At 40.3% G+C, this 71,032-nt stretch overlaps 6 protein-coding genes and 1 long non-coding RNA gene across 8 annotated transcripts in view; 6 read left to right on the top strand and 1 right to left on the bottom strand.

The window, feature by feature from the left end:
- The window catches only part of LOC119262636, a 2,788-nt gene extending 838 nt beyond the window's left edge, over positions 1–1,950 (top strand). The window contains exon 3 of the long non-coding RNA XR_005129789.1: positions 1,895–1,950. This is a non-coding gene — a long non-coding RNA (uncharacterized LOC119262636). The remainder of the gene's footprint in view (positions 1–1,894) is intronic.
- A 1,035-nt stretch (positions 1,951–2,985) lies between these two features.
- Positions 2,986–10,086, top strand: LOC108442901 (tumor necrosis factor receptor superfamily member 14-like). Of its 2 annotated transcripts, none has more exons than XM_037535600.1 (7): positions 2,986–3,069; positions 4,743–4,904; positions 5,181–5,306; positions 5,416–5,571; positions 5,695–5,782; positions 6,128–6,307; positions 9,897–10,086. In XM_037535600.1, the coding sequence occupies exons 2-7, from the start codon at positions 4,775–4,777 to the stop codon at positions 9,949–9,951; spliced, it is 735 nt and encodes a 244-aa protein (XP_037391497.1). In that variant the 5' UTR covers positions 2,986–3,069; positions 4,743–4,774; the 3' UTR covers positions 9,952–10,086. The 2 variants fall into 2 exon arrangements, with proteins under 2 accessions (XP_037391497.1, XP_037391496.1); XM_037535599.1 differs by having other exon boundaries at positions 5,404–5,571.
- Positions 10,087–13,148: 3,062 nt separating this feature from the next.
- On the top strand, positions 13,149–29,875 carry LOC108414119 (tumor necrosis factor receptor superfamily member 14-like). The gene is made up of 6 exons (XM_037535603.1): positions 13,149–13,280; positions 25,984–26,158; positions 26,366–26,491; positions 27,277–27,432; positions 29,367–29,454; positions 29,535–29,875. Exons 2-6 carry the CDS (start codon positions 26,032–26,034, stop codon positions 29,746–29,748), a joined length of 711 nt encoding a protein of 236 aa, XP_037391500.1. The 5' UTR covers positions 13,149–13,280; positions 25,984–26,031; the 3' UTR covers positions 29,749–29,875.
- LOC119262649 (E3 SUMO-protein ligase ZBED1-like) lies at positions 15,455–17,029 on the bottom strand. The gene has a single exon (XM_037535631.1). It carries the CDS (start codon positions 17,027–17,029, stop codon positions 15,455–15,457), a length of 1,575 nt encoding a protein of 524 aa, XP_037391528.1.
- A 3,236-nt stretch (positions 29,876–33,111) lies between the features above and the next one.
- On the top strand, positions 33,112–40,251 carry LOC108414118 (tumor necrosis factor receptor superfamily member 14-like). Its single transcript, XM_017686913.2, has 8 exons — positions 33,112–33,524; positions 34,008–34,133; positions 34,249–34,404; positions 34,512–34,599; positions 34,818–35,014; positions 35,128–35,147; positions 36,375–36,516; positions 39,073–40,251. Exons 1-7 carry the CDS (start codon positions 33,395–33,397, stop codon positions 36,474–36,476), a joined length of 819 nt encoding a protein of 272 aa, XP_017542402.1. The 5' UTR covers positions 33,112–33,394; the 3' UTR covers positions 36,477–36,516; positions 39,073–40,251.
- A 3,190-nt stretch (positions 40,252–43,441) lies between these two features.
- Positions 43,442–50,441, top strand: LOC119262648. The gene is made up of 3 exons (XM_037535630.1): positions 43,442–43,457; positions 43,559–43,893; positions 46,810–50,441. Exons 1-3 carry the CDS (start codon positions 43,442–43,444, stop codon positions 50,053–50,055), a joined length of 3,597 nt encoding a protein of 1,198 aa, XP_037391527.1. The 3' UTR covers positions 50,056–50,441.
- Positions 50,442–70,256: 19,815 nt separating this feature from the next.
- The window catches only part of LOC108414113 (tumor necrosis factor receptor superfamily member 14-like), a 5,323-nt gene continuing 4,547 nt past the window's right edge, over positions 70,257–71,032 (top strand). The window contains exon 1 of the mRNA XM_037535601.1: positions 70,257–70,407. Within this exon, the coding sequence (XP_037391498.1) occupies positions 70,278–70,407 (130 nt within the window). The 5' untranslated portion in view covers positions 70,257–70,277. The remainder of the gene's footprint in view (positions 70,408–71,032) is intronic.

Genomic DNA, 71,032 nt, shown 5'->3' with positions numbered 1-71,032 from the left:
CCAACAACTGGCTAATAACTTATCAGAAAAAAATGATGCTAATCAGATGTACCATATTTTAGCATCATTCGTGATTCATGCATGTTTAACAACTCCTGTCTTCGACAGACCACTCTCAAGGCCCACTTCATATTCTTAGCCCTCCAGTCACTGCTTAGCAATAGTTTCTATCTGCCATTCGCTCAGTCACATCTCCAGTTTAACAGTGCAACAGATTTTGAATGTAAAACTCCAGCTATGGCAATAATGTGCCTGGACCAGACAACCTGACAGACTGACAGATGTTGTTTTCTATGCATTTTAAAGACAAAACAGAAATAAAAAGCATCTTTGGATTAATTCATATGGTTAACACCACCATCGGCTGAAATCACTTATCAACAGCAATGGCTGCGTTTACATGCACTTAAAAATCCAATAACTACAGAAAATCAGATTGTGTAAGTAATCCGATCAACACATTTACACACACTTGAGTGATCAGATAATGGGCAAACTACATTTACATGAGTCGGGCAACACTCAGATTTCTGCTTTGCAATCAGCCAGTAAACTCACAGACGACATTAGTGTTATGTAAAACTCAAACATCATGCAGTGGCATTTTTAAAAACATCTAGCCACTTTACTTGAAAGATGAAGAATATTTAAATCTTTCATTTCGTCAAGCATGTCGTCAGGCTTTTTCGTCATTTCAGCTATATACAAGTACACAGTGAAACGAAACAACATTCCTCCAGGACCAACACAGGAACACAAGTGCAAGACAATACAGTACAATAATAAATGAGAAAGACTTACAATAAACAGAAAACAGAACACGGGCAATAATGTAGTTGATTTCACTGTTGTTGCAAAAGTGTTTTGTCACCATTTTGCAGCAACGCAGATTATTGATTTCAGGTACCATGGTCTGCTGTGTGAAACCTGAAAGAAATCTGCGTCAGTGTTTCAAAGCTCAGAAATCTGATTACTGAGCTAAAATCCAACTCTCTTCATTGGATTTCTTGATCATATTTCTAGACTTTACTCCGATTTAAGAAATCATAGCATGCTGTTTACATGACCATTGATTTATTCCTTTTCCATCCCTTCCATAAACTGCTACTACTGTTCCATACACTTTAAAGCTTGCTGATTTAGCTAGCAATGTTACAAGTGGTAAAGCATAGCTGTCACCACTACAACCAGAGTTAGATCCAAATAACTGAATTCAAATTAAAAGTTAAAACAAATTGAAGTTACTTGCATGAGTGAAAGTAATGTGTCAGCACACAGACCCCTGCATTGAGAAGGTTGTGTGTAATTTAAACGTACTTACTTATTAGAACCCCAAAGCGCATTCAGTCATCAGCAATACACAAATTGGCCAGTTATAATTTTACATAAATTTATAGTTTGTGGAAGTCATTGGGCCTCATTCAGTAATACGTCAGATTGCTGAAGTTCTTAAACTGCAGAATCAGTTCTCACCTTTGTGCTCTGTGTATGTAGATTCTGTTCTTACCTAGAAACAAATTCCAAACAAAAAACATTGCTGAACGTCAGAATCTTGCTGAAAACTGCAAAAGTGGGCTTTAAGAAGAATCTTTTTCTTAAGTACAGTTGTTGAATGAGGACCATTGTTATTATCAGCTAGCCAGATGGGGGCCCCCAAAAAATCCTGCTTAGGGCCCACAGAAGGCTAGAACCAGCCCCATTTATAGTAATATGTTTTAAAGGAACAGTCCATCCATCCATCCATTTTCTAAGCCGCTTCTCCGTAAGGGTCGCGGGGGGATGCTGGAGCCTATCCCAGCAGTCATCGGGCGGAAGGCAGGATACACCCTGGACAGGTCGCCAGTCCATCGCAGGGCTGTTTTAAAGGAACAGTGTTGTTTTATATTTTTCTCAGGTCAGGGTTTAAGAGTAAAGATTCCCTGCACTCAATCATCAGATACAGTCTGTGAGCAGCATCATGTTTATGTCACTAATGACCTTTTTTGTTTTGAAACAAATTACATGCAAGACAAAGATTTGGACCAACCACTAGGTGTTATTACTGTGCACTGGAAAAGCTTCACTGCTGCAGAAATCTTCATTTTGATATCACTAATAACACAATCCTAACACATAAACTGCAGTCTCTAGGAAACAAAGTTAGTGTTGATTGTTGTCGTGTTATATGTAAGTGTTCTTTGGGATTATTTGTGTTGGGAAGTGAAACTGTTGTGTAGGGATCTTTTGGGGTTTGGTCAGAGCCAAAGTAAAACATGTACCTAATGGTGACGTCTTGCATTGTTTCAGTTCTGAGTATGTTCCGGTTTCTGCCGGTGCATTCAGTAAAGAGTATTTTTTGGATCAGGATCATGGCCACCCTTGTGTTTCTTCTTCTGCCAACGCTGCAGTGTTATCAACAAGAATAGAAATGTGGTTCCTGTTGAGAGCACCCATACACATAGTATTAAATATGATAGCACTATGATAATTCTAACTGAAAAAGTCATACTTTGTTTTATGAATTGCTTTATGTAGTGCACACCTCACTGGGGGTTTGGAGAGAGGAAGTGCAGACGTGGAATCATAAGCTTCTGGTTTTTCACCAAAAATTCTTACCCTTTCAATTTTGATCGGCCAAAGTTCTGTCAGCAGCTAAGAAAAACACCCCGTTCATTAGGCTTAGAGCACCATGTGACCAGGTGTTACTGAAGAATACATCAAGCTCACCACCACTGGGAAAAGGTCTGCCTAATTTTTCTTTTAGAAAGCAAGAAAGAAAAGTTGGCATCTTCTCTGCCATTGCAGGTTTAAACATACACAATCATTCAATGAGTCATTCAATCATTCATCCAGCATTTTGTATCTCTCCTCAGTTGTAGCTATAAAGGAAACAGTAGGGGTGGATTATAGAAATGCATGACCACCTACTGAGGAACAGAAAATATACAGAGGAAGACAGCACTTCTCTCTACTGCTAATCACTTAGGAATAGGAAATGGTTAACTTGGAGCTTTTCACAAAACAGAAGTTAAACTAGACCATTTCAACAGTTTATTCACTTCACTGGTTTCTTCAGGAGAGTCTTCCAAAGTAAGAACTTTCTAACCTGCAATTAACTAAGAGGGCTTTGACACAGTGGACACAACCTATTTATATTTCTAGAGGAATTTGTGTTTTCTTTTAAAATAATTCTAACAAATGAATATTTTGATGAGCTCATTTTAAAGTTCCCACGCTTCAAAAAGTGTAAATGGAGGGATATGGAAATGAGAAAAGGTCAGGCTGGAATTGTAAGTCCAAATGTTTTTGTATCTTCATCCCAGAACAGTCTTTAATGCTTGTAATGAGAGTTTCTAATCAAGTTACCATTCATCATCACAGATTGTTCTTTGTTTTGGCTAACTGTATTCATGTGTGTTGATGCAGTGTTAGAAGGTAAAGTTATACAGGGAAACTTCATTTCTGCTTCTATAAGTTCATAGCTGTTCTTTTGCCTATAATTTCACAAAACACAAGAATCACTTTCAGGTTTGTCACAACTATGTACAAAATCCCTCTGAAGTGCAATGAAAACAAGAATCTGTGAACTGTTAACACTCGAACATTTATTTCACTGACATGATTACAAAGAAATTACTTTTAATGTTTTGCCTGACCAAGATGATTATTTTGTAAATATAAACAAATTGTTATAACCTGGTCTGGGGTCAGACTGTAACAGAAAAGGAGAATAAGCTCTCTCCCCAGACCAAACCCTGGACATTTAAACCAGAAAACAGGTTGATTTTTATGATAAAATACTAAGCTAGATGGGAGGATGGCTTCAGGGACAAGCACACTCCAAAACAACAACCAAAAATATATAGCAGTTTAAACTAACTAAACCTAAAAATAAAAAGAAACAAAAACTTAAAAAGCTAGTCTATCTCTCTACTTCACAACCAGGAGAAAAGATGATGGGAAAACAAATGACGCCTCCCAGAGTTTCACAGAATCGAATAATTACCAAGAAGAAGCAAAGTGTGGAGTGGAGTGGAGAGTGTTGGGCTGGCCTGAACAAATGTGCTCCCAGGTCATGCCAGAGGGGAGAGAGTCTCTCTTGGCAGTGGATTAGCGACCTCTTACATGCAGGAGGGCATCCCCGTGTGACCAACCATGGGGCCTGCACAAATACAAAGCAACAGACACCCACACCCTGATGAATAAAATTCTTATGTCTATAAGAAAATGTGCAGTTGCCCCCAAACTTCCAAGACAACCTTACATATATAACTCTTTTTATATAGATCTGCTTTCACATTACAAAACACTAAAGAGTTTGTATCCAACGCTCATGATCAATGAGGTTCTACGCTCACATTGTTGCAGTTTCAATCCTAAAGCTAAAAGCTCACTAAAGCTAAGGTCTATCTCTCTCTCTCTCTCTCTCTCTCTCTCTCTCTCCCTCATGCTAATCTATGTAGCCTATTAGACTTTCTTTAAACAAAGAAACAAAAAATCCCACACATAAACACTTAAATACATATACAAACATGATGTTCAAAGCCTCATACTAAAATATTTCTGAAGCAAACCCCAACTGGTAAAATGAATGATCTTGATCTGCACCCATATCAAAGCTTAAAATTACCACAGTATACAGAAGGCATGAACAGCTTTCTAAGATAGCAATCATACCCAGGAGTTTTATTTTTATTTGCTTTTTGTTATCCATTTTTGACCAAGGTTTCAGCCCTTCTAACACATTTGCCCTTTCTTTTCAGCTTCTACTCTATGAAATACAAACATTTTTAAAATGATCTGTGGAGTGAAGATCATTTTTCTTATGGCTGCTACTTTCTCCCTGAATTTCGAGCTCTGTTTTTGCATGTGTGCCCGAGCTGAGTATGAGATAAATGGAGAATGCTGTCCCATGTGTTCATCTGGTAAGTTAAAGCTGGTTTGGCTTAATTCAGACTTGTTTTATGGTAAGGTAGGGTATGGTAAAAGTGTTAAAAAGCCAGTGACAAGTTATAGTGAATTCACCCAAACCAGGCCATCACAAAGAGGGTCTCATATTTGTAGAGAGTCACACGCATCACAATGAATGTGAATTACATATGTGAGTGGAATCAGGAAAAATAAATAAATAAAGAAAGAAAAATCAGCCATAGTTTGTCATAATTACTCAGTCAGCTCATCTTTGGCTGTATGTTTCTTAGGGAACCATGTTTACAGACACTGCACTGAGGACACCAGCACTGCCTGTGTTCCATGCCATCATTCAGCTTTCATTGATGCACCAAACGGACTCATAGACTGCTTTAGCTGTACAGTGTGTGATCCTGGTAAGTCTGTCCTTTATATGAAATTCACGTTTTGTGTAGAAGTATGTGTTACGTGTGCTTGTAATGCATTCTTTGTGGTAATATGTTGGATGGAAAGTGTTGTTCACAGGTCAGGGTTTAAGAGTAAAGACTCCCTGCACTCGATCATCAGACACAGTCTGTGAGCCACTAGATGGATATTACTGTACTGATCAGCACAGAGGCGGCTGTATACTAGCACAGAAACACACAAACTGCAGCCCTGGACAATATATAAAGCATAAAGGTTGGTCTGACATATCTGTATACTGACTACTACACCAACACCGTGTGCACTTTCTTTTTTAAATGACTAGATCAGAGGAGCAGCTTTATTCACTGAGACTGAACAGAACTTGTATGTTTGCAGGAACAGCGTTTAAAGATACCGAATGTGCTGAATGCTCAGATGGAACCTTCTCAAATGGTTCTCTTCTCTTCTGCCAACAACATTCAAAGTGAGTGTCGACTTGATGAATGTTACCACATGATCTTTGTGATCAGTAGACAAACTTGCTACAAATCAACTGTAAGATGATAAATCACACAAAACGTCAATAAATGTAAACAATGAAATATGTTTTCTATTATAAGTTGAAAATGGTGCAGAGATACAGTTTGTGAAAAGAAACTGTCATTTAGTTTTGGCTGTAGCTTTAATGACATTTAGCCTCTGAGTAAAGGAGACTGGAGCAAGTAACAGTTAACTTGAAGAATGCCAAAGATTTTATTAATTTATATTAACAGTGCTTTTAGGCAAAGATTCATATCACTTCATCACTGATTTTGCTTCACTCTGACAGATGTGAAGAGCTGGGACTTATAGAAATAAAGGCAGGAACGTTTTCTTCTGATGCTGACTGTGGAACCAAAACTCCAGCTGGTCTGATTGTTGGAATTATTAGTTTTGTTGTCATAGTTGTGGCTGGAGGAGTTCCAGTTATTGTTTGTCTAAAACTACAGGAAGCCTGTCCAATGTGCAGGTAAGGAAGTTTGTCTTTTTGGTGGTTGTTGGTTAGTGCAGTGGTTAACTCCTTTGCCTTCTACGCTATGTTGATTAAAGTTCTGCCTTAAATTCTATGCCTCCTTTAATTTTGTGCCATGTTAACTGAAGTTCCACCTTAAATGTAGTGCTAGGTTAATTGCATTTCCACCTTAAAGTCTGTGCCACCTTAAAAGAAGTTCCACCTTAAGTTGTGTGCCACCGTAATTTTGTTTCTATGTTAATTAATGTTCCAATGCCTGTTAATATAGTTAAAACGTTAAGTTGGTTGAAACCGGTTGGTAGTTGTTAAAATGATAAAATGGTTGAAAACTGTTGATAGTTGTTGAAATGTTGTGAAAAAGTTGTAAAGTAGAAGCTGTAGTACTCGTGATCGATGGTAATTTGTTGCTAGGTGCTAAGATGTTAATTTTAGTGCTACCTTAAACTAAGTTCCACTTTAAATTTGGTGCTACCTTAAGGAGAGTTCCATCATAAAATTCTGTGCCACCTTAAATTTAGTGCTAGGTTAATTGCAGTTCCACCTTAAAGTCTGTTCCACTTTAAATTTAGTGCAATGTCATTTCAAGTTCCATGTTAATTTCATTGCTATGTTGATTAAAGTTCCGCCTTAAATTCTGTGCCTCCTTTAATTTTGTGCCATGTTAACTGAAGTTTAGTGCTAGGTTAATTGCAGTTCCACCTTAAAGTCTGTGCTGTCTTGGTGCAATTCCACCTTAAAAGCAGTTAACCCTTAACAGAGCTGCTGAGAATAAGGCTGGGAGCTGGTGAGACATTGAGCTCTGTGCGTGGTTTGGAGCTGTTGTGTGAGAGAACAATGCATTGTGACATCATGTCTGGCAGTCTGCCAACAGCCTCCCCATTCATTCCCTATGGGAAAAAAAATCCAGTTTGAACGTTAATATTCCGGAAACCGTACGTCGGATCGCTTAGAAAAGCAACCTAATCGGGTATAGGCCCTACGATCCTGTAAAATTTCGTGGCTCTAGCTCGAAAACTGTGGGACGAGAAACTGTTTAAATTTTGAGCATAGAATAATAATAATAACTAGAAAGGGAAAGTTCGTGAACGAACTTTAAGTTGGCTTGAAAAAGCCTGTTAATTTAGGTAAAACGTTAAATTGGTTGAAACTGGTTGATAGTTGTTAAAATGTTAAAATGTTTGAAAACCGTTGATAGTTGTTTAAATGTTCAACTGGTTGAAACTGGTTGATAGTTGTTAAAATGTTAAAAAGGGTGAAACTGGTTGATAGTTGTTAAACTGTTAAAATGGATAAAAACTTGATTGTTGTTAAAATGTTAAAAAGGGTGAAACCGGTTGATGGTTGTTAAACTGTTAAAATGGTTGAAAACTTGATCGTTGTTAAAATGTTAAAATTGTTGAAACCGGTTGATAGTTGTTAATGTTAAAATGATGGAAAACGGTTGATGGTTGTTAAAATGTTGCAACAAAGTTGTAATCCGTGATCAATGGTAATTTGTTGCTAGCTGTGACTGTGAATGAAGTTCTGCCTTAAATTTTGTTCCACGTTAATTTTAGGGCTGCCGTAAACTAAGTTCCACCTTAAATTTAGTGCTACCTTAAATTTAGTGCTAGGTTATTTGCAGTTCCCCCTTAAGTTCTGTGCCACCTTAAATTTAGTGCAATGTCATTTCAAATTCCACCATAAAGTCTGTGCCACTTTAATTTCGTTGCTATGATAATTAAAGTTCCACCTTAATTTCTGTGCCTCCTTTAAGTTTTTCTGCTATGTTAACTGAAGTTCCACCTTAAATTTAGTTCTAGCTTAAAGAGAGTTCCATCTTAAATTCTTTGCCACCTTAAATTTAGTCATGGGTTAAAAGCAGTTCCACCTTAAATTTATTGTTATACTAGTTCCACCTTAAAACTCAGTGCTATCTTGGTGTAATTCCACCTTAAATAGCAGGTTAACCTTAACAGAACTGCTGAGAATTAGGCTGGGAGCTGGTGAGACATTGATTTAGTTTAAATGTTAAATTGGTCTAAACGGGTTGACAGTTGTTGAAATGTTAAAATGGTTGAAAACCGTTGATAGTTGTTGAAATGAAAAATGGTTGAAAACTGTTGACAGTTGTTGAAATGTTAAAATGGTTGAAGCCGGTTGGTAGTTGTTAAAATGTTAAAATGGTTGAAAACTGTTGATAGCTGTAGTACCCGGGATCGATGGTAATTTGTTGCTAGGTGCTAAGGTGTTAATTTTAGTGATACCTTAAACTAAGTTCCACTTTAAATTTGGTGCTACCTTAAAGAGAGTTCGATCCTAAATTCTGTGCCACCTTAAATTTAGTGCTAGGTTATTTGCAGTTCGACCTTAAGTTCTGTGCCTCCTTAAAAATCTTCCACCTTAAACAGTGTGCCACCTTAAATTTAGTGCAATGTCATTTCAAGTTCCACTGTAAGCTCTGTGCCATGTTAATTTCATTGCTATGTTGATTAAAGTTCCGCCTTAAATTCTGTGCCTCCTTTAATTTTGTGCCATGTTAACTGAAGTTCCACCTTAAATTTAGTGCTAGGTTAATTGCAGTTCCACCTTAAAGTCTGTGTCACCTTAAAAGAAGTTCCACCTTAAGTTGTGTGCCACCTTAATTTTGTTTCTATGTTAATTAACGTTCCACCTTAAACACTGTGCCATATTTAATGCTTTGTTAATAGCAGTTCCACCTTAATTTTTTTGCTATGTTAATTGAGGTCTCACCTTAAAGTTAGTGACAAGTTAATAGCCGTTCCAACTTTAACATAGCGCTATGTTAATTGAAGTTCTACCTTAAATTTATTGTTATGCTATTGTTAGTTCCACCTTAAATTGAAGTTCCACCTTAAAATTCTGTGCTATCTTGGTGCAATTCCACCTTAAAAGCAGTTAACCCTTAACAGAGCTGCTGAGAATAAGGCTGGGAGCTGGTGAGACATTGAGCTCCATGCGTGGTTTGGAGCTGTTGTGTGAGAGAACGATGCATTGTGACATCATGTCTGGCAGTCTGCCAACAGCCTCCCCCATTCTTTCCCTATGGGAAAAAAATCCACTTTGAACGTTAATATTCCGGAAACCGTACGTCGGATCGCTTAGAAAAGCACAAGCAACCTAATCTGAACTAAACCGAAACTGTTTAAATTTTGAGCGTAGAATAATAATAAGAAGAAGAAGATTACGAAGAACAGTAAGTTGGCTTTTTCAAGCCAACTTAATAATAAGATTTCGAAGAACAGTAAGTTGGCTTTTTCAAGCCAACTTAATAATAATAATAATAATAATAATAATAATTATTATTATTATTATTATTATTATTACTATTATTATTATTATTATTATTATTATACATAATAATGTCATAGTACTAGTATCAACATTGTAAAAATGTTTTTGAACTTTATTCATTCACATGTCGCCAAACACAGTATCTTTGTGGTGTTGTAAAACAGCTGAACTGCAGATATTACATGTGTGCATATATTTGTGCACTTGCCTTAAAGGCAACACTCTAGCAGTCACAGTTCTGTTTGCATTCTTTTTGCCTATTTGAGAGAATATAAAATACTTTTCTTTGCAGGAAGCCTCACCGACCACTAAATAGAATTTGGGGAGAAGAAGATGAACTCAAATGAATCTCCAGCCAGATTGTGAGCACAGTAACTTGAAAGTTTACATTATAGGTCATTTTACTAAATTTGAAAATAAATACATGTATATTTATGCAAAATATTGAGGTACTGCCTAATAAAAGGACATAATTCAAGTAACTAAATGTGCAATATTTTAATCATAATGTATGTCGTCATCCTTTCTGAGAGATGAGAGGCACAAGTGACCTTAATTTACATTCAGCTTCACACTGATACAGTAGTGGAGATACATGGCTGACTGTGTGGCAGAAAAGAGAAAAACATGTTTAAACACTAGACCCAGTTGACAGTTTGACCATCTCAGACAGCAAAATGCTGAGATGCGCTGCTTGATATGGAGCAGTATGTATGAGCTACACATGCATAAACGTATACTATCGACTATTCTTTAAGAAATAGGTTCAGTATAATAAAACTTAAATCACATTCAACAAAACATCAGAAGAACATGACAATATATTTGATGTGATCTGGTCCACAAGGATTTCAGGTGAAATGAGGCATGTGAGCTTAAAGCCTTTGCTTAATAATAATCATCATCATCTTCTAAGGTCTTGTTCTATATAAATATGCTATTTGGACAAATGTATGTGGACACTCTTCCTAAATTTTGACTTTAGATGTTTTCAGCCACACCCACTGCTAACAGGTGTACAAAAGGGTGTCGGGAGCTTCATGAAATGGGTTTTCGTGCCCGAGCAGCAGCACACAAGCCTAGCATCACTACATGAAATATCAAGCATCAGCAAGTAGTATTGTAAAGAACACTGCTGCTGGACTCTGCAGCAGTGGAAACATGTTCTCTGGAGTGATGAATCATGCTGCACTTTTCAGCAATCTGATGGATGAATCTGCATTTCATGAATGACAAGAGAAAATTACTTTCTGCAATATACCAACAGTAAAGTAGAGGAGGAATGCTAGTCTGGGGCAGTTCACTGTTTTGTTCCAGTGAAGGGTGAGGTTATTACTATATTTTGTCAATTATATGCATCCAAATTTGTTGCACCAGTTTGGGGAAGGCCCTTTCTTGATCCATTGAGCCATTAGGCTCTTCAAGTCTTCTCAGTGGGGCCAGAAGAGGGAAGAGGAGAGATGAGGACTGAATCTCTTATGTTCAATTATAGGTTTATTTTATCTGTCTTTTTTTCTCGGGATAGATCTTATTGCATATTTTTGTATATTTCTAGTAGTATATATTAAAATTAAGTGACCTTTATTATTCCCACAACAGAGAAATTTCACCTTTTACCTCTCAGTGTAGTGAAACACCACATACACACCACGATGGGCAGCACTATCTGCAGCACCCTGGATCAGTTGGGGGTTAGGTGCTTTGCTCAAGACTGCTTCAGTCACGTACAACAATGCAAACTTTTAAGCTGTTTATAAGTGGCACCCACTGTTTAAGAAGTGACCTCAATCTGCAGCTCTTAAGTTATGTATTGTCAAGGTACCAAGCTCTCGTGTTTATATTTAATAATATTACATAGTTTTGGAAATATGTTCAACTGCATTATTGCACTGTTATTGGAATATGTGAGCTATCTGGAACTGACTCTATGGAAAAATATACACTACATATTAGTGTCTAATTTTTTCAATATGAGACATTTCAAATACATTGTTTAGTTAAAAAACTGATTACACACAGCTACCTGGGTGACAGCCTGATTACAAATTTAATTGTGAATGTTATAATTAAATCAGCCTGGCAATCTATTTCATCATTAACTTCAAAGCAGTCCTGTTCCCGTTCTCTGCACTGCACACTGACACAGCAAAGATCACCCTGTTATATATGCACTACCTAATTTGTCTGGTACGCCTTTGGTTGTCTTGATTATTTTACCTAGGCTGTCCGTCTTGGGAGACAAACCTACTTATTTCTCTACAAGAACAGATGTTGCAACCTAAGAAATTCCTCTGCCAACACATCATCATAAACCAAAAGTAAAAAGATGCACCCGAGTAACCTTTAGACTTTTGATGTTGTAAACTTTCATTTCGTCAATGCTATTATTCAAAACAAATCCAGTGTAATGAAATATTTGTATCATTATTTCTTTTGTAATTGTGTTATTTTTACAAACTACATCAGTGACACTAACAGTAAATAGACACTTAAAGTTTTTTTAGTACTCATTTTTAAAATTAAGGTTAGTATACTGATTATGCACTTTCAATGTGAACAGTTATTGCCACTCCTGAGTGGCAGATGCTGATGGCTGGTGCCATTTATTAACCCAGTAATAAAATTATGTTTCAGAGTTAACGCAGAGCCTTTGGGGGAAACAAAATAAAAGGGGTTACATACACTCTGGTCATCTATTAGTCAGCCCAGGGCAACACCAATTTACCTCACAAATCACACTACAATGAAGCACCACAAACCCAAAAAATAAATAAACAAATAAAAAATACATGAAACCATTACACACTCATCACTCCAAATAATAATGCCAGGACTCTTATAGCACACCCCAGTAGCATAGCCCAATTATTAATAAACCCCCGAACCCAGGCTCCGGCCCACTGGTTTCCTCTGAAGTGGTTAGTGCTAGTGGTTTTCATACATAATAATCATGTCTTCCAACAATACTAAAACAATAAAAAAAAAATTTTTTTTAAAGTACAAAAAGGAGTATAGGTTTAGGAGTATGAGGAAAACAGTGTTTGACTTTGCTTGGCAACTTACAGGATGCTGTAGTAAAATACTGCACATTAACATTTGCCCAACAAGTCAGAACATAATAATAAACCCATGTGTTAGGCAAAGCCTGCCTTTATCAGTGCTAGTTCTTTTGTTGTTCTGAAGAGTCTCAGCTACTCTGGAAACATGTCTTCAAGCCTCAAGCACTAGACCAGAAGACAAGCAGGTGAATATTCATTGTCTGACGCATCCCAGCAGACTACATTGCTTTTAACAGGGCACAATACAGACATCCCAACTTGCAAAAATTAATTTCAGGGAGACACTTCTCACAACCACTACCACCACCCCTGTCACTGAACGCATCCCGTCCAGGAGGGGAAAAAACACTGCCCGCCCACACTAAAAACTGATTGGCTGACTCTTTGGAGAGAACAGGCCAATCAGAACCCTCTGTTTTGCATGCGCGTCATGAATATGCACACGAGGGGAGCGCCGCTCTCTCCCTCTCCCTCTCTTTCCCACATGCGATTGGGGGGAAAGGTCTGTGTCGCCTGCGCGCGCGTTTGTGTTCACTCTTGGGCCACTACTTCTGGATTCCGGGAGATTTTATCTGACTTCCGGGCATCAGGGAGACACTAGACTTCCGGGAGACTTGGTATGTCTGACAATATAAGCACCATAATCACCTCAAACGACTGACTGCAACATCCACAGCTGCCGCCTTGACTTGAATCAACTAGCAGCATGCAGACACTACAAATAGCATAATAATAATAATAATAATAATAATAATAATAATACACCCTGGATAGGTCGCCAGTCCATCGCAGGGCAGACAGACAGACACGGACAGTCACTCACACCTAGTGGCAATTTAGCATGTCCAATTGGCCTGACTGCATGTCTTTGGATTCATCTCAGCAGTATCAGTAAAAACACCATTTCCCATGATGCTGTGGAACAGGAAGTGAACAAAGCTTAGCCCAGGAATGTGCCTGTGTGGCAGCTGTTGTTGAAAAGAGCGACTCTAAACTTCCAAATATTTAAGGCTCGAATATTTTATAGATGTCTTAGTTGCATCGCTTTATTTAGAGTTACCATTAAAACCCGCACATTTTCTAATCTTATTTCTTAGTGAATAATCTGCAGATCCAGGCAATCATCGCGACTTCCTCTTCCTCCTGATTGGCTGACTCGTTGTTTGTATTATTTTTCAAATAGAAGCGCCGTTTTATTTCTCTCTTGGCTTCTGTGATCTCGAGCTGCAGTAAGTCTGTCTGACCTTCCTGTTCTCTGCTCCACTGAGTTGTTCTTCTTTAGCGCTTTGCATAAAAATCACTCGAACCCTTGTTGGAAGTGAAACCACTGCCTGAACCGTTAATTTGCACTGAGAGCGGGCAGCTCAGCTACATTAGTCTGTGGAGCGTGTTTGTGCAGAGCGGAGTCTTTTTTTAATGTATGGATTTACCGTTTCTGTTCAGCTGAATCTGTTTATGATGTTCTGCTCCAGCTGCAGGGCTAAAATGAGACTCTGGTGAATCTGCTGTAAGTAGCTGTGATGGTCTGTTAGCTCTCATTTGTATTTAACTGTAGGCGACCCTTTCCTGCTGCTTCAGTAGCGTGAGAATTAATACTGTTTATTGCTTTATAATATTGATTTACTCTCACTTGTTTCGTTTCGACTTATGTGGCCGGAAAACACCTCATATCTCTGCAGAAACTGGCGAGTTGTGTTACCCACTCAGCTTTAAAGATGGTCTGATATAGTGTTAGTATCTGCATCTGAAACCTCAGTTCCAGATCTGTAGCTCTGCTCTCACTAAATATTCTGGCTGAGTTGACCAGCCTTTAGATCCTTGAGCTCACCCAGGTCAGGCGAAATGGGGGCAAGTAGATTTAAAAAGGGTTTCTTTAAAATACTTGAACACAGTGAATGGGTGTGAATTACCCGCTGAAATCAGTTTGGAGAAAGTGTACTGTGGATTATGGAGACTTTTACACTGGTCTTCAGCTCTGCTGCTATTCTATGGAGTCAAATTAGGGTCTTTAATGGTGACGAGGAAAAAAAATATATCGCAAATATAAGATTAGCATTTTGCATTTTACGTTCCTGTTTTGTTTTTGCAATACTTTCCCTCTTTTGCGTTTCTTTCTTTTGTTTGCGCGTCACACTGCTTTTCTTTGCGTCTCGCATTTTACGTTCCTCATTTTTTTTTTTTGCTCTTCTCTCTTTTCTTTGCACCGGTTTTACCCTCTGTGTGGGGGCGGGGAACGAGGCGTGGCCAAGATCGAAAGGCGTGCCGTGAACGTTCCGCGTCATCAGTTGGAGCCACCGTCACACAGCGCGGCAATTCGGTTTACTGGTATCATGGCAGACAGTCGCCCAGCTGGACCACAGCTATATACACTGATATATATACAGCTATATACACTGATATATATATACAGCTATATACACTGATATATATATATATATATATATATATATATATATATATATATATATATATATATATATATATATATATATATATACATATATACATACAGCTATATACTAGGGCTGCAAGTAACGATTATTTCAATAATCGATGAATTGGGTGATTAGTTTTTCGATTAATCGATGAATCGGAGGGTGGTGGTGATTTCCATGTCTTTATTCAGAAATAGAACATTGAATAACAGAACAAATAAATGCTTACAATAATTAAATAATAGATTAAATCAAATAACATTTATTAATAAATTATAATAAAATAAATTAAACAAAGAAAAATAAGTGCATCTCTGATGCAAACACTAAATACAAACTAACTCACTGATACAAACTCACTCACTCCCTTTCTTTAGGAACTTTGCATTGCAATGCAAAAATGTTAGCATGTCAACATGCTCCTGGCTAAGGCTGGCTCTCTTTTTAGAAACTATATTACCTGCTGCAGAGAACAGACGCTCAGACGGTGTTGAAGTACCAGGAATGCATAAATAGGACTTGGCTAGCCTAGCCAATATAGGATATCTATCTCTGTTAGCTTTCCACCACTGCAGTGCATTTTGTTCCTTGGCAATGTTTCTTTCTCCAAAGTATGTGAGGACTTCATTTCTCACTTGGTTTTGAACATCGTCCCCTTCGCTTGCTCTGTCCTCGTCTTCACCATCAGAACCAAGGAGAGAATCCAATAGGGTGGCACGAGGTCCTGATTCAGCACCTGGAGTATCGGTGGAGGTGCTACTGCAACTGCCATGCTGCTGCACATCCATCTCCCTTTTCTCTGCAAGTGCCATTGTTTGCACTTTAGTTTGGACATGCAGGACCTCTTCAGGTGAAAGAAACTTAAGTCTCCTAAACCTTGGGTCAAGGGCTGTTGCAAGAATCACTGTGTTAGGAGTTGTATCTGAGAAAGAAGTCTCCTCTCTCCATCGCTCCTGTAGATGCTGTGTAGCAGTCAGTTGGAAAGCCCGGAGTGGGGCTGACTCGAAGGCAGCACTCTGGGTGGACTTCAATAGCCCCTTCACAAGTGGAGGGATGGCAGATATTGTTGTGTATTTCTGTCCACTCATGAACACAGTGGCACATTCAAAAGGCTTGAGAGCTGTTGAAAGCTCTCCCAGAAGGCTCCACTGTTCTGGTTTCAAATCCAGGTACCTTTTGCCTCTCGATGTGATAGAGCTGTCTGACAGTGTTGCTGTTACAGGCCACCTTTGCTCAAGCAGTCGGCTTATCATATAGAATGTACTGTTCCATCTAGTGCTAACATCTTGAACAAGGCTGTGCTCAGGTGTGGCCATTTGTTGTTGTTTGTCCTTGAGCTTTGTGCATGCCAGCTCACTTTTCTTAAAATGTTGAACTAGACATCTTGTAGCCCCAATAGCTTTTTCAATGCTTGGATGCTTCAATGCAGCATTGATCACAAGTTGCAAGGTATGGCCAGTGCAACGCACAGAAGACCATCCATGCTTCTCCACCAGGATGTTTGCTGCAGCCACAACATTGGCACCATTGTCATGCACTATGGCAATGATTTTACTAGCAGGAATTTCAAACCTAGCTACTACCTCCTCCAACCACTCTGCGATGTTAGATGCAGTATGTCTATCCTGCAGTGGCATGGTGGTGAGGCAGATAGACTGCATGTCCCAGTCATCAGTGATGTAGTGGCAGGTAATCCCAAGATAGGCTTCATTGGCTACACTTGTCCATATATCAGCAGTGAGAGCAAGTTTGCTGTGGTTTGTGTTAGTCACAGTCCTCACTTCCTTGAAAGTCTCTTCATATTTTCTCTCCATGAGCTTTGTAAAATGTGTCCTTGAGGGAAGAGTGTAACCTGGATTAAAGGTGCAGATCATTCTATTGAAGCCTTCATCTTCAACCATGGACAGAGGCCTCATGTCAGTGATGATCATGTTGAGAATGCTTTCAGTCAAGACAGTGGTTTGTTGTGGTGTACATGACTTTCCCATCATGAAGCCTGCCATTGTTTGCTGTTTTTTTCTGGAATGAGAAAGACAGTATAGTATGAGTATGTATGCATAATTTAAACAGGTCAATAAATAAATTTATTTGCAGTATTAGGTTAAGGCATGTAAGTAGCCTAGCACAAGATACACACACATTTGCGCAATATGTAGCACAGTGTGTAAAAACTAATAATTACACAAATTTGAGTAGCTCTTATGCTACCTTAATCCCTGTCTAAATGCAAATCATTCTGCCTCACTCACATACAGTGCAATGTCTTCACTCATACTTTGTCAGAAAACTAAAACTTGAAGCTTAATCATTAATTACCACCATTTTGTACAAGTTATATGTATTTAGATAGCACATTTAAACACTGCTTAAGCAATTAAACTGAAATAAGAAGTAACACATGTACTCTTTCACTATCATTACCCAGCTAACAAGCTAAAAACCGTGCTATGCCGGCTCGCATAGTGTGAGTGCGCCGTTACGTTTCCTCACTTCAAAACGAAACAAACTCGACTTGTATTGACTTGATGATATTGTAGTGACTTACCCTGCTGTTGAGCTCCCTTCATCCACATCGGTGAGTCCAACATGTTTCCGTTTCAGGTGCTGTATCATCACCGTGGTGCTCCCGTGCCAGGTCAAATCACTTTTGCAAAGCTTGCATGTTACACATTTTTTTTAGTTGTGTGAAGCGTGAAGTGCTCCCACACTTTTGAGGACTTAAGCCGAACCCTTTTCTCTGCGTCGGTCATGTTTCCTTTGTAGAATTTATTTATATGTTAAAGATATGTTAAATGTTAACTTAATGTTAAACTTATTTTAAAGAATCCGGCTCCGCCTCGCTATGTTCAACTCGCTCTTTTTTTTTTTGCGTTGACGAAGCGCCGCAGGTGACGTAAGCTAATATGACAAGGCGAGTGAAACATAAATCGTGCGACACAACGAATCGATAATCAAATTCGTTGCCAACACTTTTAATAATCGATTATTATCGATTCGTTGTTGCAGCCCTACTATATACACTGATATATATATCCATCCATCCATCATCTTCCGCTTCTCCGGGGTTCGGGTCGCGGGGGCAGCATCCTGAGCAATGAAGCCCAGACCTCCCTTTCCCCAGCCACTTCCACTAGCTCCCTGGGAGGGATTCCGAGGCGCTCCCAGGCCAGCTGGGCGATATAGTCACGCCAGCGTGTCCTGTGTCTTCCCCGGGGTCTCCTCCCCGGTGGACTTGCCTGTGACACCTCCCAAGGGAGGCGTCCAGGAGGCATCCTAACAAGATGCCCGAACCACCTCAACTGGCTCCTCTCGACGTGAAGAAGCAGCGGCTCTACTCCGAGTCCCTCCCGGATGACCGAACTTCTCACCCTATCTCTAAGGGAGAGTCCAGCCACCCTGCGGAGGAAACTCATTTCAGCCGCTTGTATTCGCGATCTCGTTCTTTCGGTCATTACCCAAAGCTCATGACCATAGGTGAGGGTGGGAACATAGATCGACCAGTAAATCGAGAGCCTTGCCTTATGGCTCAGCTCTTTCTTTACCACAACAGACCGGTAAAGAGCCCGCATCACTGCTGACCCAGCACCAATCCGCCTGTCAATCTCCCGCTCCCTTGTACCATCACTCGTGAACAAGACCCCAAGATACTTAAACTCCTCCACTTGAGGCAAGAGCTCATCCCCGACCCAGAGAGGGCTCTCCACCCTTTCCCGCGTGAGAACCATGGCCTCGGATTTGGAGGTACTGATCCTCATCCCGGCCGCTTCACACTCGGCTGCAAACCGATCCAGTGAAAGCTGAAGTTCATGGCCTGATGTCCCCAATAGGACCACATCATCTGCAAACAGCAGCGATGTGACCCTGAGGTCACCAAACCGGACACCCTCCATCCCCTGACTGCGCCTAGAAATTCTATCCATAAAAATTATGAATAGAATCGGTGACAAAGGGCAGCCCTGACGGAGTCCAACTCTCACTGGGAAAAAGTATGACTTACTGCCGGCCATGCGAACCAGGCTCCTGCTTTGTTTGTACAGGGCCTGAATGGCTCGTAGCAAAGAGCCATGTACCCCGTACTCCCGAAGCACCTCCCACAGAATACCCCGGGGAACACAGTCGAATGCCTTCTCCAAATCCACAAAGCACATGTGGACTGGTTGGGCAAACTCCCATGAACCCTCGAGAATCCTGGAGAGGGTAAAGAGTTGGTCCAGTGTTCCACGACCAGGGCGGAACCCGCACTGCTCCTCCTGGATCCGAGGTTCGACTATAAGCCGGACTCTCTTCTCCAGTACCCTTGCATAGACCTTACCAGGGAGGCTGAGGAGTGTGATTCCCCTGTAGTTGGAACACACCCTCCGGTCCCCCTTTTTAAAAAGAGGCACCACCACCCCAGTCTGCCAATCAAGTGGCACCACCCCCGATGTCCATGCAATGTTGAAAAGGCGTGTCAGCCAAGACAGCCCCACAACATCCAGAGCCTTGAGGAACTCGGGACGGATCTCATCCACCCCTGCAGCCCTGCCGCCAAGGAGCTTTTTAACTACCTTAGCGACTTCGGCCTCAGTAATGGACAAGCCTATTCCCGTGTCCCCAGACTCTGCCTCCTCACTGGAGAACATGTTGGTGGGATTGAGAAGGTCCTCAAAGTATTCCTTCCACCGCCCAATGATGTCTTCAGTCGAAGTCAGCAGCACACCATCTCCACTATATACAGTGCTAGTGGCACACTGCTTTCCCCTTCTGAGTCGCCTGACGGTTTGCCAGAATCTTTTCGGAGCCGACTTAAAGTCACTTTCCAAGGCCTCACCGAACTCTTCCCACACCCGGGTTTTTGCCTTGGCAACGACTGAAGCCGCAGATCGCTTGGCCTGTCGATACCTGCCAGCTGCCTCTGGTGTCCTACAGGCCAACCATGTCCGGTAGGACTCCTTCTTCAGCTTGACGGCATCTCTCACCTGGGGTGTCCACCACCGGGTTCGAGGATTACCGCCCCGACAGGCACCAACTACCTTGCGACCACAGCTACAGTCAGCCGCTTCAACAATGGAGGAGCGGAACATGGCCCATTCTGAGTCAATGTCCCCCACCTCCCCCGATATCTGGTCAAAGTTCTGACGGAGGTGTGAGTTGAAGATCAATCTGACAGGTTCTTCTGCCAGACGTTCCCAGCAGACCCTCACTATACGTTTGGGTTTGCCTGGTCTGACTGGCATCTTCCCCCACCACCTGATCCAACTCACCACCAGGTGGTGATCAGTTGACAGCTCAGCTCCTCTCTTTACCCGAGTGTCCAGTACACATGGCCGCAAGTCCGCTGACACGACTACAAAGTCAATCATTGAACTGCGGCCTAGGGTGTCCTGGTGCCATGTGCACTTATGGACATCCTTGTGTTCAAACATGGTGTTCGTTATGGACAAACTGTGGTTTGCACAGAAGTCCAAAAACTGAACACCACTCGGGTTCAGATCAGAGAGGCCATTCCTCCCAATCACACCCCTCCAGGTCTTACTGTCGTTGCCCACGTGAGCGTTGAAGTCCCCCAGTAGGACAATCGAGTCTCCAGGAGGAGCACTTTCAAGCACCCCTTCCAAGGACTCTATGAAGGCTGGGTATTCTGAACTGCTGTTCGGTGCATAAGCACAGACAACAGTCAGGACCCGTTCCCCAACCCGAAGGCGTAGGGAAGCTACCCTCTCGTCCACCGGGGAAAACCCCAACATACAGGCGCCGAGTCGAGGGGCTATGAGAAAGCCCACACCTGCCCGCCGCCTCTCACCATGGGCAACTCCAGAAAAGAAAAAAGTCCAGCCCCTCTCAAGGAGATTGGACCCAGAGCCCAAGCTGTGTGTTGAGGTGAGCCCGACTATATCTAGCCGGTATCTCTCGACCTCGCGCACCAACTCAGGCTCCTTCCCCGCCAGTGAGGTAACGTTCCAAGTTCCAAAAGCCAGTTTCAGCAACCGAGGATCAGAACGCCAAGGCCCACGCCTTCGGACACTGCCCGATCCACAATGCACCGCACCCCTACTACTGCCCCTCCCATCGGTGGTGGGTCGATGGGAGGGACTTTATATATATATATATATATATATATATATATATATATATATATATATATATATATATATATATATATATATATATATATATATATATATATATATATATATATATATACACATACATACATACATACATACATACAGGTATATACAAGCTGAGGGAACTACTGAGGACAAGTTGTAAGCCTTCTGTGCCGAACCATGTCTAGGTAGAAAGTGGTAAATCTGCACGTTCTGGTGTCTCCTTCTGCATCACACACACACTTGAACACAGTAAAGGCTTCATGACCATCTAATTAGTTCCGGTGCTGACAAAACACCAACATGTGCAAGACAGGAGTACTCCAGGACCAGGATTGGGAACCACTGGCCTGATTCAGTAGACCAGTAGTTTTCAGCTCCAAGTGTGTGTGTGATGCAGAAGGAGACACCAGAACGTGCAGATTTACCACTTTCTACCTAGACATGGTTCGGCACAGAAGGCTTACAACTTGTCCTCAGTAGTTCCCTCAGCTTGTGTGTATATATATCAGTGTATATAGCTGTATAAATATCAGTGTATATAGCTGTGGTCCAGCTGGGCGACTGTCTGCCATGATACCAGTAAACCGAATTGCCGCGCTGTGTGACGGTGGCTCCAACTGATGACGCGGAACGTTCACGGCACGCCTTTCGCTCTTGGCCACGCCTCTTTCCCCGCCCCCACACAGAGGGTAAAACCGGATCAAAGAAAAGAGAGAAGCGCAAAAAAAAAAATGAGGAACGTAAAACGCGAGACGCTCAAACAAAAGAAAGAAACGCAAAAGGGAGAAAGTATTGCAAAAAAAAGCAGCAACATAAAATGTGAAATGCAAAGAAAAGAAAGAAACGCAAAAGAGGGAAAGTATTGCAAAAAAAAAAAGGAACGTAAAATGCTAATCTTATATTTGCGATATATTTTTTTTCTCGTCACCATTAAAGACCCTAATTTGACTCCATACCTCTCCAGCTTATCTGCTGCACATCAAATACTACGGAAGGGACTCGCAGTACAAAAGCAAGGGCAGCGGTGAGTTCAAGACGGTGTGGTGGTTAAACGAGTAGGGAAGGATAAGCCAACCATAAAATGGAGAACGAAAACGCCATAACTTTGAGCTGTGAGGAAAATGAGGAGCGAGCTGTTAATAATCCTAAGAAAATTCAAGAATGTAAGGCAACGTTTGAAAACGAAGCTACAGTGGGTGCAGTAGGACACAAACTAAAGGAAACTGCACAAAACAAAGAGAGTTCTTGCTGAATTTACAAGTAGCGCCAATGTTCAGGATGTTTTAGAAGTACTTAGACGTTCAGATCGACCACGAGTGCTCACAGAAAAAATGCTTGCATACCAGAATGACGAGCAGATGAAAAGGGAAAGAAAACTGGTGAACGTTTATGAACAATGGAAAGTCCAAGCTCGTAAAGCAAGACAAGAATTAAAAACTGATATATCAGAAAAGCATCTGGCAGCTCTTGCAGGCAGTCTCGAGAAAGGAAAAAATGATCTTATGAAAATCTACAACGAATTGAGAGTGCATAAAACACCTGATGCTGAACTACGGAGAAAGGTTGATGCTTGTGAGGCTGTAACCAGTGACATCATCAAGATAGTGTATGAAAGGCATAAATGGTAAATTTGATGCAGGATATGAAGGACAGCGTTTGCGTGAGCTACGTGTTCCTGATTACGCTCACTCCATTTGTGGCTCAACTGTTTCAGGGTCAAAAATTAGTCAGCATTCTATGTCTTTCTGTAGCTGCCAAACGAGCAGATGCAGCTGCAGAATTAGCCGCAAAAGAGGCTGAATACAAGGTGCTACTGGAGGAAAGGAAACAAAAGGAAAAAATAAGAACTTTAGAGGAGCATCACAGAAAGGAACTGGAAAGGCAGAAGTCTGAATTAGAACGCTTGCAAGCAGAAAGGGACTTGAAAGCAGCTCATGCCAGACTCGTAGCCTATAACAGAGAAGTAAACCAGGAGATGGACAGAGAATCTGTCCAGCCAGACTCTGAAATACAGAGCTATGTTCAGAGCTCAGCTTGTATATAGCTGTATATATATCAGTGTATATAGCTGTATATATATCAGTGTATATAGCTGTGGTCCAGCTGGGCGACCGTTTGCCATGATACCAGTAAACCGAATTGCCGCGCTGTGTGACGGTGGCTCCAGCTGATGACGCGGAACGTTCACGGCACGCCTTTCGATCTTGGCCACGCCTCGTTCCCCGCCCCCACACAGAGGGTAAAACCGGAGCAAAGAAAAGAGAGAAGAGCAAAAAAAAATGAGGAACGTAAAATGCGAGACGCAAAGAAAAGCAGTGTGACGCGCAAACAAAAGAAAGAAACGCAAAAGGGAGAAAGTATTGCAAAAAAAAGCAGCAACATAAAATGTGAAATGCAAACAAAAGAAAGAAACGCAAAAGAGGGAAAGTATTGCAAAAACAAAACAGGAACGTAAAATGCTAATCTTATATTTGCGATATTTATTTTTTTTTCTCGTCACCATTAAAGACCCTAATTTGACTCCATACTATTCAGAAAACTGACGCTTTCAGGCGTGAAGCGATTCGTGTCGCAGTGCTGAAAACGAAGCGTCCAGTGAGGTACGGCTGCGCACAGCTGAGGTGTCAGGCTCCAGTGCTTTGACGGAGTTTGTGTAATGCTATATTTAGATAGGATGGCGTTTCAGCTTCGATTTAGTGATGTACAAACAAGGCAGGTGCTGTGCTGTCATGGTGGTCTGATGATCTGATGCTGCTCTGGTCTGTATACTTTAATTACCAGTAAAAGTGCTTACTTAACAAACAGTGGAAAACGTTTGTCTCAGTTTGTTTTAGTTTCAGTTCCCTGAAAAATACTGAGCCAAATTTATAAGTGTTTTATAAAGGTACTGTTTTCCAGAGAGCCCCAGAATATTCAGTCCTTTCATAAGGTAAGGTGTGTCAGAAATCTTAAATTTCATCAGTGTCCTTTTGTAGACTCTGAGGTTAAATGCAATCAGCATCAGCGTTTAATATTAATGGCAGCAATATCCCAAAATAATGCCTCTTGCCTCACTTATCTAATTTGCCACCTCAACTGGTAATCGGTTCACATTTTGTTGCCTAGTTCAACATCTCAGTCTACACTGTACAAGACATTATTGAATACAAATGTATAACATGCATCTGTGGCCTGTATTACATATGTAAAATTAGGAATCCCTTGTGGTATCTGGTGGTTCTTGCAGCTGCAGAAGCAAACACAGCCTGTAGTGATAAAAACACTTGGCGCTGTAACAGTATAACTGTAACTGACAAACCGTCTCAGTGTGGCAGCAGTTGATATCACTCTCTTCACCTTCTCTGTTGTTAATGTTTTTGTAGTCCTTTAAGAAAGTGATCAATGTTTAAATAGCTAATGTGTACATACAAGCTAAAATATTACATAAAATAAAAGACGGGTGTTCTCTTTATCCATTGCCTAATCCATTTCAATGAATGAAAGCCTTTTATTTTGATCCAGTGAGAATTCCATAACAGATCAACTATTTCTTGTTATCCAATAGGCGAAAACAAGTGGACATTAACACCACATGCCTTTTATCTTGTTTTTTTTCCTCTTCATTTTCTTTTATTTCTTTTCTGTTTTTCTTCTCTAGATGTGTATGTTGAGCATCTTACACAACATAGTGGCACAGTAATAACCCAGAAGTCGTTAGTGGCCCCAGTGGTTATGCTGCTTATGTTGATTATTATTTAGAGCCGGCACTGTGCTTTGAAAGTATTACAAATGTAGGCAGTAAATTACAAGTAAACATACACTTGGTAGGAACAGATATCACATTCTTATTAGTAGCTATGCTAAAATGCGCAAAACACAAAAAAAAAATAAATAAATAAAATGTTGGATTTATTTGATGTTATGTCAAGTGGTTCCAATGCAATTGTATTAAGAAGCTTTTAAGATGTGTAATTAAATAATATTAAAATTAATGTAGCTATGTTTTTATTAAAGTAGAAAAGGAACAAAGGTAATAGGTTTAGGTTGGAGCTACTCAGCTGTTGTACAGTTATACTCATAGCAGTTTTATATAAGTTACCTACTTATAGCAGTAGGTTACATGGTAACTTGTAATTACAGCCAACATTAAGGCAGCTAGTCAATAAACCATGGAGTATAAGAAAAATGCACTCACAATAGACGGTAAGCCAAACAATAAACATGAAGAGGGTGTATAAAACGAGTAAAACAAGTAAGACAGTGTGCAAATATAGAATGCCAGGAGCCAATGGGAAAGATGTTGAGTTTTACAAGTTTGCATTGACCAAACAAACACCTATGAAGTGAATCGGATGGATTAAATTAATCGAAACACAACTTTTCACTGACTTATATGCATTTGTTAAGTAATGCCAATAACATATCACTGAGATACATTATATATTATGAATGACCAAAGCATTGAGGGATAAGTTAAAAAATAATGTATATTATTTTTAAGTGGCGGCGTAGGGTGAGAGCAGTGGTGCAGCCTGTGAATACTGGCCCAGGTTTACTCATTGAAATATTAATAATAATAACAACAGTGACACTGGTTAAAACCAACGACAGTGATTTTCATTTTTCTGAACGTTGGTGGTGTGAGAGACAGATGGACTCTGAGGATATATAAGCTGATCAACTTTCTGAAAGCCTTTCTGAAAAACTGCTTTTATTTTCAATATAGTGTTCACAGATGGGTGCAGTGAGATCCATTTCACTTTGAGAAGCTGCTTCTTTCTGCCTCCATCACATTTTCTTTTTGTCTCTTTCAGTGTACTCTGGAAAAACTCTGGCTTTCCTTCCTGCGAGTGTGGACTGACATGCTCTTATATGATTCCTTCATCACATGGTTAGCATTATTAAAACTCATTGCCATAATGCTCTGCAGAGCATGTGATCGTGCTGAGTATGAAATTAGTGGCGAGTGCTGCCCATTGTGTTCTGCAGGTAAGATTTTAGTTTTATTAGATTTAGATTTTTATAATGCTATTTTCATGATGCTGTAAATAACAATGTGGGAACATTGCTGAGGTTCTGTATCAGCATGTAAATAAATATGCACATTTATGTTTGTTGTAATATGTTTATCAAAAGTAGTCACTGACTACTGAACTGTACATCTTGTAAGCTTGAGAGTGGACTGCTGTGTTTCAGGACAACATGTATATAAACACTGCTCAGGAGATTCCAGCACAACGTGTGTGCAATGCAGTCAGTCCACATACATTGATTTTCCAAACGGTTTGATAAGCTGCTTCTCCTGCACTTTGTGTGATGAAGGTAAAGACTATTAACACTTTGGAAAAACTGTTGTATGCAAAAAATGTCTTGGTCTTTTTTTAATCATAACGCTTCTTTTACCCTATTCAGTGTTTAACATCTATAAATAAATGATTGACACTTTTTTTTGCTTTGTATTTAATTACTTTTCCTAATTTAATGAATGAGTAACAAATGAGTAAACCTAGAATTAACATGTTTTCCGTGTCCTGTACACATTTTGTACACATCATTGTTCTTTGACCCCCATGAAAACATGAGAAACATCAGCATTTTACACAAATGTTTTGCTTGTTTTAAGTGACATGCAATTTTATAAACTTCAAAAAAGCCTCCCTCTGCTTTAGGCCTCTAGCCTAACATAACTATACCTGTATTGCAAGAGCCACTGGTAGAGTTCCCTTGACATGTGGGAGGGGAAAAATTCCCCTAGAACTTTGATATTTCCCAGAGGTTTTAATTGCTGGGGTCAAACTGGATAACAGGAGGGTTAAATAAATGGTAAAATATTGTTTTACATTTAAATAGTGTGCATTCCTTTATACTGTCAGTGTTGCCACACCTGTATGTACCTTTTAAAAGATCAATGAATTTTTTTTTGTTGTTTGTTTTTTGTGAGATGGCTGTGCACCAATTTATCTCATAGGAACCCTCTCAAAAGTTAGGATGGGAGTTCAGCTTATTGAGCTGAAAAAAATATGAATGGTTTAACTATGAGCCGTTTTTAGGGGTTCATTTAAAAGAACATCCCTGCTTATGTATTCCATTTTATTTTCTTTCTTCAGGTATTGGATTAAGAACAAAACAAGAATGCCAATCATCTGCAGACACTCTGTGTGAACCTCTATTGGGGTATTATTGTATAGAAACACATGGCAAGAACTGCAGAAAAGCAAGACAGCACTCCACCTGCCTTCCTGGACAATATATCAACGAAACTGGTCAGTACTGTACAGTCTGCTAAAATGAGAGTGAATCTAAACTGATATTTTAACCCTAAAAAAGAATGAAGTAACCATATGATATACACTCACCGGCCACTTTATTAGGTGCTAGGAAAAGTGTGGACCACCTTCTGCCTTCAGAACTGCCTTAATTCTTCATGGCATACTTTCAACAAGGTGTTGGAAACGTTCCTCAGAGATTTTGGTTGGTTATTTGAGTTACTGTTGCCTTATTGTTGACCATTCTCTGTAAACCCTAGAGATGGTTGTGCGTGAAAATCCCAGTAGATCAGCAGTTTCTGAAAAACTCTGGCATGCCCGTCTGGCACTGACAATCATTTTCAACCTATATTCAGTTGAATACACTACAAAGACAAGATATTTAATGTTCAAACTATATTTAATGTTTTTTGCAAATATTCACTTTTGAATTTGATGCAACACGTTCCACTGAAGTTGTGACACTAGCAACAAAAGACTGGGAAAGTTGAGGAATGGTCAAAAAACACCTGTTTGGAACATTCCACAGGTGAACAGGTTAATTAGAAACAGGTGAGTATCATTATTGGATATAAAGGGAGCATCCACTTTGACAACAACTGTGTGCAAATAGCTTTACAATTTTAAGAACAACATTTCTCAATGTGCAATTGCAGAGAATTTAGGGATTTCATCATCTACAGTCCATAATATCATCAAAAGATTCAGAGAATCTGGAGAAATCTCTGCAAGTAAGCTGCAAGGCAGAAAACCAACATTGAATGCCCGTGACCTTCGATCCCTCAGATGGCACTGCATAAAAAACCAACATCATTCTGTAACGGATATTACCACATGGGCTCAGGAACACTTCAGAAAACCACTGTCAGTGAACACAGTTCGTTGCTCCATCTACAAGTGCAAGTTAAAACTCTGCCATGCAAAGCGAAAGCCACATATCAACAACACCCAGAAACGCTGCCGGCTTCTCTGGGCCCGAGCTCATCTGAGATGGACAGACGCAAAGTGGAAAAGTGTCCTGTGGTCTGTCAAGTCCACATTTCAGATTGTTTTTGGAAATCATGGACGTCGTGTCCTCCGGGCCAAAGAGGAAAAGGACTGTCCACATTATCAGCGCAAAGTTCAAAAGCCAGCATCTCTGATGGTATGGGGGTGTGTTAGTGCCCATGGCATGGGTAACTTGCACATCTGTGAAGGCACCATTAATGCTGAAAGGTACATACAGGTTTTGCAGCAACATCTGCTGCCATCCAAGCAACATCTTTTTCAGGGACGTCCTGCTTATTTCAGCAAGACAATGCCAAGCCACATTCTGCACGTGTTACAACAGCGTGGCTTCGTAGTAAAAGAGTGTGGGTACTAGCCTGCCTGCAGTCCAGACCGGTCTCCCATTGAAAACGTGTGGCGCATTATGAAGCATAAAATACGACAACAGAGACCCCGGACTGTTGAGCAACTGAAGTTGTACATCAAGCAAGAATGGGAAAGAATTCCACCTACAAAGCTTCAACAATTAGTGTCCTCAGTTCCCAAACACTTATTGAGTGTTGTTGAAAGGAAAAGTGATGTAACTCAGTAGTAAACATGCCCCGTCCCAACTTCTTTGGAATGTGTTGCAGGCATCAAATTCAAAATGAGTGAATATTTGCAAAAAACAATGAAGTTTATCCGTTAGAACATTAAATATCTTGTCTTTGTAGTGTATTCAATTGAATATAAGTTGAAAAGGATTTGCAAATCATTGTATTCTGTTTTTATTTGTTTTACACAACGTCCCAACTTCATTGGAATTGGGGTTGTACTAGTGTCACTTATATTTTAGCTGTTTAGTGTTTGCAGTGAAAACTGCTACACAATCTCGTGTAGGTCATGTGATTGATATTCAGATAGTCATGTTACTAACTTCTCGGTGTGTGTTTGTGTCTTTACAGGTACAGCTTTTACAGATACTGTTTGTAAAGACTGCTCGAAAGGTTCATATTCAGATGGCTCTTTCACAGTCTGTAAACCACATAGAAAGTGAGTATAGTCTGTGACTGATCATCTGTATCCAGTAGGCTTGTTCTTATAGATCTAAATACAATGTATTCCTTTCTCAGGTGTGAATCTGAGGGACGGATAACAACCACACCAGGAACAAAGTCGTCCGATTCTGAATGTACAGATAAACGTTCTCATTTTCTCTCTTTAGTCGCCATTTTTTTACCTGCGTTACTAATGTTAGGGTTGGCATTATGGGTGTTGTATTTAAGCAAAAAAAGAATACACAGACAAGAAAATGAAATTGATTTACCATCAACCCCAGCACAGTGACACAGACCATCATTTATGATCTTTTTTTTTTCCATAATTTGTCTTTGATGTTTGTTCGTTTCACTCATTTGTATTCTTCTCTGTCCTGTGTACCTTTTTAATAAAAATATTTATTTCTAAACTTTAATACTTTTTATAAATGTTTTGCATTTCATTGTCTCTCTTTTTAAGGGCACAGTAACAACGTTACTAGCCTTTGTATGCTGTAAGTGATTTGAGAAATTTATTTATAAAAACAAAAAAACTGGTAGAACATGTGGTTGGCGTGCGTCATTGGATAACACCTTGTGCGTGAGGAAGTTGGATGCCATTCTCTCAGGTTTAAACCTAAATAAAGCATCAGTGACTCAGCATTCTATCAAACCTGATCAGGCTTGCTTGCTTGAATATGGCTTTTCTGCAAATTTCAGTGTACAATTTCCATTTATTTCCTGCATTTAACATGTTGGAAAAAAACATTTGAAATTATTAGTATACAATGTGAATGGAAGCAGAAAACTAAAATATCAGAGTTCTAAATTTGCAACTACTGTTTTCTGCGTTATAGATATCATTTGCTGACCTATGCCATAACAATTACCACCCCCACTTCCAGGTAGTAGACATCAAATCTTAATCTTCTCCTTAGGGTTTTCACCATTTCACTTTGTCTGCCATTGTTCACTAGGCAACAGACAAAGTCTGACCATCAGTAAGCTGTCCTTGACTAACAGCTTTAATGACAACAGTATGCCTTGCATTGAAGACATTGCTTACTTATTAATCTCAAGAAGAAGCGAAGTACTCATAGAACATAGTTCATTGTCTTACCAATGGGGACATTGTCTTTGGTCTGACCTCAGACACAGTCGCTAAGACATTTAGAATTCAGTTACACCAGTGAGTCAATGAGTGTTTATATTCACATAATAATCTGATAAATGCAGAAAATTTGATTTTGTCAATAATTTGTTCAATGTGTTTACATGCACTTGGGTAATTAGATAATAGAGAAACTCTGGGTCTACTTGATTCAGGCAGTATTCAGTTTTATGCTTTGTAACCTGTCAATGGACTCATAGAAGATGTGATGTAAACATCAAGTCACTTTAGTGGAAAATATTAATATAGATCATATAAAAGGTGATGAATATTTAAATCCTTTTCGTCAAGCATGTAGTTTGCAGCACAGCAGCAAATTACTGCTGTCAGAATCTTCATTGTTGTTTTTCAGATTTTGACCATTTAAAAATGCTTGTTTCCCTTTACATTGTATGTAAATTTTATGATGAATTGACCAACAGAATTGCTTGGAAAAAAGTCTGGTTCCATTGTCTGGTTCCATCCTGTAAAGTTATTTTAGAGATACATGAAATACTACTTAATGTTTCTGAGACAGCAGTCTGTTTTTGCACATGTACAGAGTGAGATAACTGAAAGAAATCAGAGTAAGGGTGTACATGCACTGAAAAACCCAATTACTGAGCTAAAATCCAACTGTCTTTATTGGATTTCATAATCAGATTCCTAGACCTTAATTTGTAACTAAAATCAACTAAATTTATTAACAGTTGTGACGTTATGTCAAATGTATCCACGTACCATGTCACAGAGATATCTACTGAAGTTAGCGTGTTAACCAGCTAGTCCCAGCCCATTCTGTCTTATAAAACTACTTTGTACCCCAAGAGGTGGTAGTGAGTCACTGCAGCATCAAGTCTACTACCAGTCCAACATGATAGGATGAAGAAGTAGCATGTCCCCTCCCAAGGGTGAGGCTGAGGGTCCTTGGGAAGTGAAATAAGGACAGAGATGTGAGATTGGGCTTCCCACTGGTAAGCAAAGTGACATAAGTAGAAGCAAAAGAAGAATTAACACTGGTGTTGCTTTTGACTGCTGGAGACAGCTCTTAATGATTAAAGGGATGAAGTTTGATGCTCAGCTTGCAACTTTTCTTCTAGACTAGTAAGTAGGGAGAAATAAAGAGGGAGGAGGAGGGACTAAATCTGTAGAGTATTATTTTGACAGTCTGCATCATCTTACATATTGCTCTTTAGATCAGCCAACAAATCAGAGTAGGCTGTTAAAATGCCCGCTTGAAAAATTAAATAACTGCCAAAATTTGATAATGATTGGATTATTAAATGCATGCAAAAATACTCAATCATACTAAAAAGTAGAATGTTGAGTGTGAGGAAGTGAGGAGCAAGTTGACATACCAGTTTAATGGGTTAATATGCATGACGTATTTGGAGATATAACAAACAGAAAAGAGAAAGCAAAGTTGCAGACTGCGCTGCTGATCACACTGTACTGATTTCCTCTGGAAAAGCTACAACAGTAAGAATTTTTAAACTTGCAAATAAATAAGGCTTCAAAATAGTGAATATACTTCAATTTTTTTTCTGTTAGGAAATTGGATATTATGTAAAGTGCTACTGTTCATACTATCACTTTAGATTCTTGCATAATGTATTAAGAATAGATTTTGTAATACCGCTGTTTTTCATATAGCCACAAGTTCCCGCATTTTAAAAACAGTGTAAATGGATGGGTAAAGAAGGGAGCAGACAAATTTAGAAGCAGGATGGAATTCTGGCTGTTTCTGCTGCTTCGAGTTTTAAAAACAAGTGTGAGCCAGTGCTTGTCTTTGTTCAAATGTTCATTTGGCTGAATGGAGGTAAATACCCTCAGCCATATTTTAAAAAATCTAGTGGAAAAGTTGTTCAGAAAAGTGGAAGCTGTTACTGCAGCAAAGAGGGGACAAATTCCATATTAATGCATGTGGTCTTTAAGGGCCTAACAATTTCAATGTAATTTTGAAGAAAAAAAAAAACAACAACAAAAACAACAAAAACTACTCCATGCTTGAAACTGTGCATTAAATTTACAGTTGCATTGTTTAAATGCCTCTCAGACCTTCATGGAAACCACTGTAATCAAATCTAGTCATCTTGGTACATCTTGTCACAGTAGCATTTATAACTTCACTATTTCACTATTTAGCACACGCTACTTTAGATAAAATCTTGACCTTACAATCAGAAATAGCATCAAATCTAAAAATATATGTGTCATTACAATCCGACCTGTCGCACAGATTGAACTTTAAATAGTAGCAGAGCTGCGGCTGGCAAAGTGAGTGGAAATGGCACAAGAATTAATGGTTGGATTAATAGAATATTTGGATAATAGCTGATAGATGCATGTATTGTATGCTAAGTTACAGGCCTGCCTAAAGCAACATAGATCGTCATCTACTAATGGGACTTTGGACAGTTTATTTTAATGAAAATGGTGATCTAAATATCATGAATTGTTTTTGATATTATTGGAAATTTCAGTTGGCATAATATTGAAATATGCTAAAATATAATTGATAAATTGCACATCTGTGACTGATGTTTCCCTTCTTACAGAAATGTTATATTAGAGCTCTAAACATCTGATGCATCTATAGAGAAACGTTTCATCAGTAGATCTCCTGAGAGTGAAATGTAGTTTTGAGGCTGAGTTACTAATCACAGAAGTGCCTTCAGAGGGAAGCAAACATCCTGAAAGCTTTAGCAGATGATCTAAACACAGCAGCAAGAAGAAGTGCTTGGAAGAAACTTCCTTTTTTGCTTTCTTTATTACAAGAAATCCTGACTGGAACAGCACAACCAAGATGATTTGTAGATTGAAGGTTTTTGTTTTTGCTGCTGCTCTTTTCTCCCTGAATTTTGAAGTCTGTTTTTGCAAGTGTTCCCGGTCTAAATATGACAACGATGGAGAATGTTGTGCCAAGTGTGAACCTGGTAAGCCAAACTTTGATGCCTACAGGATTTATTGGGAGCTGTGATATGGTAACAAGTGTTTACAACTACAGTGTCTAAATCTGTACTCATGAGGGGAAAGTTCCTATGCCGAGATAAGAAATGGCACAAAGGAATTCTAATGACGAGTACAGTTTGAGTATAGCTCCAAACACCAGGAAGAAAAAGGTGCAATTTCTTTTAAGGCTCTCAAACAGACAAGTGGTGATCTGAGTTGTCCCAGGCAGCAACTGAACAATCAACAAAACCCCACAACTTTTATACTCTTCTATGGTCAAGGAGGATCATGGCCTGACTCTTTCTTGCCCCTCTTAAATATTTCAAACCATTATTTTTACACCATTATTTCAAAATGTCATGATCTCAATAATCATAATGTGCTTCTCCTTTTCAAAGACATTCTTAATAATGTATGGCACAAACAAAATCTCTCTGCATGTGTCAGCTCATATGTAATGCTTTTAGGGTCCCATGTTCGTAAGCACTGCACTGAGGATTCAGGCACTAGCTGTGCTCCATGTCCTGCATCAACTTTCACAGTTGAACAAAACGGACTCACAGAATGCATGAAATGTACAGTGTGTGATCCTGGTAAGTCTGGCCTTTATAAGAAATGCATATTAATATATAAATGTGTATATATTGGTGAATCGAAAATATTTTTACAGCAGTATGTTTTAGATTAACAGAGTTGTGTTGTTCACAGGTCAGGGTTTAAGAGTAAAGACTCCCTGCACTCAGTCATCAGACACAGTCTGTGAGCCACTAGATGGACATTACTGCACTGATGAACAAAACAACTGCTGTGTACAAGCTGTGGAACACAAAAAATGCAGGCCTGGACAATATATAAAGCATAAAGGTTAGTGTATAAACCACAAACTCTGTACAAACAACAATTGTTCAATTTTCCCATTAATTAGTTTGCACTTTATTATCTGTGACAGAGCAGAACTTGTATGTTTGCAGGAACATCATCTAAAGATACTGAATGCGATGAATGTGAAGATGGCACCTACTCAGACGGCTCTTTTCAAACTTGTAAGCCACATTCAAAGTAAGTAAGAGTTTTATTGAGTGTCATAATGTGTGTTAAAAATGCCATTTATGTGTGTTCTCTGTGGAATGTGTTAACTTATTTTCACTCAGACAATCAAGAAGTAATTTGACTCGGAGCTTCCAAACTTTATATGTTTAGGGTATATGCTTTTTTTTTTTGCAATTATTCGGAAATATATCACATGACTAATCATCTTTTTTGTTTCTCTGTGACAGATGTGAAGATGACAGCCGTAAAGAAATAAAGAAAGGAACACCTTCTTCTGATACCAAATGTAAAAGTAACATTCCGGTTGGTTTAATAGTTGGAGTCACGGTTTCTGTTTTTGTTATTCTTGTTGTTGTTCTTGTTGCTGTGATTGTTGTAATAGTAAAGTATTGCAGAAGGAGACGTAAGACCGGCAGCCTTGAAGGTAAATGTTTCACATTTATTCAATTGTTAAGTCAAAAACATTCCAAGCATTTGTATGTGATTTTTTTTAATTTAGTCATTTGTATTGAATTTGTATTTAAATTTCTATTTCAGATTCTGTACCTCCGACACAAGTAAGTGTTATATTGCTTTTATTACTACAAAAGTACTGAGTACATCTGTGTTATTTGGGTGTTTGTTTTGGTTCCTTTTGCTTCTTCTCTTTTATATTTCTCTGATCTTGGAAAATAAAGTGGTCTATAATGCATTTTGAAATTAAGCCTTTGTAAGGAAAACATGGGAGAGAACATGATTCTGCTGCAAGTAGTGCTCATTTATTGACACCAGTGCAAATCACATAACATACAACCAAACCCAGGATGGGTTGAGGGAATGGTCAACAATAGCTTCCACCTCATGGTGACACCACAACCTCAAAATATCACACATAACATATCTTTTAACAAACAGAAAACAACATAAGTCCCTTTTCCAGACAGTGTGCACCTTCCATGAGCCTGCTCATACGTCCCTTTGCATGGCCACACCTACCTCAGCCAGTAGTGGGATGCTACAATGAAGCGAATGATTCAAAAGTAATCTTTAAAATTGAAACTTGAATACTGTTAGTAGTCATCCCAAAGGAACAGCTCCTAATAAGATGCAATGCCCTGATTTACTAAATGTTTATATGTATAAAAAAGTAGCAATATCAAGAATAATCAATGTTGCATCCTACCAACTAGTAAAAAGCATGGCCTAAATAAATATGCATTTTGGTGCATTTGTCCCAAAGTGCAAAATACAGGGCAATGTCAATGCCAATAAATAGGTTTAGTACCCACCCCACAGAATTTACTGTGTCCTTTGCACCATGGATGCTGTCATTGTAATTAGCTTGAATATTTTAGTATTTTTTATAAAATATGCACAAAAAGTAAATATTCTCATAATTTCTCACTCCAGTAATCATACTTGCTCGCTCTCTGAAATGTGACTGGCAAAAAAATAAATAAATGGTGGTAGTGTAACAATAAAATTAAACTGCCAACAGGTGGGAATTCCTAAGTAATTAAAAGAACTCTAAACTTAAGTAGCCTAAAGATTCGGAATAAAAACATTATATTCTGAATCAGGGCTAGTATTTGTCCTGATATGCACCCAGATCCCCAAAATCCTACATACTGCCCTGTTCTATGGTCTGTATCAGCTCATGCTGAAACAGTTATATAATTGTTATTATTTTTCTTAGTGTATATTAGTGTTGGTAATTGATTTTGCCATGGAACAATGTATGTGTAATGTCTAGTTTTTACTCCAGTACATAGCTGTAACCACATTTTCTCTTTTGTCTTGTTCAGTCTAAAGCAGTAGACATCCTTTTTTGGCAAGAGATTAAGTGGAACATTCAACAGTTCATTATAAAAGTCTCTAAAGGTGATGTGGAAAAGACACCAGAGTAAAGAATCTGGCAGTAATGGAGAGCACTTCACTGTTCTGCTGGTAAGACAACACATTCTTATCATATTGTTGTTTCATCATATATATCCAAAGTATGAAAATTGTTATTTGTAGTTGATTAAACAAGGTGGAGACACAAAGCTTGAAGCAGTTTGCTGTTTGTTAACTTACACTGATGATCCTCATGGACTGACTAAGTAGCTCTCCTGCAGTGTGTGTGATGAAGGCAACACAGGCCAGTTACATTTTTACTGTTAGTACTTTGGATTATTATTCAGGATTAATTTATACAACAGGGACAGAAAGAGCAAGAACGAGTGAAAGAGAGAGACAGTGAGAGAGGCATAATAGGGAGAGAAAGAGAATGACAAAGACAAAGAAAAAGAGAAAAAAGAGACTGTGCTCAAGAGAGAAAGAAAAAAAAGAGTGCCCTCTCATATGAGAGAGAGAGAGAGAGAGAGAGAGAGAGAGAGAGAGAGAGAGAGAGAGAGCGAGCCAGAAAGAGAGTGGTTGTGCCAGAAGGAGAGAAAGAGAGTGCTTGTGAGAATGATAGATAGATAGATAGATAGATAGATAGATAGATAGATAGATAGATAGATAGATAGATAGATAGATAGATAGATAGACACTTTGCATTTATGCAGTTCTTTTTTTTTTATTGCACTCTATTCAGTTTTGACAATCATACATTTAGATCTCGCACAGTTGGCCAGCATACAAAGGATTTCAGGAAGAAAAGTCTACAGGGGGAGTCCAAAGTTTTCAGCATTTCTACGTTTGGGGATGGAGGCTGAATGGAAGCAGAGTTGCAGTTTGAGAAGGCCACTGCTCAATAGATGGTGGAGAGGGATTGGTCCATCCAATTAGGATACATTTTTAACAGAAATGAAAACATCAGAAACAAAAATTTGCCATAAGTAAAAAAAAGCGGTTCTGCCTCTATTACTAAAAGATACAGGGCGGGGAACGTCTGAAATCAAGTTTGATATTCTTACAGTGATGTGAACTCTGTCCCAGAAAAGGCCAAAAACTTTCCTTTTCCATTTAATGTTTAAATTAGATCTATTAGAAATTAAACTCACTGGCCACTTTATTAGGTACAGTTTATTAGGTGTTCAGTTGCTTGTTGACACAAATAGCTAATCAGCCAGTCACATGGCCACAACTCAATGCATTTAGGCATGTAGAGGTGGTCAAGACAACTTGCTGAAGTGCAAACCGAGCATCAGAATGGGGAAGAAAGGTGATTTAAGTGACTTTGAACGTGGCGTGGTTGTTGGTGCCAGACGGGCTGGTCTGAGTATTTCAGATACTGCTGATCTACTGGGATTTTCACTCAACCATCTCTAGGGTTTACAGAGAATGGTCTGAAAAAGAGAAAATATCCAGTGAGCGGTCAGTTGTGTGGACGAAAATGCCTTGTTGATGTGAGAGGTCAGAGGAGAATGGGCAGATTGGTTCGAGATGATAGAAAGGCAACAGTAACTCAAATAACCAACCAAAATCTCTGAGGAATGTTTCTAACACCTTGTCGAAAGTGTGCCATGAAGAATTAAGGCAGTTCTGAAGGCAAAAGGGGGTCCAACCTTTTACTAGCAAGTGGCCGGTGAGTGTATAAACATCTTTTGTAGGTGAACAGGTGTGAAGTATATCGTCGCTGTCCAATTTTTGTTGATTTTTATTTTTCTACATCATTTGAACATGACAGCTGTTCATTATATTGTGTAAAAAAATTCATGATGACCAGCAAAAATTCTCCAAAATTATTAGAATTGTTCCTCTTTACATTAACTTGCATTAAAGTTCAGAATGTTTTTGCATTTTTCTGTAAAGTTATATGTAAAGCTCATGAATGCTAGATGAGGTGCATTTGGTCCTTTTCCCAAATTACATTTAAGCATTTTTGACAAAACTAGACTTCAGGTGTATACATATTTTATTTGTTTTTCACTGTTTTAACCACTAAACATGTCAGGAAGGAAGGGAAAAAATCACTTCTTAAGTACTTACTTCACTGTGTCCATCTTATCCGCAAAGGACTGGTGTGGCCGCAGGTTTTCATTGTAACAAAGCAGCAGCACCCATGATTCTACTTGTGTAATCAGTCAGTCTTGAAATAACTGATCATTTGAATATGTAGTTTTAGAGACATTTAGTCAGAAGAAGGCATAAAACAGTAATGCTATAAACAGTAAAGGTCCTCAAAGGCTCTCTAAGGTTTAATGAGATAATATGATGAACTGTTATTTATAATGACCAAACACATGAATTAGCCATATTAAAAAGGTAAATTTAAGGATGGAGAGATGTCTGGATAGATGTCTTTACTAAAAATCAGACTAGTGTAAATATGCATTGTAAATTCCAAATGAAATATTTGAGCATGGCTATTAAATGGTTGAATGAGTGCATACAAGCTAATTTGCTGTGTCGATCACTAACATTTACTGTAGGTCATGCACATATTATATCAAGCCATGTAACACACTTCCCTATGTGTAATTACTCAGAAGATATATATTCAGATCTATCCTATGTATATGGTGGGCCTGTTCTTTTGGATCTAAATATAATTTGTACACTTCTTGCTCTTTACAGAATCTTTGTGGAGATAACAACTACACTGGGGACAAAGTAACCTGATCTGATGATGGATTGGGTTCTCATTTTCTCTTCTTTGCAACTGTTACCAATGTTAAAAAATATAGTACATATGTTTTCTTGTGAAGATACATTATATAGCCAAAAGTTTGTAGACACCTGCCCATGCAACACTATTTCTGGAATCAAAGGCATTCATTTTTTCCTGCTGTCCTGTAGCAACAGCTTTTAATTGAAGGCTTTACATGAGATGTTGAAGCAACAATGTGAGAATCTGACTGTATTCAGCCACAGTTCAATTAATGAGGTCAGGTACTGATGTTGGATAATTAGTTCTGGATCACAGATGTCACTCTGACTCATCCCGAAGGTATAATGATGGTATATCCTGAAATAATGGGAGTATATCTGCATCACTTTATAAATCACACCCTCACAGCTCCACACCCCAGTACAGGTTGAATTTATACCCCTCTCACTAATGCTTTCCATTGGCCATGTTAACGGTTTTAGTGCTCCATTCTATTGGCTATTTCATTTCATTATATCATATAAATGTAATGTGGGTCCAGTGGTTGGACCTTGAAGCAAGCAAATTCATTAACTAGAAGAGGTGTCTGGATACTTTTGGACATGTAGTGGACATAGCCAATGCCTCATAAACTTATTAATTGATTTTACATATTATAGGTTGATTTCCTGTGATTAATCATATATTCACAAATAGTCATTTATGTTCATTCAATCACTTATTCAATAATACACATGTAATACGGTTTTAGTAGTTTGTGATTAAGGGTTTTTTGGGATGTTCTTTTTTCCACACATAACTTGCAAATTAAAGTGTCTTTTTATCTGTTTTTATCTGTGCTCCAAAAGTGGTATGGTCATTCGGTACATAAATGCTTTTGTTTTTAAGTCGACATCTGAAAAACTATGAAATCAAATAAAATTTCTTAAGCCTTAAGTAGTCTGGTAAGTAGTTTGGCTCAGATCACACACAAGTGAGGAGGAATTTGACCAAAACCATTGCTAGGCTGCCTCATGGCTTTGCCACCTGAGAGGCTTAATACTATTTTATCTTCAGAACTACTGAGAGTCTGCTATTTTTTCTGTTTATTTAGTTATTTTTTGAGCATTTAACCAATGATTATCTAGTGATGTATATATATTTGTCTGGAGTTCTGCAAAATAAATCCAACAAAAGGCACTCTTGGACTGTTCAGTTGTTTTTGGCCCAACATAATATTCTTAATTATGAGCCTAACATTACTGGAGAGGTAACTTTGACGTACCTGTGATTTAAGAATCTCTAAGCACTGTAAGAAGACTGAGTGTTGGTATAATGCTTAATTGGTTAACATCTCACAACAGAAGCCAGAATATGGAGGTGGGTGGTTTATATAGACAAATAAAGCGATATATGACGCTCTATTCTACCTATAAAACCTAAAGTGAATGAAATAAGCGTTCTCCTGTATTTGATAATGCATATTAAAAAAGAGAAAGCAGAACTGTATGTAGATGTTAACATGTTGAGTTCATGTTTGGTAAATATATTTTATGGCTGTCTATTAAACACTGAATTAGTTTACATTGTAGTAGGGGTGGGCAATATAGCAATATTTTACTGTTATCATGAAAAATCATGTCACAATATGGTTTTCTAAGCATTATTGTGGACATCACCAGTACTGAAAGCACACAGACTGACTACATGTTTCATCACAAAGTGAGCATAAATAGGCCTGTTTAATTGGATTTAGTACAGTGCAGTTTAGGGGATATTGAATTAAAATCATTGTAGTTGTACGTTGTTATTATTATTATTAGCGTTATTGTTGTTGTTATTAAATTTTTAATATGTTGCACTACAGGTTCTAACTTGTCTGTACTTAAATCTAAAAAAAAAAAATATCATGATGCATATCATCTATTGTGAAAATGCTATATTTCTTGCCATATCGCCCACCCCTACATCTTTCTAAGAAATGGGAAGCCTACAAAAAGTATGTCAGATCAAAATCTCTGTAAAGGGTGTAACTGAACTTGTTCTGCGATTGCTCTGGTCTGTTCTTTAGCTGGTGTTTTAGAGCCCCCTGCAGGACCTCAACACACAACACCTCTTGATCTTTAATGAGCCCTTGCTGAGTTGAAGTGGGTGTGCTAGAACAGGAAAAAATGTCCAGGACTGTGGTGGGGAACCTGTGCATTAATTAGCTGCTTAGGTGGATCAAGTGTGTTGGATACAGGCCTGGAGGGCTCACCAGGACCTGGGGTGGGAAACATTGCTTTAACAAACTGAGTTTGGAGGAATCACTGGAAATTTAACTTTGTTCTTTTTGCTGAAAAATCATTCAGACCTCGATTAATTATTATATATTCCAGTTGTTATGCTATCAGTGGAAATGAATAGGATCAAAACAAGCACTGGTGGTTTGGCCTAATGAAGTATATTAATGATGTACCAAAAGTATTCACTCACCCATCCAGATCATTGATTTCAGGTGTTCCAATAATTTATATGGCCACAGGTGTATAAAACCAAGCACCTAGGCCTGCAGACTGCTTCTACAAACATTAGTGACAGAGTGGGTCGCTCTCAGGAATTCAATGATTTCCAGCGTGATACTGTTATAGGATGCCACCTGTGCAACAAGTCCAGTTGTGAAATTTCCTCACTACTAAATATTCCACAGTCTGTCAGTGGTATTATAACTAAGTGGAAGCAATTGGGAATGACTGCAGCTAAGCCATGAAGTGGTAGGCCACGTAAACATGACAGAGCAGGGTCAGCGGATGCTGAGGCGTATAGTGCACAGAGGTCGCTAACTTTCTGCAATCAGTCGCTATAGACCTCCAAACTTCATGTGGCCTTCAGATCAGCTCAAGAACAGTGTAAAGAGCTTCATGGAATGGGTCTCCATGGCCGAGCAGCTGCATCCAAGCCTTACATCACCAAGCGCATTACAAAGCATCGAATGCAGTGGTGTAATGCGCCGTCACTGAACTCTAGAGCAGTGGAAATGGAGCAACAAATCACACATCTGGCAATCCGATGGACGAGTCTGGGTTTGGCGGTTGCCAGGAGAACGGTACTTGTCTGACTGCATTGTGCCAAGTGTAAAATTTGATGGAGGGGGATAATGGTGTGGGGTTGTTTTTCAGGAATTGGGCTCAGCCCCTTAGTTCCAGTGAAAGGACCTTTTAATGCTTCAGCAAACCAAGAAATTTTGGACAATTTCATGCTCCCAACTTTGTGGGAACAGTTTGTTGATGGCCCCTTCCTGTTCCAACATGACTGCACACCAGTGCACAAAGCAAGATCCATAAAGACATGGATTAGTGAGTTTGGTGTGGAAACGCTTCCCAGGAGAGTTGAAGCTGTTATAGCTGCAAAGGGTGAGCAGACATCATATTAAACCCTGTGGATTAAGAATGGGAAGTGTTCATATGCGTGTGAAGTGCAATAGAGTGTATATCATACAAGCATCTGCTATTGTCTATTTTTTGTATCCAGCAGGCATGATTTCATAAAATACATAAATCTGTGAAAAGGAGGTAAAGATTCATACTTATTTTCAAATAAACATATAATTTTTTTCCTATGATTTCCATCATGGTCACTATTCTGTAATGGCAGATTATCACCATTACATCAGCCTGTATTTATTATAGACTATGCATCTATTTCTTTGTTTATGTCCTGAGTGTATACCTCATTGCTCTGTGAGGCCTGTTGCTCTATTCGTCTTTTGTTTTCTGAATTCCATGTGCTTGAATAGTGGTTTTTCCTGATTGACAACCAGTAGACAGTTAAGATAAACACCGTCCAACCCACATAAAAAAAACACAGAGCCACTCAAAACAAAATGACTGAGAGGTTGTGGAGAGAATGCAGAAGCAAGAGTAAATATCAATGAAATAAAGGAAAAATAGAATCAGATTGACTAGAAAGAGCAATGAACAGATTAAATGTCTTCTGAAGATCTGAAGACCGGTGTAGCTGACGCTCGCAATACAGCAATATGTTACTGTGACAATGCCAGAAGTTTATGAGATTATCATATTTGATTTCTGATTGTTTTTTTTTATGTTGCATAAATTAATGATGAAATCCGTACTGCAATTCGTAGTTCTGCTGTAAGACCTTATTGAAATATTAAGTTTAATTTGTTTATTAATTTGTGGAGAGACGTCATTTCCTGTCTGGGTAACGTGCGCGGGAAATTGTGAGTGGAAACTAAGCGAAAGAGGAAAGAGACGAGAGAAAGAGACAAGGAAAAGATGAGAGATGACTGTCTACTACTGGCTAAATAGGCGCACACGTTTTCACGGTGTTCCGTAACTTGGTAAAGAAAATAAAATGGTTGTGGACATCAGTAAGAGGCGTGAATCTTATTACCAGAGTAGATACAGTGAAAACGTGTCCTAATCCATCCACGAGGCTTCAGAGTGCAACTTCGCTAGCATTCAGCGACAGGCTACGGCGAACGGCGGCATCGTTGCTACGCATCCGGCGCAAGCTACAGGCTACGGCGAACGGCGGCATCGTTGCTACGCATCCAGCGGCAAGCTACTGGCTACGGCGAACGGCGGCATCGTTGCTACGCATCCGGCGCAAGCTACAGGCTACGGCGAACGGCGGCATCGTTGCTACGCATCCAGCGGCAAGCTACAGGCTACGGCGAACGGCGGCATCGTTGCTACGCATCCGGCGCAAGCTACAGGCTACGGCGAACGGCGGCATCGTTGCTACGCATCCGGCGCAAGCTACAGGCACACTCTGTGGAGCAGTTTCAGGCTACAAGTCCTCAGGTTAGACTGTGCAATTATTATGCCTCAGGAGTTTGATGGATAGAACATAAGCTAACGTTTGATCATAGTAACCAAGAAATTAAAGGGATTAAAAAAAAAAAAAGAAAAAAAAAAAAGAATGCTCTGTCAATAACTGTTATTGTTCGTTGTTTGATGAGAAGACTGGTTAATATTTATTGGATTACAATAAGCTGGGAAAGTTAAGCTCAGGTGCTACTCAAGTATCAAGGGTGTCATTTTGGTTACTTGGTCACTTACTGCTAACTATAGCCTTTATATCCTTGTAACTTACTTACCTTGCTTTCTACATATGGTAACTCTTAAAGGTTCAAAATGTCTCAAAATAGTGATAAACAGTCTGGTGTCATGTCGCAAGGGCAAGAAGCAGGGAGGCTAGATGAGGGAAAATTAAGAAAATCCTCTCGTGAAAGACGAATAACACCTAAAATGCAAGAACTGAAAGAGCAAGAGTTAATTCAAAAGGAGAAGAAGTTTAAAGCAACATATGAGAAATGGAAAATGTACGTAAGAGGAGTTCGTACAAGGTTGAAACAAGAGTGCTCTGAAGGCGACATGTATGATATGATGGATGAGGCTGAGAAGCTTAACCTTGAGCTAAAGGAGCTGTATGATAGCATCCGACTCCAAAACGCACCAAGTCAGGAAATTCGGAGAAAAGTGGACGCATGCTCTGCTGTGACCTCAGACTTACTGCAATTGATGAGAGTGCGCCTCTCTGAAGAAGGAGTTGAGTTTGATGCTGAGGCAGAAAGATCAAGATTATGCATGCTACTCGATAATGAATATGCTAGGTCTACATATGGATCCGCAGTCTCTAGAGTTAATGCACGCAGCTGCAACCATTCCGACCGTCTCTCAGAATCACTTAGCATTTCAGCTAAGAGGGCAGAAACAGCTGCTCTGTTGGCTGCTAAGAGAGCCGAAATTGATATGGAAGCTGCCATTGAAGCTCAACGTCAGCAGTTGACAAAACTTGAAAATCAGAGAGACATTGACGTCATTCAGGCAAGGCTAAATGTTTATATTGAAGAAGAGTCAAAAGAAAGGGATGGATCATGCAGTCTTATATGCAGCAAAGTCAACGATATAAACCCATGCTCTCACCCCATCCTAGATCAAGAACGACAAACTGTAAAGAATGAGACATCCCTAGTCCAAGCACTACAAGAGTCCTTATCTCTCACTCGCCTTCCAACCCCAGAACCTACTTTATTCTCAGGTGATCCTCTGAAGTTCACAGAATGGAGCACAAGCTTTAAAGCTCTCATAGAGAGACGATGCTCCAACCCTGCAGATAGGCTGTTCTACCTGCAAAGGTACATTGCAGGGGAGGCAAAATCCTTTCTTGAGGGCAGCTTCTACAGAAAAGACGAAGAAGCCTATCAACAAGCATGGAAAAGACTGAATGCTAGATATGGTCATTCCTTTATAGTGCAACGGGCCTTCAGAGAGAAGCTAAACATGTGGCCAAAGATTGGTGGTAAAGAGTATATCAAGCTGAGAGAATTCAGTGATTTCCTCCAAACATGTAGTAATGCCATGTCTCACATAAAGGGTTTGCAGGTTCTGAATGACTGCGAGGAGAACCAGAAAATGCTGGTCAAGCTTCCTGAATGGGTGACATCCAGGTGGAACCGCTATGTCACAAAGCAGCTGGATGAAGGCCAGGACTATCCAAGTTTTAATGAGTTTGCTTCTTTCATTGCAAAGGAGGCACGTATTGCATGTAATCCAGTGTCATCCTTACATGCGTTAAGGCACTCCGCAGAGACACCACTAAGAGAGATGAAGCGCTCAAAAGCAAACACATTTGCCACAAATGTAAAGACCCCAGTTTCATCAAGCTCCACATCCAAACCAGACCTTGATGAAATCCGGTTGAGAGACACTGGCGAAAGGCCAAAGAAATGGAGCACATCATTACAAAACTCATACATAGGCAAGTGTATTTGTTGTGGAGAAAATCACTCAATACATAAATGCAAAAGGCTAACAGAAATGTCTATAGAAGGAAAGAAAAAATGCATACATGAGAACAAGTTGTGTTTTGCATGTCTGAGAAAAGGTCACAATTCTAAAGACTGTAGAAACAGAGCCATGTGTGGCATATGTAGAAAGAGTCACCCAACTCCATTACATGAGGATCGTTTCTCAGCAGAATCAAAGCAAAATGCAGTTGAAGAAAGTACATCCTCATTATCATGCTGTGTGAATGGAGGAGAAGGTGGGAGCACATCTATGATTGTGCCAGTATGGATTTCAGCACCTAATGCTCCTGAAACCCTAGCATATGCCCTACTGGACACACAAAGCAGCCACACATTTGTTGATCAAGAGGTGTGCGAAAAACTTCAGGTAGCATTGGAACCTGTAAGATTGAAGCTCTCCACCATGATGGGGAAAGATGCAATTGTGAAGAGTCAAAGAGTATGTGATCTTAAAGTCAGAGGTCTCACCTCAGACATTTCCATCAGCTTACCTCCAGCCTACACGAGAGACTTCATTCCTCTTGACTGCGCCCATATTCCCACTTGTCAAACAGCCAACAAGTGGAAACACCTTGCCAGCATAGCCCAAGAGATACCCCCATTAATGGACTGTGGTGTTGGATTATTGATTGGTTATGATTGCTCTAGAGCATTAATTCCAAGAAATGTTATCACTGGGGGTGACTATGAACCTTACGCCATTAAAACTGACCTCGGCTGGAGCATTGTGGGAGGCACACCACAGCATGTGAGTCGTAAAGATCTGACTGGTCTTTGTCATCGGGTATCTGTCAGAGAGCTACCACCTATAACACCATCTTCTGTCATTAAGGCTCTTGAGTCCGATTTTGCAGACACAAAATCATCAGATAAAAGCATATCTCAGGAAGATATTTGCTTCCTGCAGGTCTTAAAGGAAGGAATCCGGCAAAACGAGCATGGTCACCTTGAGATGCCTCTTCCATTTAAAGTACGTCCACACCTTCCAGACAATAAGAAGCTGGCTTTGGCTCGACTGAAGCACCTTAAAAGGAAGCTGGACAGAGACCCCAAGTTCAAAAATGATTATGCGAGGTTTATGGAAGGTGTCTTTAAGGATGATGAGGCAGAGAAAGTAGACACCCAATCAGAGCCTGGGAAAATATGGTATATCCCACATCAAGGGGTTTACCACCCCAGGAAACCAGACAAGATCCGGGTGGTTTTCGACTGCTCTGCTAAGTACGAAGGTACTTCATTAAACGATTATCTGTTAACAGGACCCGACCTTACAAATGGTCTCACAGCTGTACTATGCCGTTTCCGTAAGCATCCCATTGCAGTCATGTGCGATGTTGAAAAAATGTTCCATAGATTCCATGTCAGCGAGGAAGATAGAGACTATTTGCGGTTTCTCTGGTGGGAAAATGGTGACACAAACTCAGAACCCACAGAATACCGCATGAAGGTGCACCTGTTTGGAGCGTCATCTTCCCCTGGCTGCGCCAATTATGGCATGAAACACCTTGCTAGTCAAAATGAGAAAATGTGCCCTTCTGCAGCTAGCTTCATCAGCAAGCATTTCTATGTTGATGATGGCCTCATAAGCGTGAAATCGGTTGGTGAGGCAATAGAGTTAGTGAAGGAAGCCCAATCTGTGTGTGCTAAAGGAAAATTGCACCTTCACAAATTCCTTTCCAATAACCGAGAGGTACTAGATTCCATCAACCTAGCAGAACATGCTGTGGAGGTAAAAAATGTTGATCTCAACCATGATGACTTACCTGTGCAAAGAGTACTAGGTATAAGATGGAACACTGAAAGCGACAGTTTTTCCTTCAAGGTGATACTTGATGAGAAACCGGCAACACGACGAGGGATTCTCTCTATTGTGGCCTCTTTATACGACCCTTTGGGGTTTCTGGCTCCTTTCATCCTTGAAGGAAAAAGAGTGCTGCAGGAGATGTGTCAGAGAGGAACGGGGTGGGATGAACCACTACCCAAGGATTTGAAGTCAAGGTGGGAGATTTGGATGAAGGATTTGGAAAATCTTGAGAAGATTGAAATACCACGATGCTTCATACCAGTTGGCTTTGGTGAAGTCCAGAGAGCTGAATTGCATCATTTTTCTGATGCAAGCAGTCAAGGTTATGGCCAGTGCTCGTACATCAGGTTGGTGAGCGAAGAGAAGGTGCACTGCTCCTTGGTCATGGGCAAAGCTAGAGTCGCTCCAACTAAACTAGTCACCATACCAAGGTTGGAGTTAACTGCGGCAGTAACCTCAGCAGCCGTGAGCAACATGTTGAGGGAGGAGTTAGAGTTCAAGATCGATGAGGAATATTATTGGACAGATTCTCAAGTAGTACTCGGCTATATCAATAATGAAGCACGAAGGTTTCATGTCTTTGTCGCGAACCGAGTCCAGAGAATTCGAGAAACCACTGACACAAGACAATGGCACTACATTGACACAGAAGAAAACCCAGCCGACCACGCCTCCAGAGGCCTCAAGGTGGCTGATCTGATCAACTCAAATTGGTTTCCTGGTCCAAAGTTCTTGTGGGAAAGAGAAATAGCCAAAAATCAGGTTACCTCGGAGCTGCTGGTAGGAGATCCGGAGGTGAGGGTTACACAGGTGCTGAAAACTGAGGCTACAAGGCAATTTGACATTCAAAACCACCTGTCACGGTTCTCAAAATGGACCACAGCGGTCAATGTCATTGCTCGTATCCAGCGGTTGGCTAAGAGGATCAAGACCACAGAACCTTTAAATGTGGAAGAGAGAAGGCAGGCTGTGCTGATTATTATCAAGCTTGCTCAACAAGATGCCTTCCGAGAAGAGTTGAACATACTCAACCAGAAATCAGGAAAGCTGCCTCATAACCACCAACTCTATCAGCTCGATCCGTTCCTTCACGATGGTATAATGAGAGTGGGAGGAAGACTGAGAAAGTCATCTGAGCCTCTTGAGTTGAGACACCCAGTAATCCTTCCCAAAAATAGCACTGTCACAAACCTCATCATTGCATATCATCATAACAAAGTACAACACCAAGGCAGAGGACAAACTCTCAATGAGCTAAGAGCCAACGGTTACTGGGTAGTTGGTGGAAGTAAAGCTGTAGCCCAATACATCAGGCAGTGTGTACGGTGCAGGAGGGTGCGTGCACCATTGGAGGAACAACGGATGGCAGATTTACCAAGTGACCGTGTTGATCCTGCACCACCGTTCACGTACTGTGGCATGGACTGCTTTGGTCCCTTCCACACCAAGCAAGGTCGTAAAGAACAAAAACGGTATGGCCTCCTCTTTACGTGTCTTTGTTCCAGGGCTGTTCACATAGAGATGCTGGAGGATATGACGACCGATGCATTTATCAATGCCTTACGGTGCTTTATCGCTATCCGTGGAACCGTTAGACACATTAGATCTGATCAGGGCACTAACTTCATAGGAGCAAAAAATGAAATGGCAAAGGCTCTGAGAGAACTCAGTAAGGAGAGAGTGGCTGCGTACTTGGCAGATAATCAGTGCGACTTCCAGATGAATACACCACACTCAAGCCACACTGGAGGTGTCTGGGAGCGCCAAATTAGGACAGTGAGAAGTGTACTGAGCACAGTCCTTGCTGACAGTGCTGGAAGGTTGGACGATACATCCTTAAGGACGTTCTTCTACGAAGCTATGTCCATTGTAAATAACCGTCCACTCACTGTCGATAACATCAGCGATCCCACCAGTCTGGAGCCACTCACGCCAAATCATTTGATTACGATGAAATCTTCTGTTCCTCTTTCCCCACCAGGGAGGTTCATCAGGGAGGATCTGTATGCCAAAAAACGGTGGAGAAGGGTCCAATACCTGTCTGAACAATTTTGGCACAGATGGAGGAAAGAATATCTGTCAAACATTGCTCTACGTCAGCAATGGCATGCGCCAAGGCGTAACGTGGCTGTGGGCGATATTGTGATCCTCAAAGAGGAGGATGTCCCTCGCAACGAATGGAAACTTGCTAAGGTGGTTGAAGCACTTGAGGATGATGATGGACTGGTGCGAAAAGTGACAGTGCAGATTGGAGAACGAAAGTTAGAAAAAAAAGGTGAACGCCTTAACCAGCCATCCATTGTTCAAAGACCCATTCAGAAGTTAGTGGTTTTAGTGAAGAGTAGCTAAAGGGGAGGGAAACATTGGTCATTCATTAAATGTCTCCTTTATAAAGTTAAAAGTGGTTATTATACTGCGGTTCACCCTTAATTGGTTATTCCTTGTATGTTGAGATGTAAATTCTGTTGTTATTCGGCGTTGCTGAATTTATTAGTGTGTAAAATCATATGGTTAATTTTCAAATATTAGTGTTACAGTAAACAACAGAACCGTGCTTGGAAATTATCATTGATTATTTAATGAAGAGTGTAAGTGTATTCACATCTCCATTTGTGTTAATCAAGGCTAATTTGGTGGGAGTGTAGCTGACGCTCGCAATACAGCAATATGTTACTGTGACAATGCCAGAAGTTTATGAGATTATCATATTTGATTTCTGATTGTTTTTTTTTATGTTGCATAAATTAATGATGAAATCCGTACTGCAATTCGTAGTTCTGCTGTAAGACCTTATTGAAATATTAAGTTTAATTTGTTTATTAATTTGTGGAGAGACGTCATTTCCTGTCTGGGTAACGTGCGCGGGAAATTGTGAGTGGAAACTAAGCGAAAGAGGAAAGAGACGAGAGAAAGAGACAAGGAAAAGATGAGAGATGACTGTCTACTACTGGCTAAATAGGCGCACACGTTTTCACGGTGTTCCGTAACTTGGTAAAGAAAATAAAATGGTTGTGGACATCAGTAAGAGGCGTGAATCTTATTACCAGAGTAGATACAACCGGCCCACAATTTTATATCTTCAATATAGACAGTGGACTGAACCAATCAGGATATAGGACCAAAGCGGCCCCACCCTCTCTCTGCGTGGTCCGCTGTAACGCCCGCTACGTTCAGTGTTGAGCGCGTATGTTAGGAGAGGCAGCGTGGAGAAACAGAAGCGGCAGAAAGGGGGAGCGGAGCACTTACGTGCAAAGAAATGGAAGAGTCTCGCTGTAGATGCTGCAAGATGTGTAAAAATCACAGACGTGTTCGCTGCTGTAGCCACCACGTCCTCTGTAGGTGAACAGCAGCAGCAGCAGCAGACAAGGAGAGGAGCAGCCAAAGATGCAGGCTTTTGAAAGGGAAGCCGAGCGACAGACTGAGCAGGAAAGCGTAGGCAGGTAGTAATGTTAGGATAACACAGGGACTTTGAGGTGATGGAGGTAACGTCAGCTCTGTTACATGAGAATGATGAGCATTGGCGATTGATTAATATCAGTATTTACTTCCCATAATCTGGCACGACACAGCTCCCTTTCATTTCAGCTCCCTTTCATGGATCCCTCTTTTTTTCTCTTAGGAAGCCTTTGTCTCTCAGGTTTTGTTGACTGTTCGTTTTCACAAAGTAGCAATATAAGTGTGAAAATGTGTTTAGTTGTAGTTATTTTTCATTTCTGTTACTTACTTTTTTTAAGTTGCCATGATTAAAGAGATATTTAGTATTCAGTGTTTTGGATATTGACATGGTAAGAATATTATTAGTGATATAATAATGCTAAGACTGAATCCAATGACTTTAACCAATCATTTTTAATTCATTTTGTGTTTTTTTTCCATAAACCAAAAATGCCAGGGCCGATTTTTTGTCCCAGTCCAGCTCCGTGTGGGTTTGCCATTTTGCTGTACCAGAAATACTTGCTATTCTGCTTTTTGTTAGCTGACTGAGGCAAAAACACGTCTGCGTGATATCGGAGAGAACTGAAAGCAGGACACTGCGCTGAGCTGAACTCAGTCGACTCTTCTGTTCAGGAGCCGCTTCCACAGCAGCAAAAGGACCTTTGATATCAAACACTAAAAAGGACACTGCGGAGTTTTTGAGATCAGCTGAACTAAACGCAGCGACTGAGCGGCTCATCCTCATCACTGCGTTCTTCAACAGAGTAAGAGCTTTTTAACCTTCAAACAAACAACACACGCTCAGTGAATATGGCTCATCGATCATTCTAATGTAGTCTTGTCTTTTATGTTGGAGGACTAAGTGATCCAAAAATGCGCATTTTTATGTGAATGTTTGAAAGTAAACACCGTCTGGAGTTCCCCGTTCATCATCTCTCAGATCAAACATCTCTGAGTCATCAGCTCAGCTGAGGTGGAGAGTTCAATGTCACTAGTTTAATCCTCAGCGAGTCGCGACTCTTAAACTCAGTTCTGATCAAAGCTGCGGTTTAAAGTGATTTTAAACTAAACGTGGTGGTTGTCATTTGGAATCACATATCTGCTGCTCGATGTCACTGGAGATGAGCTTAAAGGGGAGTTTAAGCTCTCTCAGGCTCGCTCTGCCACCACAGTGTTTATGTCGGTTTCATGAGGAGAAACAGGGAATCACGTACTGCTGGGCAGCAAGAGCTACACTGGATGTATATTAACATGATCATCAGGAATGTGCGTTAAATGTAACCCTCTAGCCGAGTTATGGACGAAAAATGGATTAAGTAATGATATCGCTAACTAGCAGCAGCCAAACGTCACTGCGCTGTTGCGCTGCTTCTGCCATCGTGGCAGTGTCGACACTGGGGCTGAGACTGCATCTGGCTGAGACTGCATCTGGCTGAGAGTGCCTATGGCTGCAGTCAGACTCTATTGGGACAATATGATGTGAATGCGCCTTCAAAGATAAACTTACCAAGTCATGACTGTTCACAGTGGTGGTGATAGGAACCAGACATCTAAAGAGCCTCTAAAAGCTACATCACAGAAAGTAATTCATCTATTACCAGGATTTCGCAGTAAAATGCTGTATTCATCACTTTATTATGAAATCAACTCATCTTAACATATTTCCTGTAATAAGACAGCAAAATACTATGAGGCTGATGTTGAGCTTTACCACACAGCATTATGGGATATGGAAAATTATATTAAACATTTAAAGTGTTTTTATTATGTTTACTATGTTTTTTTATGTTTTAAGGACTTTCACATTGATAAGTTTTACAATATGCAGTGTTCTACCACAAATATTAGCACCCATGGTAAACAGGAGACTGACTGACAAAACAGACTAAAAATCTTTTATTCTAACGGTTAACAAAAATCTAACCTTTACTTGAATTACAATGATTGAAAAGAAAACTAAATATTATCAGGAAATAAATATTTTTACTTCATATGCCACAGTTGTTGGCACCCCTTCTTTAATACATTGTGCAGCCTCGTTTTGTAAAGATAACAGCTGAGTCTTCTCTTGTAATGCTTAACGAGACTGGAGAACACATGACAAAGGATCTGAGACCATTCCTCCAAACAGAACCTCTCTAGATCCTTCAGATTCTGAGCTCCACATTGCGGACTCTCCTCTCCAGCTCATCTCGCAGCTGTTCTGAGGTTTAGGTCAGGGGACTGAGGTGGCCATGGCAAAACCATGATTATGTGGTCAGTGAACCATTTTTGTGTTGATTTTGAGGCATGCTTTGGATCATTGTTCTGCTGTATGGACCAGTTTAAACCTAATGGCTCAGGCAGTCAGGTTTTGATTTTATTTCCGCTGGTACTTGTTGGAGTCTGAGATCCCATGTATCTGAATACATTGTCCAGGGACGTTGGAAGAAAAAAGTCCGTTGGAAGATCCACCACCATACTTCACAGTGGGGATGGGGTAATTTTCCTAATGGCTAGTTTGTGTCTATACCAAACACATCTCTGGTGTTTATTGGCAAAAAGCTTTTGGTCTCACCTGACCTTAGAACATAGTCCCACTGAAAGTAATGTCTGAAGAACTGTAGGTGCATACATTTGTTAGTATTTGACAGCAGGGGCCTTCTTCTGGCAACCCTGCCAAACAGCTTGTCGTCATGTAGGTGGTGTCCAGTGGTGTAAGTAGGATCTTATAGGAATTGGTGCAGGAACAATGAATGGGCTGCCTATATGGAAATTACCTTTAATGAATAAAAATGACAATGTAATTTGTTTGTTTATTTGCTATTGCTGTGTGTCAAATGAGCTGATGCTTTCAAGGCATGCAGTTCCACCGATAGCATCAATGTTAAATGTTTGTAAGACAGTCGTATGGCATGGAGCTTTTTTTACACTGAAATTATTACGTGACTGAGAATTATCATTCTCAATACTTGGAATGGAAGAAGTCAGATGTTGCAACTTACCCCAACCCAGGGGACAGTTGCAGCATGGATCAGGTATGGTTGCATATTAAAAACACATGAAATTTCAGTAATTAACTTCAGCTTTTTGTCTCATTAAGCATAGTATTTAAAAAATATGTATTGTTTTACAATAATATTATAGTATTATTTCTTTATTTAGTAATATTCTCTGTCCTGACTGTCCGGCCCTCATCCCTAATTACATTTGAGGCTTGGTCCAAAATATTGAATCCCCTTGTCAGTAACTCTTTTCCTCACTCTTGGCATAGACTACTGAAAACATACAGAATACTGTTTCTACTTTCAGATATTTTTATTCACTGTGACACCCCACCCTCCCCTCCACACACATATATAAGATAATACTTAAAGTTATTTTGGGAATTATTTTGTTTATCATTAGCCTATCGTGGTTTATCATTCGCTTCTCATTTTGTTTATCATTAGCCTCTCAACTGTCCCCATCCTATCATCCATGACAGAACATCATGTGCTAGCTAGACACACTGACGCTGACACATACTAATCATGTGCTTAGAAGTCAACAAGGCAGTGATTCAGAGTAAGTAAGTTTTTATTAAGTCATACAAGAGCTCAGGGCAGTTAAACAAAAATAAAGCTCGTAACAAAAAGTACTTTCATTACTTTCCTGGTGGGGTGAGAGTCTACCTGTCATCACTCTTGCATGTTTCTGATTGGAGACATCAGCCTTGTTGCAATCGTCCCCCACCTCCCCTAACGCATGATACATAGATGCAGCTTAAACATTTTGAAATCACGTCTGATTGTAAATTTTAAAATATTGTAACAAATGCACTACAGTTCTAAAGAAAATGATATGTAAAGCTATTTATCTGGGCAAGAAGTATATTTTTGCTCCAAAAAACACTGACATTACAATTAATATCAATAAAAAAGCCATTGTGACTGCCATGTGAAGTAAAAACTCAATAATGGCTTTAATTGGCCTAAGCAGAAACTAGAAAAGTAAGTGTGTACAGAAGGTGCCATATCAGTCAGAGTGCAACTGTTGGGTACTATTTGTGTAAAAAGCAGAACCTGGGCTGTTTTTGTAAGCAGACGCAAAAAAACGTGCCAACACAAATGAAATGTGATAAGTAGACTCTGAAAACCAATAATAATAAATCAATGAAGTGGTGGTGGATTAATTTGAACATTTCCTGACAGAGAGAAACTATCTAGTTTCTAGTTTGATAGTGATTCAGCTAGTTTTAGTACCCACCTGATTTAATACCATCCATAATGCGTATAAGAAGACTTTAAGAAGACCAATCATGTGAGAGATTAGAGGGCAGAGTTGGAGATTTGTTAAATGTATGGATGGATGTGGTTGTGCTGTGCTTCACGTCAGTACAACTGGCCTGGACAGTCAACTGACCGGTCAGAAAATCTCCTGGTCCTGATTGGTAATCTGAGCCTAGAGGATCCCAACAAAATATTCCCCAGCGGTGATCATTTCTTTGGCCACTCCAACCGTCCTCTTCACTGTGCATGTGGTCAGTATAGACAAACGTCCTTTTCACAACAGATTCTTAACATCTCCAGTTGCTTTAGACTCAAGTAATGCCCTAGTAGAGGAAAAGGGTATTTTTAAAACTAATTAGCAATTTTCTTGTAGACATTTCCTGATTTGTGCAGCTCAATAACCTTTTGTCACACTTTACTGCTGTATGCTCTGTTTTTTCTCAAAGTGATGGATGACAAAGGGAATATGTTTACTCAATATAACTGATTAGGAGTAAAAATAAATTTGAAAATCCATCAATATTTCACTTTAGTACATGTATGTGAGTAAATATAACTAGTACATACCCATCCCTGATTACTGAGTTGCATTAGTCTTATATTTGTTCTGTAAAAGTACATGAGACAACTGGATTTTAAATACAGCTTATTACTGCAAGTGTTCAGATAAATGAAGCTACATCACAGTAATGTTGTGCTGCAGGTGCCTGAAGGATCACAGTATAAAGTTGTTTATATATTAAATACTGTTAATTAATGTGAATCAAATTTAGTAAACATTTTTGAAGAGAAGCTTCTACTGTATCGAAAGTACAGTGGGGCAAAAAAGGATTTAGTCAGCCACTGATTGTGCAAGTTCTCCTACTTAGAAAGATGAGCAAGGTCTGTACTTTTCATCATAGGTACACTTCAACTATGAGAGACAAAATGAGAAAAGAAAAAAAAAATCCAGGAAATCACATTGTAGGATTTTTAAAGAATTTATTTGTAAGTTATGGTAGAAAACAAGTATTTGGTCAATAACAAAAGTTCAACTCAATACTTTGTAACATAGTCTTTGTTGGCAATGACAGAGGTCAAATGTTTCCTGTAAGTCTTCACTAGGTTTGCACACAATGTAGCTCATTTTTTTTTCCCATTCCTCCATGCAGGTCTCCGAACAGTGATGTTTTGGGGCTGTCGCTGGGCAACATGGACTTTCAACTCCCTCCACAAATTTTCTATGGGGTTGAGGTCTGGAGACTGGCTAGGCCACTCCAGGACCTTGAAATGCTTTTTACGGAGCCACTCCTTCATTGCCCAAGCAGAGTGTTTGGGATCATTGTCCTGCTGGAAGACCCAGCCACGTTCCATCTTCAATGCTCTCGCTGATGGCAGGAGGTTTTGGCTTAAAATTCATTCTTCCCTTAACACGGATCAGTCATCCTGTCCCCTTTGCAGAAAAACCCAAAGTATGATGTTTCCACCCCCATGCTTCACAGTAGGTATGGTGTTCTTGGGATGCAACTCATCAAATGAGTTTTTACCAAAATGTTCTATTTTGGTTTCATCTGACCACATGATATTCTACCAGTCCTCCTCTGGATCATCCATATGCTCTCTGGCAAACTTCAGACAGGCCTGGACATGCCTGGCACTGCAGGATGAGTCCCTCTTGTCATAGGGTGTTACTGATGGTAGCCTGTTACTTTGGTCCCAGCTTTCTGCAGGTCATTCATCAGGTCCCTCCGTGTAGTTCTGGGATTTTTGCTCACCATTTTCATGATTATTTTGACCCCACAGGATGAGATCTTGCGTGGGCCCCCAGATCGATGGAGAATATCAATGGTCTTGTATGTATTCCATTTTCTTACAATTGCTCCCACAGTTGATTTATTCACACCAACCTCCTTGCCTATTGTAGATTCACTCTTCCCAGCCTGGTGCAAGTCTACAATTTTCTTCCTGGTGTCCTTTGACAGCTCTTTGGTCTTGGCCATGGTTGAGTTTGGAGTCTGAATGTTTGAGGCTGTGGACAGGTGTCTTTTATAAAGATAATGAGGTAAAACAGGTGCCATTAATACAGGTAACGAGTGGAGGACTCTGGCTGTGAGAGCCAGAAATCTTGTTTGTGGTGTAAATCGAGACTTGAGGAAGTGAGTGGACTGAAAGTACCCATGATTTCAGGCATCTAGCTGAAAGCGAAAGGATCCAGTGTATTTTCATTTTAAACTACATTTGAAACTAAACCTAGATGCTGCATTATTGAGAGATCACACATATTAATAGATTTTGATGTATCTGAGATTTAATAAAATTAGAAGTCTATTGATTTTACAAATTACTGCACAGTGAAATGGTTAAAATGTAAACTATGTCATTCACTGGCCCTCTGCCAATAAGATTTAGACAGGGGGTCACCCGTCTTGTCAAAATCTGTTTTATATAACCACAAATACAAAACACTTCAGGTTTGTGTGAATAAAGCTGGTCATTAGTTGGCAGTGCTTCAGCGGAGTGATACAGTCTTGGTGTGAAAAAGCTGTTATCACAATTATCAGCAGTTAGAACTCAGAATTCAATCTGTGACTGATTTGTCATCCCAACATGTTTGTCCTTTCTTTTTAGATTCTTCTCCAAGGAGCAGAAACCCTGAAGGACTTGGCCCAACACATGCATAGAAAATAGGATGAACTGCATCAGCAGATCTACCAGGACTGAAATCTACATGTTTTTGTTATAGTAGATCTACCAGCTGTAGAACTGCCATCAGCATGAAGCAAACCTGCTCGATGTTTTAGCAGATGACCTGAAAGCAGAGGGACAGATGAAACACAGAGCCACTCAAAACAAAATGACTGAGAGGTTGTGGAGAGAATGCAGAAGCAAGAGTAAATATCAACAAAATAAAGGAAAAATAGAATCAGATTGACTAGAAAGAGCAATGAACAGATTAAATGTCTTCTGAAGATCTGAAGACCGGCCCACAATTTTATATCTTCAATATAGACAGTGGACTGAACCAATCAGGATATAGGACCAAAGCGGCCCCACCCTCTCTCTGCATGGTCCGCTGTAACTCCCGCTACGTTCAGTGTTGAGCGCGTATGTTAGGAGAGGCGGCGTGGAGAAACAGAAGCGGCAGAAAGGGGGAGCGGAGCACTTACGTGCAAAGAAATGGAAGAGTCTCGCTGTAGATGCTGCAAGATGTGTAAAAATCACAGACGTGTTCGCTGCTGTAGCCACCACGTCCTCTGTAGGTGAACAGCAGCAGCAGCAGCAGACAAGGAGAGGAGCAGCCAAAGATGCAGGCTTTTGAAAGGGAAGCCGAGCGACAGACTGAGCAGGAAAGCGTAGGCAGGTAGTAATGTTAGGACAACACAGGGACTTTGAGGTGATGGAGGTAACGTCAGCTCTGTTACATGAGAATGATGATTAGTATCAGTATTTAGTGGTATTGCATACTTCCCAAAATCTGGCACGACACAGCTCCCTTTCATTTCAGCTCCCTTTCATTTCAGCTCCCTTTCATGGATCCCTCTTTTTTTCTCTTAGGAAGCCTTTGCAGGCCCGTAGCCAGCATTGTGATGGGGGGGGATCTTTTTCCCCCAAAAGTGGACTTTTGGCTCTCTACTCCAATGCCCCCTAAATACACGAGCACACTTCAAACCTTTTAATTTAGACATATTTTATTCATTATAAGTTTGTTGTGAGTCTGTTGTTGCGGTCCTTATTTGTTCGTCTGTTGCTCCCCACTGTTAACATAAATTTGATATAAATGTAAGTGTTACTCAAACTTCCTACATCTGTGATGTGACTTCATTGTCTGTCTCTGTTGCTCACCTCAGTTGTCTGTTGCTTTGTTCCATTGTCTCTGTTGCTGCCCTCCATTGTCTGTCTCTGATGTTGCTGTCCTTTATTGCCTGTCTCTCTACTGTTGACATAAATAGATAAGAATTACTTCATGAGGTACACTATCGGTATGGTCATTAAAACTTAAACATGAATTAATAATGATATAAATTGAAGTGTTCTGTCTTATTCAAATCTTCCTACAACTGTGCTGGGACTTCATTGTCTCTCTCTGTTGCTCACCTAGGTCTGTTGTTGCTCTCCCTCCTCTGTATCTCTGTTACTGTCTGTCTCTGTTGCTTTTCTTCATTGTCTGTTTTTCCTCTCCATCTTTTGTATCTCGCCTTCTTTATTTTTTAATTGGGTCTTGCCTTCACTGTCTGTCTGTTTTTCCTCTCCTTTAGGGTCATTTTACGGGAAATCGGACACTTTGGAACTCAACCGACACAGATTTTCATCAAACTTTGTGTGCCTTTTTAGTGGCAATGTAGAACCCCAGAACTGCATTTGCATGAATCTGCCACTAATATAAAGGGAGAAATGGACTAAGAATGTTTTAAGTAAGAGGGTAGGGCACTACACATTCAACCTTGATTATGTCCATTTAAATTACAAACAGATGGTTTTGATGCTGTTTGAAAGCTCTTTTCTGGCTCTACAGAGTACACAAACAACACTGAACTCAACAGTTAGGCCCTTTTTAGTGGCAAGGTAGAACTCCAAAACTGCATTTGCATGAATCTGGCACTAATATTTCAGAGGTTGTTCATGACATTGCAGGCTATGTGTGGAAAAGATACTGACCATTTTAAAATACTTTTTTTTATATTCAGATTTTAGTATTTTAATATCTCATAATTTATACTCGGCTAACTGTTGAGTTTCACTGCTACTAGCTGTTGATAGCTCACCCTCCAAATGCTGACCCACTGAATAAATACAGCAAAATAATAAATTTAAAAACATTTCCATATTTAACCCCTTTTTTACACCTCTATACTGTATTTTATTTACTATGGCCTTAGGAGCAACAGGCATGTTGAGAGTAAAATACACCCTAGCTTGATCATCAGCATTGCAAAGTGAGTGACTGAATGTTATTGTCACTTAACCTACATTTCTTAAAAATCAACTAAAATCCAGACTTTGGAGTTATCTGAATAATAACACTAATAATCCGGTGTTACATGTACAATATACTATTGGGCTAAGCCGAGCCCGGCACTGTTAACGCAGGGGAGTTGTAAAGAAATAGAAGCCCTGCACTCAGCAGCAGCAGTTTACCGATTTTGGGCCTTTTATTGAACAAGTCACCAATGTTTTGGGACAATGTTGCCGCCGATTTCTTCCGTTTTCGCCCCTTGTCTTCTTTTTTACCCATTTTCTCAAGTAACTTAATCCCCTGATTCTTATTCTTTCCACTAGCTAACAACAGAAATGGGGGAATTACCGCCACCTACTGGATTGGTGTAAAACAGTCTGAACAAAATGTGTAAAGAGAAACATTAACCATTTGGCGGGGACCGGGGGTCGAACGAACCCTTCGATCCCCCCTGGCTACGGGCCTGCTTTGTCTCTCAGGTTTTGGTGACTGTTCGTTTTCACAAAGTAGCAATATAAGTGTGAAAAAGTGTTTAGTTGTAGTTATTTTTCATTTCTGTTACTTACTTTTTTTAAGTTGCCATGATTAAAGAGATATTTGGTATTCAGTGTTTTGGATATTGACATGGTAAGAATATTATTAGTGATATAATAATGCTAAGACTGAATCCAATGACTTTAACCAATCATTTTTAATTCATTTTGTTTTTTTCCATGTCGCACTTCTCTGTAACCCCACATACACAAATTACAAGTCGGTTGTGCTCTGCTAATTATGAGGGGCCTGTCTAAACCAAAAATGCCAGGGCCGATTTTTGTCCCAGTCCAGCTCCGCGTGGGTTTGCCATTTTGCTGTACCAGAAATACTTGCTCTTCTGCTTTTTGTTAGTCAGCTGACTGAGGCAAAAACACGTCTAAGCCAAGAGTGAACTGCGGTACATGAGCAGAACATTCAACCTTAATCTTATTTCACAGCAGCCGTTTTGATTTCTGGAAATTTCCCACTCCGTGTACAGTAACTGAAGCTGAAAGACGCGCTGTACTGCACTGCACTGATTTTGGGGTTGGTGGCGACTCTGCTGGACTGAAGTCCGGCTGAGAGGGAAACTGACTCGTCTCTGCCAACGCAGGTCCGAACATTCAGAATAATCAGTCAGTGCGAATCTACTCGGCATCTTCTCGCTCAGATGGAGCTTTAATGAAAGCAGTACGTCTCCCATCTGACATGCTGCGTGATATCGGAGAGAACTGAAAGCAGGACACTGCGCTGAGAGGAACTCAGTCGACTCTTCTGTTCAGGAGCCGCTTCCACAGCAAAAAAAGGACCTTTGATATAAAACACTAAAAAGGACACTGCGGAGTTTTTGAGATCAGCTGAACTAAACGCAGCGACTGAGCGGCTCATCCTCATCACTGCGTTCTTCAACAGAGTAAGAGCTTTTTAACCTTCAAACAAACAACACACGCTCAGTGAATATGGCTCATCGATCATTCTAATGTAGTCTTGTCTTTTGTGTTGGAGGACTAAGTAATCCAAAAATGCGCATTTTTATGTGAATGTTTGAAAGGTTTTCAGATGAAGATGAAACATGTAAACACCGTCTGGAATTCCCCTTCAGAGGGAAAAATCTCTGAGTCATCAGCTCAGCTGAGGTGGAGTTCAATGTCACTAGTTTAATCCTCAGCGAGTCGCGACTCTTAAACTCAGTTCTGATCAAAGCTGCGGTTTAAAGTGATTTTAAACTAAACGTGGTGGTTGTCATTTGGAATCACATATCTGCTGCTCGATGTCACTGGAGATGAGCTTAAAGGGGAGTTTACACCAATATGGATTAGGGTCTGGCTGCGGCCGCGCACTCTCAGGCTCGCTCTGCCACCACAGTGTTTTTGTCGGTTTCATGAGGAAAAACAGCGAATCACGTACTGCTGGGCAGCAAGAGCTACACTGGATGTATATTAACATGATCATCAGGAATGTGCGTTAAATGTAACCCTCTAGCCGAGTTATGGACGAAAAATCGCTGTTGGGCTGCTTCTGCCATCGTGGCAGGGTCGACACTGGGGCTGACAGTGCATGTGGCTGACAGTACATCTTGCTGAGAGTGCCTATGGCTGAGAGTGCCTATGGCTGCAGTCAGACTCTATTGGTACAATATGATGTGAATGCGCCGTCAAAGAGAAACTTACCAAGTCAGGACTGTTCACAGTGGTGGTGATAGGAACCAGACATCTAAAGAGCCTCTAAAAGCTACATCACAGAAAGTAATTCATCTATTACCAGGATTTCGCAGTAAAATGCTGTATTCATCACTTTATTATGAAATCAACTCATCTTAACATATTTCCTGTAATAAGACAGCAAAATACTATGAGGCTGATGTTGAGCTTTACCACACAGCATTATGGGATATGGAAAATTATATTAAACATTTAAAGTGTTTTTATTATGTTTACTGTGTTTTTTTATGTTTTAAGGACTTTCACATTGATAAGTTTTACAATATACAGTGTTCTACCACAAATATTAGCACCCATGGTAAACAGGAGACTGACTGACAAAACAGACTAAAAATCTTTTATTCTAACGGTTAACAAAAATCTAACCTTTACTTGAATTACAATGATTGAAAAGAAAACTAAATATTATCAGGAAATAAATATTTTTACTTCATATGCCACAGTTGTTGGCACCCCTTCTTTAATACATTGTGCAGCCGTTTTGTAAAGATAACAGCTGAGTCTTCTCTTGTAATGCTTAACGAGACTGGAGAACAAATGACAAAGGATCTGAGACCATTCCTCCAAACAGAACCTCTCTAGATCCTTCAGATTCTGAGCTCCACATTGTGGACTCTCCTCTCCAGCTCATCTCGCAGCTGTTCTGAGGTTTAGGTCAGGGGACTGAGGTGGTCATGGCAAAACCATGATTATGTGGTCAGTGAACCGTTTTTGTGTTGATTTTGAGGCATGCTTTGGATCATTGTTCTGCTGTATGGACCAGTTTAAACCTAATGGCTCAGGCAGTCAGGTTTTGATTTTATTTCCGCTGGTACTTGTTGGAATCTGAGATCCCATGTATCTGAATACATTGTCCAGGGACGTTGGAAGAAAAAAGTCTGTTGGAAGTTCCACCACCATACTTCACAGTGGGGATGGGGTAATTTTCCTAATGGCTAGTTTGTGTCTATTCCAAACACATCTCTGGTGTTTATTGGCAAAAAGCTTTTGGTCTCACCTGACCTTAGAACATAGTCCCACTGAAAGTAATGTCTGAAGAACTGTAGGAGCATACATTTGTTAGTATTTGACAGCAGGGGCCTTCTTCTGGCAACCCTGCCAAACAGCTTGTCGTCATGTAGGTGGTGTCCAGTGGTGTAAGTAGGATCTTATAGGAATTGGTGCAGGAACAATGAATGGGCTGCCTATATGGAAATTACCTTTAATGAATAAAAATGACAATGTAATTTGTTTGTTTATTTGCTATTGCTGTGTGTCAAATGAGCTGATGCTTTCAAGGCATGCAGTTCCACCGATAGCATCAATGTTAAATGTTTGTAAGACAGTCGTATGGCATGGAGCTTTTTTTACACTGAAATTATTACGTGACTGAGAATTATCATTCACAATACTTGGAATGGAAGAAGTCAGATGTTGCAACTTACCCCAACCCAGAGGACAGTTGCAGCATGGATCAGGTATGGTTGCATATTAAAAACACATGAAATTTCAGTAATTAACTTCAGCTTTTTGTCTCATTAAGCATAGTATTTAAAAAAATATGTATTGTTTTACAATAATATTATAGTATTATTTCTTTATTTAGTAATATTCTCTGTCCTGACTGTCCGGCCCTCATCCCTGATTACATTTGAGGCTTGGTCCAAAATATTGAATCCCCTTGTCAGTAACTCTTTTCCTCACTCTTGGCATAGACTACTGAAAACATACAGAATACTGTTTCTACTTTCAGATATTTTTATTCACTGTGACACCCCACCCTCCCCTCCACACACATATATAAGATAATACTTAAAGTTATTTTGGGAATTATTTTGTTTATCATTAGCCTATCGTGGTTTATCATTCGCTTCTCATTTTGTTTATCATTAGCCTCTCAACTGTCCCCATCCTATCATCCATGACAGAACATCATGTGCTAGCTAGACACACTGACGCTGACACATACTAATCATGTGCTTAGAAGTCAACAAGGCAGTGATTCAGAGTAAGTAAGTTTTTATTAAGTCATACAAGAGCTCAGGGCAGTTAAACAAAAATAAAGCTTGTAACAAAAAGTACTTTCAATACTTTCCTGGTGGGGTGAGAGTCTACCTGTCATCACTCTACCATGTTTCTGATTGGAGACATCAGCCTTGTTGCAATCGTCCCCCACCTCCCCTAACGCATGATACATAGATGCAGTTTAAACATTTTGAAATCACGTCTGATTGTAAATTTTAAAATATTGTAACAAATGCACTACAGTTCTAAAGAAAATGATATGTAAAGCTATTTATCTGGGCAAGAAGTATATTTTTGCTCCAAAAAACACTGACATTACAATTAATATCAATAAAAAAGCCATTGTGACTGCCATGTGAAGTAAAAACTCAATAATGGCTTTAATTGGCCTAAGCAGAAACTAGAAAAGTAAGTGTGTACAGAAGGTGCCATATCAGTCAGAGTGCAACTGTTGGGTACTATTTGTGTAAAAAGCAGAACCTGGGCTGTTTTTGTAAGCAGACGCAAAACGTGCCAACACAAATGAAATGTGATAAGTAGACTCTGAAAACCAATAATAATAAATCAATGAAGTGGTGGTGGATTAATTTGACATTTCCTGTCAGAGAGAAACTATCTAGTTTCTAGTTTGATAGTGATTCAGCTAGTTTTAGTACCCACCTGATCTAATACCATCCATAATGCGTATAAGAAGACTTTAAGAAGACCAATCATGTGAGAGATTAGAGGGCAGAGTTGGAGATTTGTTAAATGTATGGATGGATGTGGTTGTGCTGTGCTTCACGTCAGTACAACTGGCCAGGACAGTCAACTGACCGGCCAGAAAATCTCCTGGTCCTGATCGGTAATCTGAGCCTAGAGGATCCCAACAAAGAATTCCCCAGCGGTGATCATTTCTTTGGCCACTCCAACCGTCCTCTTCACTGTGCATGTGGTCAGTATAGACAAGCGTCCTTTTCACAACAGATTCTTAACATCTCCAGTTGCTTTAGACTCAAGTAATGCTCAAGTAATTTCCTAGAGGAAAAGGGTATTTTTAAAACTAATTAGCAATTTTCTTGTAGACATTTCCTGATTTGTGCAGCTCAATAACCTTTTGTCACACTTTACTGCTGTATGCTCTGTTTTTTCTCAAAGTGATGGATGACAAAGGGAATATGTTTACTCAATATAACTGATTAGGAGTAAAAATAAATTTGAAAATCCATCAATATTTCACTTTAGTACATGTATGTGAGTAAATATAACTAGTACATACCCATCCCTGATTACTGGCTACTGAGTTGCATTAGTCTTATATTTGTTCTGTAAAAGTACATGAGACAACTGGATTTTAAATACAGCTTATTACTGCAAGTGTACAGATAAATGAAGCTACATCACAGTAATGTTGTGCTGCAGGTGACTGAAGGATCACAGTATAAAGTTGTTTATATATTAAATACTGTTAATAAATGTGAATCAAATTTAGTAAACATTTTTGAATAGAAGCTTCTACTGTATGGAAAGTACAGTGGGGCAAAAAAGGATTTAGTCAGCCACTGATTGTGCAAGTTCTCCTACTTAGAAAGATTAGCAAGGTCTGTAATTTTCATCATAGGTACACTTCAACTATGAGAGACAAAATGAGAAAAAAAAAAAAATCCAGGAAATCACATTGTAGGATTTTTAAAGAATTTATTTGTAAGTTATGGTAGAAAATAAGTATTTGGTCAATAACAAAAGTTCAACTCAATACTTATACAATACATAGCCTTTGTTGGCAATGACAGAGGTCAAATGTTTCCTGTAAGTCTTCACCAGGTTTGCACACACTGTAGCTCATATTTTGGCCCATTCCTCCATGCAGGTCTCCTCTAGAACAGTGATGTTTTGGGGCTGTTGCTGGGCAACATGGACTTTCAACTCCCTCCACAAATTTTCTATGGATTTGAGGTCTGGAGACTGGCTAGGCCACTCCAGGACCACTGTCCCAACCAGGACTGTTAAATGTTACCCAAACAACAAGCCGTGGGTAACAAAGGACATTAAGGCTCTCCTCAACAAGAAGAAGAGGGCCTTCAGAGCTGGAGACAGGGTGGAGGTGAGAACGATCCAGAGGGAACTGAGGACAGCTATCAAGGAGGCGAAGGACAAATATAGGAGGAAGCTGGAGCGGAAACTCCAGCAGAACAACATGAGGGACAACAGAGGAGCAACAGAGGAGTAGAGGTCAGTGTGGACGGGGCCAATATGCTAAATCTGTTCTTTAACAGATTTGACACGGCAGGCTCTGTCCACCCCCCCAGCCTGACTCCTCTGCTGCCAGTCCTCAGCAGACCATACCACTCATCCCCCCTCCCCCTCCTGAAAGCCTGCCCCCCTCTTGTGACCCATCTCAGACCTCCATCCCTCCCCCACCCACCACCTCTACAGTGTGTCTCACTGCTGACCAGGTGAGAAGACAACTGAAGAGACTCCACACAAACAAGGCTGCAGGCCCTGATGGGGTTCCACCCAGGGTGCTAAAAGCCTGTGCCACCCAACTTTGTGGAGTACTTCAACATGTCTTCAACTTGAGCCCGAGTCTCCAGAGGGTCCCCATGATGTGGAAGACATCCTGCATTGTTCCTGTCCCAAAGACACCACGACCCAGTGACGCCAAGGACTACAGGCCAGTGGCACTGACGTCTCATGTCATGAAGACCATGGAGAGGCTCGTCTTGGATCAGCTCCGACCCATAGTCCAGCCTTTTCTAGATCCCCTCCAGTTTGCCTATCAGCCCCGCCTGGGAGTTGAAGATGCCATCATCTACCTGCTCAACCGAGTTTATGCTCACCTGGATAAGCCAGCCAGCTCTGTGAGGGCCATGTTTTTTGACTTCTCCAGCATATTTAACACCGTCTGGCCCGCTCTTCTGGGTGATAAGCTCACAGTGATGCAGGTAGATGCCCCCCTTGTGGCCTGGATTGTTGACTACCTGACTGACAGACCACAGTACGTATGCCTGCAGCACTGTGTGTCGGACAGAGTGGTCAGCAACACTGGAGTCCCACAAGGTACTGTCCTCTCTCCCTTCCTCTTCACCCTCTACACCACGGACTTCAGCTACTGCACAGAGACTTGCCACCTTCAGAAGTTTTCTTATGACTCTGCAATAGTTGGATGTATCAGCAAGGGTGATGAGGAAGAGTACAGGGTGACGGTGAAGGACTTTGTCGCATGGTGCGAGCGGAACCATCTGCAGCTCAATGTGACAAAGACAAAGGAACTGGTGGTGGACCTGAAGAGGGACAAGGCACCGGTGATCCCTGTTTCCATCAGGGGGGTCAGTGTGGACACTGTGGATGATTACAAATATCTGGGTGTGTATATTGACAATAAACTGGACTGGGCTAAGAACACTGACGCCCTCTACAGAAAGGGCCAAAGTCGTCTCTATTTTCTGAGGCGCCTGAGGTCCTTCAACATCTGCCGGACTATGCTCAGGATCTTCTATGAGTCTGTGGTGGCAAGTGCTCTCCTCTATGCTGTTGCATGCTGGGGAAGCAGGCTGAGGGTGGCAGATGCCAACAGACTCAACAAATTGATCCGCAAGGCCGGCGATGTTGTGGGTGTGGAGCTGGACTCGCTGAAGGCAGTGTCGGAGAGGAGGATGCTGTCTAAACTGCGGGCCATTATGAACAATGGCTCCCACCCACTCTACGACACGGTGATGAGACACAAGAGCTCATTCAGCTCAAGACTCACTCTACCGAAATGCACCACAGAGCGCCACAGGAGGTCATTCTTACCTGTGGCCATCAAACTTTATAACTCCTCCCTCAGTGTGTGATTCACAAACTCAATGCGAAACTGTTCATATGTGCAATAATAACAATTGTGTGTGCAATAACTCAGAGGGACACTAACTTAATTTAAATAATTGTAATTGCTTTATACCTGATGTTTCACATTACTATCACTTAAGTACTTAAATCTGGTGTACATACTGTAAATTCTCTATATTGTCTTAAATTATTAGTAACGTGTTTATTTTTACATAAATGGCTGCAACTGTAACAACTGCAATTTCCCCGTGGGATCAATAAAGGAATCTGAATCTGAATCTGAAATGCTTTTTACGGAGCCACTCCTCCGTTGCCCAAGCAGTGTGTTTGGGATCATTGTCCTGCTGGAAGGCCCAGCTACGTTCCAACTTCAATGCTCTCGCTGATGGCAGGTTTTGGCTTAAAATTCATTCTTCCCTTAACACGGATCAGTCATCCTGTCCCCTTTGCAGAAAAACCCAAAGCATGATGTTTCCACCCCCATGCTTCACAGTAGGTATGGTGTTCTTGGGATGCAACTCAGCATTCTTCTTCCTCCAAACATGATGAGTTGAGTTTTTACCCAAATGTTCTATTTTGGTTTCATCTGACCACATGATATTCTACCAGTCCTCCTCTGGATCATCCATATGCTCTCTGGCAAACTTCAGACATGCCTGGCACTGCAGGAGGAGTCCCTCTTGGCATAGGGTGTTACTGATGGTAGCCTGTTACTTTGGTCCCAGCTTTCTGCAGGTCATTCATCAGGTCCCTCCGTGTAGTTCTGGGATTTTTGCTCACCATTTTCATGATTATTTTGACCCCACAGGATGAGATCTTGCATGGAACCCAGATTGAGGGAGATTATCAATGGTCTTGTATGTCTTCCATTTTCTTACAATTGCTCCCACAGTTGATTTATTCACACCAACCTCCTTGCCTATTGTAGATTCACTCTTCCCAGCCTGGTGCAAGTCTACAATTTTCTTCCTGGTGTCCTTCGACAGCTCTTTGGTCTTGGCCATGGTTGAGTTTGGAGTCTGAATGTTTGAGGCTGTGGACAGGTGTTTTTTTTAAAGATAATGAGGTAAAACAGGTGCCATTAATACAGGTAACGAGTGGAGGACTCTGGCTGTGAGAGCCAGAGATCTTGTTTGTGGTGTAAATCGAGACTTGAGGAAGTGAGTGGACTGAAAGTACCCATGATTTCAGGCGTCTAGCTGAAAGCGAAAGGATCCAGTGCATTTTCATTTTAAACTACATTTGAAACTAAACCTAGACGCTGCATTATTTAGAGATCACACATATTAATCGATTTTGATGTATCTGAGATTTAATAAGATTAGAAGTCTATTGATTTTACGAATTACTGCACATTGAAATGGTTAAAATGTAAACTATGTCATTCACTGGCCCTCTGCCACTATGATTTAGACAGGGGGGTCACCCGTCTTGTCAAAATCTCGTTTTATATAACCACAAATACAAAACACTTCAGGTTTGTGTGAATAGAGCTGGTCATTAGTTGGCAATGCTTCAGCGGAGTGATGCAGTCTTGGTGTGAAAAAGCTGTTATCACAATTATCAGCAGTTAGAACTCAGAATTCAATCTGTGACTGATTTGTCATCCCAACATGTTTGTCCTTTCTTTTTAGATTCTTCTCCAAGGAGCAGAAACCCTGAAGGAGGACTTGGCCCAACACATGCATAGAAAATAGGATGAACTGTATCAGCAGATCTACCAGGACTGAAATCTACATGTTTTTGTTATAGTAGATCTACCAGCTGTAGAACTGCCATCAGCATGAAGCAAACCTGCTCGATGCTTTAGCAGATGACCTGAAAGCAGAGGGACAGATGAAGTGTGGGGGAGAAACGTTTTCTTCTTTCTTTATTAGAAGACACTGAACTAGCACTCTGGAGATGACCTGTAGCTTCAAGATATTTATTCTATTCGCCGCTGTTTTCACCCTGAATTTTGAACTCTGCTTTGGCCCATGTGCCCGTGCCGAGTATGAGATAAATGGAGAATGCTGTCCCATGTGTGCAGCTGGTAAGTTAAAGGTTAACGTAAATTGCCTAAATCTATAGGAACGTCACCACACCCGGCTATGCAACATGTATGAGAGGGCAGGGAGAGGGGCGCCCTGCGCCCCCCAAAAAGAAGCGATTATGAGGGTTCAGCGAAGTTCAGACGAACGCGCAGTTCCGTAAAAATAAGTTTTATTGACAGTAGGCAGGTCGGTGTCAAAGCGCATGCGTGGGTCAAAGCCAGGGGAGCAGAGATGATCACGGCTGTGATCACCACAACAGGCAAACGTAAACAAAAGGGCAATCCGAGAAACAAGGTCGTTTACACAAGCAGAGTCATCCAAAACACAAAGCCAGAATCCGGTTTGCTAAACGGGCAAAAGGTCAGCGACAAACACGCTATACGGTAATCAGGAAAACCGCTCAGTAAGTTGATGAGAGAAACACCACCTAACTAACTAACGCTTATAACTATTCTAGTCTGAACATGTGACAAACTAGCACAGGTGACATGAGTCAGTAATCGGGTGACTGTGAATGCTGATGAGTGCGTGATCTCCCTCATACTCCTGGGAAATGGAGTTCGCAAAACTGGGAGAGTCCGTCTGAGGCGAGACGTTCTGCGTCACTCTTACTATAGTATCTGA

The sequence above is a fragment of the Pygocentrus nattereri genome, chromosome 28, assembly GCF_015220715.1.
Source record: "Pygocentrus nattereri isolate fPygNat1 chromosome 28, fPygNat1.pri, whole genome shotgun sequence".
NCBI classification, from domain to species: domain Eukaryota; kingdom Metazoa; phylum Chordata; class Actinopteri; order Characiformes; family Serrasalmidae; genus Pygocentrus; species Pygocentrus nattereri.
The sequence above is the reverse complement of the archived record's forward strand: the minus strand, read 5'-3'. Positions and strand labels throughout refer to the sequence as shown.

What these genes read in the sequence shown, in the direction of transcription:
- LOC108442901 (XM_037535599.1), top strand. Translation starts at nt 4,775, where the DNA reads ATGATCTGTGGAGTGAAGATCATTTTTCTTATGGCTGCTACTTTCTCC. An exon ending in CTGTACAGTGTGTGATCCTG is followed by an intron (nt 5,307 to 5,403) that starts GTAAGTCTGTCC and finishes TTGGATGGAAAG; the next exon opens with TGTTGTTCACAGGTCAGGGT. An exon ending in GAAGCCTGTCCAATGTGCAG is followed by an intron (nt 6,308 to 9,896) that starts GTAAGGAAGTTT and finishes TTTTCTTTGCAG; the next exon opens with GAAGCCTCACCGACCACTAA.
- LOC119262649 (XM_037535631.1), bottom strand. Translation starts at nt 17,029, where the DNA reads ATGATCATCACTGACATGAGGCCTCTGTCCATGGTTGAAGATGAAGGC.
- LOC108414119 (XM_037535603.1), top strand. Translation starts at nt 26,032, where the DNA reads ATGCTCTTATATGATTCCTTCATCACATGGTTAGCATTATTAAAACTC. An exon ending in CTGCCCATTGTGTTCTGCAG is followed by an intron (nt 26,159 to 26,365) that starts GTAAGATTTTAG and finishes GCTGTGTTTCAG; the next exon opens with GACAACATGTATATAAACAC. An exon ending in CTGCACTTTGTGTGATGAAG is followed by an intron (nt 26,492 to 27,276) that starts GTAAAGACTATT and finishes TTCTTTCTTCAG; the next exon opens with GTATTGGATTAAGAACAAAA.
- LOC108414118 (XM_017686913.2), top strand. Translation starts at nt 33,395, where the DNA reads ATGATTTGTAGATTGAAGGTTTTTGTTTTTGCTGCTGCTCTTTTCTCC. An exon ending in TTGTGCCAAGTGTGAACCTG is followed by an intron (nt 33,525 to 34,007) that starts GTAAGCCAAACT and finishes TAATGCTTTTAG; the next exon opens with GGTCCCATGTTCGTAAGCAC. An exon ending in ACAATATATAAAGCATAAAG is followed by an intron (nt 34,405 to 34,511) that starts GTTAGTGTATAA and finishes GTATGTTTGCAG; the next exon opens with GAACATCATCTAAAGATACT.
- LOC119262648 (XM_037535630.1), top strand. An exon ending in TTCAGGCTACAAGTCCTCAG is followed by an intron (nt 43,894 to 46,809) that starts GTTAGACTGTGC and finishes TGCTTCCTGCAG; the next exon opens with GTCTTAAAGGAAGGAATCCG.